The following is a 72,089-nucleotide window of genomic DNA, read 5'->3' as shown; positions in this document are numbered from 1 at the left end:
ATTTGGTGAAAGAAATTGAAGAAGATACAAATAAATGGAAAGATACTGTGTCTGTAGAGTTAATATCGTTAAAGTGCCCATACTATTCAAAACCATCTACAGATTCAAAGCAATCCCTACAAAATTCCAATGGTATTACAGAAATAGGAAAAAAAAATCTAAAATTCATATGGAACCACAAAAGACCCCAAAGAGCCAAAGCAATCTTGAGAAAGAACAAAGCTGGAGTCATCACACTTCCTGACTTTAAACTATACTACAAAGCTATAGTAATTAAAATAGTGTGGCACTGGCTTAAAAATTGATATACAGACCAATGAAATAGAAAAGACAGGGGCGCCTGGGTGGCGCAGTCGGTTAAGCGGCCGACTTCAGCCAGGTCACGATCTCACGGTCCGTGAGTTCGAGCCCCGCGTCAGGCTCTGGGCTGATGGCTCAGAGCCTGGAGCCTGTTTCCGATTCTGTGTCTCCCTCTCTCTCTGCCCCTCCCCCGTTCATGCTCTGTCTCTCTCTGTCCCAAAAATAAATAAACGTTGAAAAAAAAAATTTTAAAGAAATAGAAAAGACAGCTCAGAAATAACCTCATGCACATACAACCAACTAATATTTGACAAGAAGCCAAAAATATTCAATGAGGAAAGACCAGTCTTTTTTAATAAGTGATGCTGGGAAAACTGGATAATCACATGCAGAAGAATGAAACTGGACCTCTATCTTATACCACTTACAAAAATTAACTCAAAATGGATTAAGGACTTAAATGTAAGCCCTGAAACCATAAAATCCCTTTTAAAAACATAGGGGAAAAAAGCTTCTTGACATTGGTTTTAGCAATGACTTTTTCAGTATAACACCAAAAACACAAGAAACAAAAGGAAAAATAAATAAGTGGAACTACATCAAACTAAAAAGTTTCTGGGGGAAAAAGGAATAATCAACAAAATGAAAAGGTAATCTATGAAATGGGAGAAAACATTTGCAAATCATATACCTGATAAGTATATCAGCTAACTTATAAGTATAAGCTAATATCTAAAATATATAAGGAACACATACAACTCAATGGCAAAAATAATAATAATACTTTTTTTAAAATAATCTGATTTTTTAAACGGACAAAAGATCTGAATAGACATTTTTCCAGAGAAAATACAGATGGCCAAGAGGTACATGAAAAGATGCTGAACATCACTTATCACCAGGGAAACAGAAATCAAAACCACTTCACACCTGTTAGAATGCCAATTATCAAAAAGACGAGATAACAAGTGTTGGTGAGGATGTGGAGAAAAGGGAAACTTTGGTGGTGGGATTGTAAATTGGTACAGGCAATATGGAAAACAGCATGAAAGTTCCTGAAAAAAAAATAGAGAGAAAGGAAATGATAAATGAAGGAAACTTAGAACATCAAGAAAGAAGTAAGAACATGGTAGCTAAATTATGGGTAAATAAAATAAGCTTCTTCTCCACTGGAGAGGTCTAAATTATGACTGATAATGAAGCAAAAATTATAGAATCATGTGGTTCTAAATGCATAGAAAGGGAATATTTAAGACAATTACATTATAAATGGGAGAGGCTAAGGGCACATAAAGAGGTAAGGTTTCTATACTCCCCTCAAACTGGTAAAATAACAACATCAACAGACTATAGTAAGTTATGTGTATATATAATGTAATATCTAAAGCAGCCACGAAAAAAATATATACAAAAATATATACTCAGAAATACCATACATAAATCAAAATGGAATTTGAAAAATATTCAAGCAGGAAATATTCAATATTGAATATGGAAAATATTCAAGGCAGGAAAAGCAAACAGAATAAAGAGAAAACAAAAAATGAAATGGCAGGCTTATTGACATATTAACATGTCAATATTTACATATCAATAATTGCATTAAACATAAATGATTTTCATGTATCAATTAGAAGACCAAGATTGGCAGAGTAGACTTCAAAACCTAACCCAATTATATGCTATCTACAAGAAACTCTCTTCAAATGTAATGAAATTGGCAGGTTGAAAGTAAAATAATAGAAAACTATATATCACATAAACAGTAACCAAGGAAAGTAGGAGTAGACTTCATAGCAAAGAAAATTACTAGAGATGGGGAAAGACATTATATAATGATAAAAGGGTCAGTCCACTAAGAAGACAGCAATTCTAAATGTGTATAGACAAAACAAGAGAGCTGCAAGATACGGAAGACAAAAGAGAAAAGACAAAGAGAAAGAGACAAATCTCTCTTCTGAAAAGAGAAAGAGAAAAATCCTCAATTACAGTTGGAGACTTCAACACCCCTTTCTCAGCAATTTATGGAACAACTAGACAGAAAATAAAATATAAAATAACTCAACAACGCATTCAACAACAAGATCTAATCAATATTTATGGAACACTCCACCCAATAACAGCAGAATACACATGATTTTCAAGGGCTTATGGAACACATACGAAGACAGATCATGTCTGGGGCTATAAAATAAACCTCAAAAACTTAAAAGAATTGTTATCTTAGGGTGTGCTCCACAACCACAATGGAATCAAACTAAAGTTCAGTAGCAGAAAGATAAAGGAAAAATCTTAAAAATACTTGGAAACTAAACAACTTCCAATAATCCTTAGGTCAAGGATGAAATCTCAAGGTAAAAAATAATTTAATTGAACTGAGTGAAAATGAAAGCACAAACTATCAAAATGTGTGGGGTACAGCTAAAACAGTGCTTAGAGGAAATTTTATAGCACTAAGAGTAACAGTCTAAAAGCAATAATCTAGGCTCCCAACTCAAGAACCAAAACAAGAAAAGCAAAATAATCCCAATCAAGCAGAAGGAAAAACATTAAAGAGAAATCAGTGAAACAAACAGCTGGCCTTTGAAAAGACTGATAAAATTGATAAACTTCTAGCAAAACTGAGAAGGAAAAAAAGACAATACACAAGTTGCCAATATAAGGAATTAAACAGGGGACATCAATTTAGACCATGCAAACATCAAAAGAAAAGTAAAGGAACACCATGAACAACTCTACACACATACATATAACAGTAAATGAAACGACCCACTTTCTCAAGAAACACAAACTCCCACAAATCACCCAATAGAAAGTAATTTGAATAGCCTTGTAAATGCTGAGAAAATTGAATTCATAATTTAAAAACTACCAAAACAAAGGAAGAAAAAAAAAAACCCTTCAGGCCCAGATGGTTTCACTGGAGAATTCTACCAATTGTTTAAGGAAGAATTAACAACAATTGTATACAATCTCTTCTAGAAAGTACAATAGGAGGATACACCTTCCAATTCATTTTAAGCCAGTATTATTACCCAAATGCCAAATCCAGACAAAAACAATACAAAAATGGGGCACCTGGGTGGCTCAGTAGGTTGAGTGTCCAACTCTTGATTTCAGCTTAGGTCATGATCTAACAGTTCCTGAGATCCAGCCCCACGTCAGGCTCTGTGCTAACAGCGCAGAGCCTGCTTAGGATTCTCTCTCTCCCTCTCTCTCTGTACCCTTCCACAATTCATGTGCACACATGCTCTCTCCCTCTCCTCAAAATAAATAAATAAACTTTAGGGGTGCCTGGGTGGCTCAGTCAGTTTAGCTTCCTACTTAACCTCAGGTCGTGATCTCACGGTTCATGAGTTCAAGCCTGATGTTGGGCTCTATGCTGTCAGCTCAGAGCCTTAAGCCTGCTTCAGATTCTGTGTTTTCCTCTCTCTCTGCCCCTCCCCTGCTCACACTCTCTCTCTCTCTCAAAAATAATAAACATTTTTTTAATTTAATAAATAAATAAACTCTAAAAACATACAAAAAAATAAAACCACCAACCTATATCCCTCATGAGAACAGATGTAAAAACCTTTAACATAATATTAGCAAATGGAACTCCAAGTAGAATTCAACAATCTGTTAAAAGAATGATACACCATGATTAAGCGGGTTCCCCCCCCCCCCCCACCCAGGGATGCAAAGCTGTTTATGGGTTCGAGCCCCACGTCAGGCTCTGGGCTAATGGCTCAGAGCCTGGAGCCTGCTTCCGATTCTGTGTCTCCCTCTCTCTCTGCCCCTCCCCCATTCATGCTCTGTCTCTCTCTGTCTCAAAAATAAATAAACATTAAAAAAAAAAAATTAAAAAAAAAAAAACCAAAACATCATGTCTCTCATTTGTCTTTGAAACTGAAGGACAAGTATCTGAATTTTTCATTTGCTTTTACTTAAACTGTTCATTAAGTGTGCTTTAAGAAAAAAAAATTAAGCGGGAGGCATCACAATCCCAGACTTTAGCCTCTACTACAAAGCTGTCATCATCAAGACAGCATGGTATTGGCACAAAAACAGACACATAGACCAATGGAATAGAACAGAGACTCTAGAATTAGACCCACAAAAGTATGGTCAACTAATCTTTGACAAAGAGGAAAGAATATCCAATGGAAAAAAGACAGTCTCTAACAAATGGTTCTGGGAGAACTGGTCAGCAACATGCAGAAGAATGAAACTAGACCACTTTTTACACCATTCACAAAAATAAACTCAAAATGGATAAAGGACCTGAATGTGCAACAGGAAACCATCAAAATCCTAGAGGAGAAAGCAGGAAAAGACCTCTCTGACCTCAGCCACAGAAATTTCTTACTTGACACATCCCCAAAGGCCAGGGAATTAAAAGCAAAAATGAACTATTGGGTCCTCATGAAGATAAAAAGTTTCTGCACTGCAAAGGAAACAATCAACAAAACTAAAAGGCAACCGACAGAATGGGAAAAGATATTTGCCAATGACCTATTGGACAAAGGGCCAGTATCCAAAATCTATAAAGAATTCACCAAACTCCACACCCAAAAAACAAATAATCCAGTGAAGAAATGGGCAGAACACATGAATAGACACTTCTCTAAAGAAGACATCCAGATGGCCAACAGACACATGAAAAGATGCTCAAAGTCACTCCTCATCAGCGAAATACAAATCAAAACCACACTCAGATACCATCTCACGCCAGTCAGAGTGGCTAAAATGAACAAATTAGGAGACTATAGATGCTGGAGAGGATGTGGAGAAACGGGAACCCTCTTGCACTGTTGGTGGGATTGCAAACTGGTGCAGATGCTCTGGAAAACAGTGTGGAGATTCCTCAAAAAATTAAAAATAGATCTACCCTATGACCCAGCAATAGCACTGCTGGGAATTTACCCAAGGGATACAGGAGTGCTGATGCATAGGGGCATGATAGGGTACCCCAATGTTTATAGCAGCACTTTCAACAATAGCCAAATTATGGAAAGAGCCTAAATGTCCATCAACTGATGAATGGATAAAGAAATTATGGTTTATATACACAATGGAATACTACGTGACAATGAGAAAGAATGAAATATGACCTTTTGTAGCAACGTGGATGGAACTGGAGAGTGTGATGCTAAGTGAAATAAGTCATGCAGAGAAAGACAGATACCATATGTTTTCACTCTTATGTAGATCCTGAGAAACTTAACAGAAGACCATGGGGGAGGGGAAGGAAAGAAAAAAAAAAAAAAAGGTTAGAGAGGGAGGGAGCCAAAACATAAGAGACTCTTAAAAACTGAGGACAAACTGAGGGTTGATGGGGGGTGGGAGGAAGGGGAAAGTGGGTGATGGGCATTGAGGAGGGCACCCATTGGGATGAGCACTGGGTGTTGTATGGAAACCAATTTGACAATAAATTTCATATTAAAAGAAGGGGGAAAAAAATTAGCATGAAATTCCATAGGAAGGGAAAAGCTAGTTGTTCTGCAAATATCCAGATGGATGAGTGTGCTGATTTCAACAGAGAAGACAAATACACATGTATGTTGCAAGGAATTAGAAATTTTGATTAGATTTACTGGATGTAAATTAAATTTCTACCTCTAATAAGATGGTAAGGCACATATTAAGGGAGAAACTGAGAAGAAATTACACCTGTTACATTTTATAGGGTTTTTTCCTAAAAATACTGACAAAGATTTGCAGCTGAAGAAAACGCATTTATGTTACATCACTACTAGTCTAAAGGTGAAAAGAACTGATAGAAATGTGTTTTTCAAAAATAGCCATCATCTTCCTAAAAACAAGCTGGAGTTGAATAAGCCTGATGATAGACAGTCTGGCCTCCCTATTCCGGGGTTATGCAAAGACCACAGGTATGGGGAAGGCCATGAAATGGATCACCTGCTTTTGCAGATTGCTATGGACATGCTAAACAAAGTGAATAGGCATCAAAGTAATTAGTAGCACCTGGCTCCTCTTTAAATACTAAGCACATTTAGAACAGTGGTTCTCAAATTTCAGGATCCTTCCAGAAATGCTTAGTGGGTTTGTTAAAGCTCAGACTGCTGAGCTCCAACCCGAGTATCTGATTCCTAGGTCTGGGGTAGAGCCTGAGAGTATGCATTCTAACAGTTCCCAGATGCTGCTGGCCCAAGGACCACATGAGGAGAGCCACTGATTTAGAGAAATTTACACACCTGTTTGGCATTTAGGGAAATCATAACAGAAAATGTTTCTCTGGAGATGTGCTGGTAAGCCTCCCTTTATCAGATACAATGTGTTTCCCTTTCTTCTAGGAAGCTCAGACTATATTTTAAAGATTATATTAAAATATCAACTGAGGTTTGAGGAACATCTATATTCCTGACCCTCCACGGCTTCTCTTTAATTGAAAAATGCTTCGTTTCTTTTAAGAAGTAGACAGGGTAGAATAAATGGATGAACAAATGAATGAACGCTGGTTGCACTTTATTTCTGGGCTAGAAAAATAGGTCTTGGAAGCCAACAGCACTCACGAACTATAAGCCTTAAAATTTGACATGACCTTCATAAAACTCCAGCTGCCAAGTGACCATCCTGCGCTTCTGCTATTCCTCCTTGGAAAAGCTAGAGGAAAGGCCAATGAAAGAAGTTCAGAACGTCCACGTGGGCTTTGATTTGGAGCTGGTTCACGCCGCCAATCCCACACCTGGCTTGCAGGTATGAGGCAGAAGATGCATTAATGCATAGATAACAGTGGCAGAGCTCTGGCCCAGTGCTTAGCTTGTGAGCCACAGAGCCAGCTTCCCACTGTCTCTTATTACACTGGCTGCTGCAAGGTTCTATTCAAAACTAGCTTTTGAATTTTCCATTGAGACATTTTCTCTGGGCCTGCTCTCTAGTGCAGACAGCCACAACAAGAACAGCCTCAACAGGGACCCAAGCCCCTCAGTCAATCCCTAGGAACCAGTCACAGGTTTGGCAAGGGTCCTACCACCTGCCAGGGGCTTCATCAGCTTCTATTCCCAGGTGAATGGCCCCTTCAACAATACCACTGTTCCTCTTGTTCACACAAAACACATGTGCACACAAATGCATACACACACATACACACTGTTTCTAGGACTGCTTTGCAAACTGCTAGGTATAAGGTTTTAGAATGTCATTTATAACAGGAGTCAATAACCGTATACACAAACTAATTTGGAAAATAAAAACACTGAATTCTGATATGTTTTCTCTAAACATATTTCTCAGTTTTGGCTAATTATTAACTTGCTGTCAGCTGAATTAAACCTGTAGTTTTCAAACTGTCCCTTATCAACTGATTTCAACCAGGGTTTTTCTTTATTTGGGGTGGGCTGAATGTAGACTCAGGTAGAGCAGCCTGACAGGGAGTCTAAAGTGATTGGGGGTGTACTCCCTGAAGGCAGGAGGATCTTGGAAGGCTGAGCCATGTAGCCTTGAAGCAACCTGTGGATAACAATAGCTACCATTAGTCAGCACCTCCCATATGCCAGACATTTTATCTTGCATTTAACCCTCACCAACAACACTACAGGATGTCTATCATCCTCCCCAATTACAGATTCTGAAGCCCAGAGGGACTAAATGACTCAAGCCAGCAAATGACAGAACCAGATTCAACCCTTTCAGCTCCAGAAACAACCCTTCTGTTACACACTGCTGGTTTCCTTCTAGACTCATCATGAACTTCATTTTCTCATGGTCCTATGACTCTCTAATCATGGTGCCACCAACTATATCAAATTCCAAAGCTATCTGGAAAGATAAAAAAAAAAAAAAAGTAATAACAACAGATTAAATATATTTTGGCTTCTGAACTAATTCTTACTAAAATTAAAAGATGCATTCCTGTCCAGATAATGGCTATGTTTTGTTTTGTCCTTCTTATCTAGGCTTCTCATCTTCTGGTGGCTAGAACTAATAAAGGAGTTTAAATGCACAAGCACATCCACATGAGGACATGCTTCCAAATTTGCCTGTCTAGCATCTACCCTCAATTTTATCCTTGCAGTTGAGCAAGGCTGGTCCCACCAATATACCAGGTGTTAACAGCCATCAAGATTTATTCAGAGACAGGTCCCTAATTCAAGTTGGCCTAATCCTCCTTCCCAGGGTTTTTTCCCAAGCAACTAAGAAGACACTCTATGTCTATAGGATGTAAACCTAGAGAAGAGCCTGCCTGAAGACCACACAGAAAAGAAGAGAGCAGAGACATGGGGAGACAGTCCTGATAACATTGTCCAAGGTCCCTGAATCCAGCGGGCCTCACACCAACCACCCTGGACTTTCCGGTTATGTGAGGTAACACAGTGCTATTTGGTCTTAAACCAAACTGAGTTGGGTTTTTCTTGCACTTACAACTGTAATGAGCTCTGATGAGGTGTTTATTTCTAAGCCCCAAGTCTTAGCAGATGGTACCTGCCAGGTTCTGGTCCCTGCTTCCCTCTGTGCTTTAGTTGGGGTCTTCCAGTTGCAAAGAATTCAAATAGGTTTGAGTCAGTGGAGGAGCACTGTAAGGCTCTCTGTAGATTGCTGAGGAGGAGGAAAGGATCTGAACTCCAGGAACAAAGATTCTGGTTGAATCATTCTCTACCCACAGAAAAAGAGGAACTTCAGGAGTGAGTGGATTTCCATTTTGCCACTCTGCACTAAGAGGATTCAACTATTGTCAGGTATCTTCTCTTACTGTGGTTTGTCTGTTCCAGTTACCTCACTGCTTATTCTTTCAACCTGCCATTTCTCTGCCTTGAGTCCCTGCTCCCCATAATGTTGACTGTCCATGATCCCTCCTGACTCCCACTTTTCCTCAAGGCTCCTCTTCACACAGCCCTTAAACTTCAACTCTGGCCCCTCAAAGCCTGTTTCTCTGGACATTTCCTAGTCCACGATCCTGAAAAAGAAACAAAATTGGATTGACCCAGCTCCTCTTTATGTGCAGGGCAACTTCATAGGTTGCTGACCAGCCTAGAAAGAAGCTGCCCTTTTGGGTCAGTAAGCACTTCTGATCCAATCAGCTTCAGACAGGTGTGGAATCTTTTGCTTTACTTATAAGGAACCTGGAGCAAGGCAAGTACCATGACTTGACTTCTCTAGTGTACTCTCTTTTCCCCCAGCTCTGCCAATGTGGCTTTTCTTTCCACCTAGAATCTTTTCTTCCCTCTCCCTCTTCTGTGAAAAATGTCATCTCAAAGGTCACCTCTTCCAGGGAGGCTGTGTTAGTTCTCCCTACACAATGCTACCTCTATCATAGTTCCAATCATCTGCTAATGTCATTGTACAGATAACAGATAAATGATTTAACTTTGTAACTGATGTCATTTTCTCTAAGATTACCTGATATCTCAAGGCTGTCCCTCTTTGAGGAGCTAGACTTTGGGACAGAGGAAACATAAAAAAATGTATTCCTTGGCTTTTGTGCTTCAAAAATCCATTTAGGGGACATAAATCTGGATTTCATATACTGAAAAAGAAAAACACAGCCCCTGACATTTGGGATCTTCTTAATACTATCAGCCTGGCCTTGGTTTTGCTAGGAGCGGCCGACACCCACAGATAGGTCTGAATGTTCTCTTGTCAATCATTAAGTTTCACAGAATGTCAGTATCAGACAGGCCACTATGAACTATAATGGATCAAGACAAAAACAAGACCAGTCCATAATCATGTCTGGACACAATCAAAATGCAAACCTGTCCAAGCCACAAAAATACCCCACATCCTCCTCCCCCAGCTAATATGAATGACTGCTGCTTCTTTACCAATTATAGCTTTAGCCTCTTTCTAATCTTCCTTCCTACTAGATAAAATGTATTAAGATACCCAACCATAGAATTACCCTACTTCCTGACAGCATCCAATCCAGAGCAAAACCTCATTTTCTTAAACCCTTTCAAAATCTCTTAACACAAGCCCAAATTCTATAATAAGTCCTTTCTAATACCCTCTTACAGACAACACCTTGATTCTTTATGGTATGTGCTCTCCCTCACTGCAACAAATAATAAGCCAAATTTGTTCAACTATAAGTGTGTTCCTGCTGGTCTTGGCTGGAGAGCATTGACATTCTAAGCTCTGAAGAAGTCAAGTCATAGTTTATGCCATAAATTAAAAGATTTGAGGGGCACCTGGGTGGCTCAGTCGGTTAAGCGTCCGACTTCAGCTCAGGTCATGATCTCACAGTTTATGGGTTCGAGCCCCGCGTCAGGCTCTGTGCTGACAGCTCAGAGCCTGGAGCCTGCTTTGGATTCTGTGTCTCCCTCTCTCTCTGCCACTCTGCCGCTCACACTCACTCTCTCTCTCTCTCTCAAATATAAATAAACATTAAAAAGTTAAAAAAAAAAGATTTGAAAAAATGTGTGATCAAAAACATTTAAAAACAGTTTTTTACCAATCCCCACTCATAGGAAAATGCATAATATTCTATAATCTGGGGATCTGAGGCAAAGGGGAGAGAAGATCAAAGGGAAACACATGGGCATTATGCTACTGAAAAATAAGTATACTCTGTGGGAATATTGGGACATCAAAAATCAGTATTGCAATCACTAAGTAGAAAAGAAGAAATAAATGTAGACCCTGGTGGGCCTCTGAGAGGGATACCCATGCCATTTATTCTCCCACCTCTTCCCACCTATCCCTAACAACCCACACACACACCAAGCCAAGTCTTTTGGAGGGAGTGTGCATAACAGAATTGCCAAATAGACCTGGAGATCCAAGAATAAGGCGGATCTGTGCTCAGTTCCCAGGTAAAGTCCAGTAATTAGCAAAAATAATGGAATTTCCTGAAGCCCAGCATCATGGCTCTCTGAACCCAGCCATTTAGAGATTTTTATGTAGATTTCATTACATAGGTGATTGATAAAATTATTGACCATTAGTGATTGAACTCAGTCTCCAGCCCGGAGGTCTGAGTATAGCAGTGGACCTGAAAGTTCCAAGCTTCCATGAGTTCAAGCCCCATGTCAGGTTCTATGCTGACAGCTCAGAGCCTGGAGCCTGCTTCAGATTCTGTGTCTCCCTCTCTCTGTCTCTGTCAGCCCCTCCCCCTCCCCTCAAAAATAAATAAAAACATTAAAAAAAAAAAAGAAAGTCCCAAGCTTCTAACCAAGGTTTGGTCTTTCTGGTGACCAGCCCCCATCCTAAAACTATCTAAAAGCCTGCCAACAGTTGCTTCATTAGCCCAAACTCAGTTACAGTTGAAAAGGACTTGTTATGATTAACAAAAGATGCTCCTATCACTTTCATCTTTCAGGAAGTTCCAAGGAGCTCTATGCCAAGAACCAGAGACAAAGACCAAATATACATTTCTTATTATACTACATCAGCACAGTGCATGGAACAGCCAACTGTCTGGGTATAACCAAAACTATTGTGGGAGCAGCTAAGACCCAGATCTAAAAAGCCTTGTGATTAGGATAAAAAAAATACAGCTACCATCTAAATGAGCCAGCCCTTATGGACCAGACGGAATGAGATGAGATAGTCAGCAGTTGCAGGGTAGAAGACGGTACTAAGTTCTCCCCAGCCTAGGCACTCTGATGCCCATCCCCCACCCCCCCACCCCCCCACCCCACCCCCAGAATTCAATTCAAACTCATGGTAAGAGCCTGGGCAGGAAATCCTGAAGTGACTAAGATTACTTACATTGACCAAAATAAAGTGTCCATTTGTTGTTAGAATAAAAGTTTAAAATAGAAATTAAGTTCTGTTCTGGAAAAATTAAAACAGTTTCATTTTGGGGCACCTGAGTTTTTTTAATGAGATCTTCCCACTACTTTTTATCACTGCTCTAGTCTGCAGGTATTTTGAGTCATGTCCACAATACGTGTCTTTCTCCCTCACTAAACTCTAAGTCCTTGGAACATTAGAACCCTGTATTATTTGTATTGATTCACCAGTGCCTATCACAATGCAGGCTTTGAACTTGCCCTGGATCAGCCATTAACCATCTATATATCCTTAGGAAAACTGTTTAATTGCTTTGAGATCCCATTTCCTTACCTTAAGCTTAGGGAATCTATGGCAAAAATAAAGCACATGTTTTCACCAATTATAGCAAAGACTAGTATTACATTGGTAATAAGTATGAATTATAGAATATTTTAAGAAAATGTGTTTTTCTATTTTATAGCTATATACTAATCAGAACTGGGTTAACTAGATTCAACTACTCCTTTAATCCAAGGGATTCAGAGTAGTCCTTAGGGAACCTAATTTAATGACTAGATAAGGCAAATTTGTAATTAGCGTATCAACTGCTTATATGGAATTAAGTCTTTCCAAAGTGCTTGAAGGTACTTGAAACAGTTTATCTTAAGTAGACCAACTGTTCCCAAACCTGGCTCATCATCAGAATCATATATGGAACTTTTTAATCACAGATATCCCTGGGCCCACCATGGAGATTTTGATTCTGTGGGTCCTGGTGGGCTCTGGAACCTACGTGTTTAAAAAGTTTCCCAAGAAATTCCAGTGATCAGTCAGGTATGAGAATCACTACCTTAAAAAAAACTCACTAGGAGATGGAAACTCCAGCCATATTTGAATTATTACAGATTCCAAATTAATTTCTCTTTTTTTATTTTATATTAGAACATGTTTCTTTTTTCCTTTTTTAAATTAGTACACTACTAGTGAATGCTATACCTGGGAGTTGTTTCAAAATAAGCTGGAAAGTTAAGAAATGGGCTGGAGAAGTAGGGTAAAATGAAACAAGATTGGCCATGAGTTGATAATTATTGAAACTGGGGCACAGTACAAGTATTCTATTTTGTTTTTATTCTCTCTACTTTTGTATGGTTTGGGAACATTCCATGACAAGTTTTTACAAATAAAACTGAGGTATGTGAATATGTAAAGCCTCCTGTTTCTCCCTTCTCATAATCTCATTCCACAATAATAACTATTATAAGTTACTGTGTATCCTTCCAGATATTTTTCTGTGCACTCTATAAGAATCTCCATTTTTTTATTCCACTTAATGTGTCAACCTTATGCCAAATCCCATAATGAAACTGGTTTAGGAGATGTGGGAAATTTTTCACAGAGAAATCACTGCAATCCCCACACCAACCTTCCTCCTGTTTCCCTCACTCCCACTATTTCCTGCTTCTCCCACAGCAAACAAGGAAGCCCCTTAAATCCCAATCCGTCTGCCTGAGAGCGATTATTGCATTTTTTACACAGCGCACAGGACCATGTCTCCTCTGATTCTCCCCCTCCTTGGGACCTATAAGATGGATGGATGGATGGATGGATGGATTGATGGATGGATAGGTAGACAAACAGACAGACAGACAGACAGACAAATAGGTAGATAGAAGAGACAGGAAGAGGACGGAGGGAACAAGAGAGAGAGAGAATGTTTCCAAAAACTTGGGTCAGTCACCTGAATTTCTCCTTTATAATCCAGATAGATCTGGCTCCATGTATCACAGGCAGAGAAACTATACATTCTACGTGCACATCCTAGCATGAGTGCACACACACACAAACACACATATATCTCTTTTGACCCTATCATGTTACATACTTTGAAAAAGTTTGTTAGAAGAACCAGCCTGGTAATAATTCACTGCACCTCATGTATAATAAGCAGAAATGCACCGGCCTTTATGATGAATTGCCAGGGTAACACAGGGACATCTTGTTTGCATTTCAATGCACCAAGTGTCAGATTCTTATTTCATTACTCGCCGGCACATTAGTGGACGGTTTTTAATTTCTTTTTTTTCCCCTTTAGCAAAGCTCTGTGGAGACCTCTCGCTTTTGCCACTTGCATCAGGAGCAAGGTTGCATTATTTTTAAATGCTATAGTGTCTGGGTCTCACTTGAAATGTTGCTGAATTAACAAAATAAATGATAGCATACTACCAGCAGTTCTATCTGGCTTTTTTTTTTTTTACCACAAAATTTCTCTTGCTTTTATTGAATTCATTCTATAAAAAGGGGTTGGAGGATTTGTGGCATCTTCTTCATATTTTAAACTGGAAGGTGTTGTTTTTAGTTATGTTTTTTTTTTTCTTTTACCCAGGTCACACTGTTCCTATGTGAAACAATCTGAGAAGCTACAGAAGCTATTCTCAGGGGAAATGTGGTTCTGAATTACCTTGCAATCTGCTGGGAGCTGCTGGATGCTCAGACCCACCATGAAGTCCCCTGACCTGCCCCATATTCAAAGGCAGCAGACTAAATGTAGATGCCATATAGACTAAGAGCAGATTTGTTTTTCAAAATTCTCTCAAAAATGTGGAAGTGAATGTTTTCCTATATTTTCCAATATACATAATGAGATTTAATGGAATGTTCTTTAGAGCAGTGATTCTCAATTTTAGTGGGCATCAAAATCACTGGAGGGTTTGTTAAAGTACAGATGGTTGGATACCACCTCCAGAGTTTCTGATTCAATAGGTTCTGGGAAAATACCTGAGAATTTGCATTTCTAACAAGATCCCAGTTAGCTGATGCTACTGATTGGAATATACTTTGAGAGCCACTCTAGGCTATAAGCCCAACTCTATCATTTACCTCCTAAGTGGTCTTAGGAAAGTTACTTTGACCTCTCTGAGATTAAGAGTCCTCACCTCAAGAAGCAAGAAAAGTCTCAAATACACAACCTAACCTTACACCTAATAGAGCTAGAAAATGAACAGCAAATAAAGCCTAAAGCCAATAGAAAGTGGTAAATAATAAAGATTGAGCAGAAATAAACAATATAGAACATAAGCAGATCAATGAAACTAAGAGGTGGTTCTTTGAAAGAATTAATAAAATTGATAAACCCCTAGCCAGACTTCTCAAAAATAGAAAGGATCCAAAAATAAAATCATTAATGAAAGAGGAGATCACAACCAACCCAGAAATATAAAGTTATAAAACAATATTATGAAAAATTATATGCCAACAAACTGGCCAATATGGAAGAAATGGACAAATTCCCAGAAACACAAACTACCAAAACTGAAACAGGAAAAGAAATTTGAACAGATCCATAACCAGAAAGAAATTGAATCAGTAATCAAAAATCTCCCAACAAACAAAAGTCCGGGGTCAGATGGTTTCCCAGGAGAATTCTACATGTTAAAGAGTTAATACCTAGTCTTCTCAAAGTTTTCTGAAAAATAGAAATGGAAGGAAAACTTCCAAACTCATTCCATGAGGCCAGCATTACCTTGATTCAAAACCTGACAAAGACCCTACTAAAAAGGAGAATTGCAGGCCAATATCCCTGACGAACATGGATGTAAAAATTCTCAACAAGATACTAGCAAATCAAATCCAACAGTACACTAAAAGAATTATTCATCACAATCAAATGGGTTTTACTGCTGAGCTGCAGGGGTGGTTCAATATTCACATATCAATCAATGTGATACACCACACTAATAAAAGAAAGGATAAGAACCATATGATCCTCTCAATAGATGCAAAAAAGAAGTATTTGAGAAAATACAGCATCCTTTCTTGATAAAAACCCTTGACTAAGTAGGGATAGCTGGAACATACCTCAACATCATAAAGGCCACATACAAAAGACCACAGATAATATCATCCTCAATGGAGAAAAATTGAGAGCTTTTCCTCTCTGGTCAGGAAAAAGATAGAGATATCCACTCTCACCGTTATAGTACTAGAAGTCTTAGCCTCAGCAATCAGACAACAAAAAGAAATTAAAAAGCATCCAAATCAGCAAGGAAGAAGTCAAACTTTCACTATTTGCAGATGACATGGTACTCTATATAGAAAACCCAAAAGACTCCACTAAAAAATTGCTGGAACTAATACATGAATTCAGCAAAGCTGCAGGATATAAAATCAACGTACAAAAATCCATTGCATTTCTATACATTAATAATGAAGCAGCAGAAAAAGAAATCAAGGAATCAATCCCATTTGCAATTACACCAAAAGCAATAAGATACCTAGGAATAAACCTAACCAAAGGGATAAGATTTGTACTCTGAAAACTGTAGAACAGTTATGAAAGAAATTGAAGAGGACACAAAGAAATGGAAAAACATTCCATGCTCATGGATTGGAAAAACAAATATTGTTAAAATGTCATACTACCCAAAGCGATAGACACATTTAATGCAATCCCTATCAGTATACCACCATTTTTCATAGAGATAGAACAAACAATACTAAAATTTGTGTGGAACCACAAAGACTCAAAATAGCCAAAGTAATCCTGAAAAAGCAAAGCTGGAGACATCACGATTCCAGACTTCAAGCTATATTACAAAATGGAAGTCATCAAAACAGTATGTTACTGGCCCAAAAGCAGATACGTACAGATCAATGGAACAGAATAGAAAACTCAGAAATGTGCACACAACTATATGGTCAACTAACCTTCAACAAAGCAAGAAAGCATATCTAAATGGAAAAAAAGAATCTGTTCAACAAATGGTGTTAGGAAAACTGGACAGCAACATACAGAAGAATGAACCTGGATCACTTTCTTATTCCACAGACAAAAATAAATTCAAAATGGATGAAAGATCTAAATGTGAGACAGGAAACCATCAAAATCCTAGAGGAGAACACAGTAGCAATCTCTTTGACCTCAGCCACAGCAACTCCTTACTAGACACGCCTCCAGAGGCAAGGGAAACAAACAAAGCATGAACTACTGGGACTTTATCCAGATAAAAAGCTTCTGCATAAAAAAGTAACCAATCAACAAAACTAAAAGGCAACTTATGGAATGGGAGAAGATATTCGCAAATGACATATCCAATAAAGGGTTAGTATCCAAAATCTATAAAGAACTTATCAAACTAACACCCAAAAAACAAATAATCTAGTTAAGAATGGGCAAAAGACAAGAATAAACATTTTTAAAGAAGACATACAGATGGCTAACAGGCACATGAAAAGATGCTCAATGTCACCCTTCGTTAGGGAAATACAAATCAAAACTGCCACCTCATGCCTGTTAAAATGACTAAAATTAACAACACAAGAAACTACAGGTGTTGGAGAGGATACAAAGAAACAGGAACACTCTTACATTGTTGGTGGGAATGCAAACTGGTGCGGCCACTCTGGAAAACAGTATGGAGCTTCCTCAAAAAGTTAAAAATTAGAACTACCCTATGACTCAGCAATTGCACTACTAGGCATTTACTAAGGAATACAAAAATACAGATTCAAAGGGGTACACACACCCTCATGTTTATAGCAACATTATCAACAATAGCCAAACTATGGAAAGAGACCAAATGTCCATCAACTGATGAATGGATAAAGAAGATATGGTGAAGAGACTCTTAAAAACTGAGAACGAACTAAGGGTTGATGGGTGGTGGAGGGAGGAGGGTGGGTGATGGGTATTGAAGAGGACATTTTGGGGGATGAGCACCGGGTATTGTATGGAAACCAATTTGACAATAAATTTCATAAAAAGAAAGAAAGAGAAAGAAAGAAAGAAAGAAAGAAAGAAAGAAAGAAAGAAAGAAAAAGAAAGAAAAAGAAAGAAAGAAGATATGGTGTATATATATACAATAGATCATATTATATTGGAATATTACTCAGCCATCACAAAGAATGAAATCTTGCCATTTACAATGACGTGGATGGCTACAGTGTATAATGCTAAGTGAAATAAGCCAGAGAAAGAGAAATACCATATGATTTCACTCATATGTGGAATTTAAAAAGCAAAACAGATTAACATACGGGAAGGGTAAAAAGAGAGGCGAATAAACCATAAGAGACTCTTAATGAGAAAAAAAAAAGAGAGGCTCTTAACAATAGAGAACACACTGAGGGTTGATGGAAGGAGGGGGGATGGGCTAAACAGGTGATGTGTATTAAGGAGAGCACTTGTTATGATGAGCACAGGGTGTTATATGTAAATGATGAATCACTAAATTCTACTCCTGAAACCAATATTACACTATGTTAACTAACTAAAATTTAAATAAATTTTGGAAAAAAAGAAAACTGTAATCATAAAAATATACATTTAAGAGCCTCATCAATAAAACAAGATGGTAATGGCACTCTCCTCTAAAACAATTATTAGAGAAAGTGAACAAATAAATATAAAGCACCAAGAACAATGCCAGGCACATAGTAAGTGTTCAACAAACATTAATTCTTTTCCCTCCCTCTTCTTCCTTTCATGGCAGGGAGATAAGAGGCCCTATAATACATTTCTCCACACAGTGCAGAAGTCCCTCCTCCAACCTGCCTGAGTAATTACTCAGCTCCTGTCTGGTCGCCTCCAGATGTGGGGACCTCCCTACTTCAGGGAAATCCACCGCTTTGTGGTCAGCTCTCATCGGTATAAAGTTATGCTGACTTGAAACCTTGCTCCCTGAAATTACATGCTACTGTCCTCCTCAGTTACAAAGAATAACTATATATAAATCTAAATAAATATATATTTAAAATATAATTCCAAAATGTTTAATTCAGGACATCATATGGGCTTATCAACACAGTGGACTTCCAACAGGAATAGATCTTAAACTACTTGGTACACTTTGTTGTGTTTATTAGTGACTTCAATCATGAATTCATTCATTTATTTGTTCTCTTAGTAGGCAAAGTATGTGAGGAGAGCTCTGCTAAAGACAAGCTTGGCAAAATGGAAGAAGCTGGACTGTGCAACTCAGGTAGGCCAGACTAAGAGGTCTAAGCTTTATTCTTGGGTAGCAGGAGGCCTTTGACTAGTTTTATTTTTTTATTTTTTTTTAATTTTTTTTTAACGTTTATTTATTTTTGAGACAGAGTATGAACAGGGAGGGGCAGAGAGAGAGGGAGACACAGAATCTGAAACAGCCTTCAGGCTCTGAGCAGTCAGCACAGAGCCCGACACGGGGCTTGAACTCACAGACCACGAGATCGTGACCTGAGCCAAAGTCGGACGCTTAACCGACTGAGCCACCCAGGCGCCCCTGACTAGTTTTAAACCAGGGAGTGAAATGGTCAGGTTTGTATTTCATAAGATCACACTGTCAAGAGTTTGAAGAACACATTGCATGTGGCGAACTGGAGTCAAGGAAACTAATTAGAAGGTTATAGAGAAGAATGAACAGGAGAGATGTTGAAATGACAGAAAGAACAGGATGTGGTCATTAGTTGTATGTGAGGGATAGAGGAAAGGTCATTAGTGTCTAGGATGAGGTCTAAGGCCCTGGTGGCTGAACAAAGGGTTGGCATTTACTGATAAAGGTAATATGTAAAGAGGACCAGGTTTTCTAGGAAATAATCAGTCCAAGTTGGGACATGTTAAGCTTGAAACACTTCTAGAACATCCTGTAGGCAGCTGAATACATAGGTCTGAAATCTCAGGAGTACAATACAAACTATAGATGTTGATGTGGGAGTCAAGGACTTATATATTATAGCTATTATAGGTATAATTATAGAATTCTAAATATAGGATAATAATTGCATAATTATAGGAATGAATAAATACACTCAAGGTGAGACAGCAAAGAGGACCAGGAAACAACTTTGAGGAACAGCAACATCAGAAAGGCAGAGGAACCAAAAGGAATCCACCAAGGACAGCCAGACAGATGGAAGAAGACAGAGGAGAGAACAATAACACAGAAGCCAAAGAAGAAAACCTAGAAGAGGGGTGGTCAACAGTATCTGGTGCCACAGTGAGGACTTTAGGTAAATACTAAAAGAAGCCCACTGGATGTGGCAACCCACAGAGGATCTTGGTGAGCAAGTGTTTGTGGAATAAATGTGGTGAAAACTACATAGTTGAGCTCATGTGAAGAAAAGAGGGAATGAGAAACTGGAGACAAAGTATATTACTTCAAAGAGCTTGGAAGCAATAGAGAGACACAAAGATAGAATGGGTCAAGGAAGAATATTTTTAATATCAGAGAAAAATGAGCTTAATTTACTGTAAAGTAGAAAACAGCAGCTGTATCCAATACTGCTTATGAGTTTATATACGTGTTTATGGCTGAACCTTTGTTTTTTATTTATTTATTTTGAGAGAGAGAGAGCATGAGCAGGGGAGGGGTAGAGAAAGAGGTCTGAGCTGGCTTAGCGCTGCCCAGTGATGGGGGGCTCCATCTCATGAACCATGAGAGCATGCCCTGAGCTGAAATCAAGAGTCAGGCGCTTAACCAACTGAGCCACCCAGGTGCCCCAATAGTAGAGAACAAGGATGCATGCCTTGGCCTCATCCGAGATTTGAACCTGGGACCTCTCGTACCCAAAGCAAGATTCACACCCTTAGACCAACAAGTCTTGCATGCTATGGCTGAACCTTTGTGACTGAGAGACATCAGTCTCAGCAAAGTCTATAATAATAAGATGATTTACAGCAATGGAGGACTGAGCTTTGACTTGATGCCCAGACTATGCTGACTTGTAAGAAAACAAAAACTGTTAATTTCCATGCTACTGCCTCTAAACGCAGGGTTTCCAGAGTTTGTGTCTCTAGAAAATGTAGCCATGCTTCCTCAGAAACACTAACACTCAAGCCTGGGGAAGGAAGCAAGAAGATGACTCCCACATTAGGTGATAGGCACCTGTCCCATCACTTTGCCACAAGCCATGCCACGAAGGTAAAAGCCAGCTCTGGAGAGCAGGTTCTCTGCCAAGTACTCACCCATGACCCTCTTCACATTTATTCTCTTGATCTATCTCCCACTCTCCCCCACCAGCTGTCTTTCTCTCTGGCCCCAGTAAGTGTCTCTTACCCTCCTCATTTTTGTTGACCCATTCAGATCCCATTTTTAGTTCACCCTCCCATTCCTACCTTTACTGTACCCCCAGTTTTTAAAACATTCTTAAGTTCAGCAACCAAACCAATTCCAGGTAAAGGACAAACTCGTGGCCTGTTACCTCCACAGAGCACATCACCAGCCAGACCAGACACAGCCCCTATGAGGAGAGGGGATAATAGAGCTTAAGGGTATATATTACCCTAACTGCACCTCTACCCTTATATCCCCTACAGCACAGCACAATGTCTTATACATATGGGTCCTTGGTAATTATTTATTAAACTGAAATGTACCTAGTGGTCCTCTCCTTTACTGTATTTTCTTCCAATTTCCCAGGATAGAAGTGATTCACACTGTCCTAGGATTCTCAGTGCACCCATCTCATGAATAAGGGCCAAAACTAGACCTCTAGTGGAGCAGACGTCCTGTGGCATGCTTTGCTCACCACTCTCCAACAGATGAATTCTCATGTAGGTGCCTGAGGTCACACAACTAGCATATGGCAGAACAAGAATTTGAGCCTGGCTCATCTGGTCCCAAAACCTGTTCTCGTTAAGACTGTGCTGTCTTCATTCATCTACATGATGTGATATATGGAGGGTAATATCCTGCCCCCAAATGTCTCTCATACTCAGCAGGCATTATGCCCTGTCCCTAAAGAAGCTTTCAGGACTATAGTCATCGAGAGACCCCACCGATCCACCTAGGCCTGGGACTAGGGTGAGATGAGAGGTTGACTCTGCATGTGCATGACCCTCCTAAAATTATGTACCATAGAACTCTCAGTCACCTCACCCTGGTGCTGGTCCTAGATTCTCTTCAAGGATCTCCTTTTGCTATATTTAAAAAACACTATTTGAAGATACATAAAATTATCTCATTGGAGTGACATCACCCATATGACTAAGACATCCCTCATTTGTGTCCTCCCCCCACCTCAACAACAATTTGGCATCCATCCACAGACAGAAGTGTCTTTGTAGGAGCTGTCAGATCCAGCACCATTTGCCAAGGAACCAGGAGGACACACCCACCCAGGCATCAGATAATAGGCGTAGAGACCTCCTTCCTGGCTGTGTACCCTGCAGTGACCCCAAACCAGTTCCAGTCCCTCTCAGCTATGGTGTGGGAGCCCCTGGAAAACAGTCTTAGACAATTACCCAGGGAAGAAAAAGCCTTTGTGGAAGTCCAGGTTTCCAGTGAAGATGTTCCAGCATACCATTGGAAAGAGGGAAATACCAGTGTGAATGCATTAGAAAGGGTAAGAGGAACAGTTTGTTTTACCTGCATCATCCTTTCCCCAAGACGGCACAGCTCAAGGCCAAGAGACATCTTGGCCTGTGATTTCTCCTGTGGGGAGAAATGAGAGCATGTGAGTGAACACCTGGCTTCCCTAGCTGTGCAGGGTGCTGGCAAGGAGGTCCATTCCTCTCTCACTCCATCCAGAGACTTGAGTCATAAGCTTCATAAGTAGGGTGCAGGAAGACAGTGGGAAAGCAGCAGTTGGGAATCTTGGAGAGCATTAAAGGGATGTGATCTTATTAACAATGTCAAGGACTCCATCAAACCTATCCATAACTGCTGGAACACCTGGCCCACACGTCCTCACAACTGACACATGAGCATCCTCAGTGTTCCACGTACCTCATCCACACACACATACACCCACCCAGCGGCCAGCTCTCAAGGCATACTACCAATGGCAGTGAGAGCAAGCTTTGGCAGGTGCCTAGTGAGTAGACACAGAAAGTCAGCGCAAATCTACAGGCCAAGAAGATTCCATAAACTTGAGCCTTAGTACCACCTTCAGGAAAACAAAGGGGAAGCTGTCAGCACTTGATCTCCTCCCTTGTAGCCAGACAGAAGGCATATAAGGTTAAGAAATCCGCCACAAGAGGGAGCAAGAAGTGTGGAGTAGGTATATCCATAAAAGATCTGAGAAAGCCTCAGAAACCCTAGTAGGACTAATAAAAGGTATGCCTCTCCTGAAGTCAGTTAGTAAAGAGAGAAGGTGGTGACTGTTACCTCAAATGCAAAGACAGCAACTCAAGACTTCAAGGAACATGAAAAATCAATAAAACATGACACCACAATAACCTTCTAATAATCAACCCCAAAGACATGGGCATCTGCAATTTGTCTAATAAAGAATCCAAATAGTTGTTTTGAGGAAACTCAATAAAGAACACAGAAAGACAATTCTATGAGACCAGCGGGGAAAGCACTCAATGAGGAAAGAATAGTCTCTTCCATAAGTGGAGTTGGGGGAACTGGACAATCACAGGCAGAAGAATAAAACTGAAACCCTATCATACACCTCTCACAAAAATTAACTCAAAATGGATTAAAGATTTAAACATAAGATCTGAAACAATAAAACTCCTAGAAAGAAACATAAGGAAAAATCTTCTTCACATTGGTCTTAGCAACAATGTTTTTGGATATGACACCAAAAATACAAGCAACAAAAGCAAAAGCAAAGTAAACAAGTGGGACTACATCAGACTGAAAACTTCTGCACAGCAAAGGAAACAGCTAACAAAATGAAAAGGAAAACCTAAAATATATTTGCAAATCATGTATCTTATAAGGGATTAATATCAAAAATTCAGAAAGAATTAATATAACTCAATAGCAATAATAATTATAATCCAATGTAAAAATGAGTAGAGGATCTGAAGAGACCTTTTCCCAGGAAGACATACAACTGGCCAACAGGTATTTGAAAAGATGCTCGGCATCACTAATCATCAGTTAACAGAAATCAAAACCATAATGAAAAACCAACTCGTGCCTGTTACAATGGCTGTCAAGACAAGACACACAAGAAACAACAAGTGCTGCCAAGGATGTGGAGAAAAGGGAGTTTTTGCGCATTGCTGGGGGGGATTATAAATTGGTACAGCCACTATGGAAATAGCAGGAAGATTCCCTTAAAAATTAAAACCAGAGCTACCATACAATCCAGAAATACCACTTCTGGGTATATACCCAAAAGAAATGACATCAATATCATAAGGAGATATCTGCACTCCCATGTTCACTGCAGCATTATCACAATAGCCAAGATATGGAAATAATCTAAGTGCTCATTTACAGAAAAATGGATATAGATATATAGATATATAATAGATATATAGAGAAAGAGATATAGAGAGATGATATAGAGATAGATGATATAGATATAGATATAGATATAGATATAGATATAGAGAGAGAAAGACAATTCTATGAGACAATATATAGATAGAGAGGGAGAGATTCGGCCATGAGAAAGAAAGAAATCTTGCCATTTGCTACAACAGGGATGGACCTTAGTGGCATTATGCTAAGTGAAAAAAATCAGAAACAGAATGATAAAAACTGTATGTTCTCACATGCGGAATCTAAAAAAGTCAAATTCATTGAAACAGAATAGAACGGTGGTTGCCAGGGGCTGGGGATGAGAGAAAATTAAGGGATATTGGTCAAAGGGTATAAATTTCCGGTTGTAAGATGAATAAGCTCTGGGGATCTAGTGAACAGCATGATGGCTATAGTTACCAGGACCATATTATATACTGAAAGTTGCTATGAAGCTAATCTTAAATATTCTCACCATAAAAAAAAAAGAAATGGTAATCATGTAAGGTGATGGAGGTGTTAACTAATCCTAATGTGGTAATCATTTCACAATATATAAGTTTATCACATCATCATGTATACCTTAAACTTACACAATGTTGTATGTCAACTATACCTCATTAAAAAGAGAAAAAATTCTCTCATTCCTATAAATTTATTTCTACTTTTTATCAGTCTTGTATATGTGCACAGTAGCCCCAAGATAAGTAGCAAAAGATATTCAGCATATTGCTTGAGCCAAGGTGCTGTCAAAGGAAAGAAGTCAAACCTTACAAAGCTATTTGCTATGGCTGATCCTATAATAAGGAATGAAAGTAAGAGAATATCAAGTGTCCAAAATGGGATAATTTTTTTCACTTTCCTTTACCATACCATTTAGTTTGCAGGGATTTTTTTAATAGTAAGCATGTGTTATATTATAATGATAATATATAGTCAGGACTCTTTTTTAAAATAAATCTTTAGCCTGGGTGGCGCAGTCGGTTAAGCGTCCGACTTCAGCCAGGTCATGATCTCGCGGTCCGTGGGTTCGAGCCCCGCGTCGGGCGCTGGGCTGATGGCTCAGAGCCTGGAGCCTGTTTCCGATTCTGTGTCTCCCTCTCTCTCTGCCCCTCCCCCGTTCATGCTCTGTCTCTCTCTGTCCCAAAAATAAAAAAAAAACGTTGAAAAAAAATTAAAATAAATCTTTATTTGCAATGGAAGAGTCTTGCCAAGTAATCCACAATTTTTTTTAATGCTTATTTATTTTTGAGAGAGAGAGAAGAGCACGAGCGGGGGAGGGGCAGAGAAAGAGGGAGACACAGAATCCCAAGCAGGCTCCAGGCTCTGAGCTGTCAGCACAGAGCCCGACACAGGGCTCAAACTCATGAACCGTGAGATCATGACCTGAGCTGAAGTCGGACACTTAACTGACTGAGCCACCAGGCGCCCCTCCACAATTCTTTTTGAGCTAATTTCTACATTGTAACTGACCTGGGGGACTGACTCTGTGGCAAGCCTGAAGACATGGGCCATAGCGTCACAGAGGGAAGAACTTCTGTGGACTTCGTGGGATTCAACTTGGATTCTTTGTATACAAGTGCCTTTCCCCAGCACACACAGGGCAAATTCTCATGGCTTTAAATAAATTTTCAACTTGCCAACCATTCCTAAATTTGTCTCTGCAACCCAGACCTCATCTCAGAGCTCTAGAGTCTGTATATACAACTGCTTATATAACATTTTCATATATATATTATATATTATAGGCATATATATATGTGTGTGTATATATATATATATATATATATATATATATATAATAGGCATCTCAAATTTAATATATGCATTACTAAACTCTTTAATTTCCTCACAAAACTGCTCCTCTCTTGATGACTTCCATTGTTATGGGCTGAATTGTTCACCGCCCCAGTCAGGTTCTTACGTTGAAGTCCTAACACTCAGTACCTCCAAACGTGACCATATTTGGAGACAGTATCTTTAAAGAGATAATTAAGTTAAAGTGAGGTTATTAGGGTGGGCCCTAATCCAAAATGACTGGTGTCCTCGTAAGAAGAGAAAATGTGGACACCAACACTTACAAAAGAAAGATGACATGAAGACACGGGGAGCACAAGGCCATCTACAAAACAAGAAGCCTGGAACAGATTCTGCCCTCAGAAGGAACCACCCCTGCCAGCACCTGGATCTTGGACATCCAGACTCTAGAACTGTGACAAAATAGATTTCTGTTGTTTAAACCATCCAGTCTTTGGAACTTTGTGACAGCAGCCCTAACAAACTAATACACTATATAAGCAGTTGGTACCACCAACCTCTAATAGCTAAAAGCCAGAAACTAGAGTCAGTCCTGAGATGCCTTCTTGCTCAGCCCACATCCAATCTCTAACCAAGTCCTGTTGTGTCAACCTACAGAACACATCTCAATCTGTCTACTGATCTCTACTGCCATTGCCACCACTGGCCCAAACCACCATATCTATTGACAGGAACCATATCAGCAGCTTGATGACCAAGCATGGTTCTTGTCAGTCACCTCTAGAATAGTAGGAAATGGACTTTTGAGGGGAAACCTATAATTTCCTAAAGCTAGCTTAACAGGATAGGGGGTGGTTAGGGCCAGATGTTAAAGAGGCAGGTGTCACAACTCTTGACGGGTCCTGTGCCAGCAGCTGAGTGGGCCTCTAGCTTCTGACCAATTCTGACATATTTAGGCTTATTCTGACCCTCAATACCTGCCCCATTCTTTGAGCTTGACCTCACTGTGCAGACTTCAGATCCAGAGCCCTCAAGGCTTGCACACCCATGGATTCTTCCTTGCCCATCTACCTACCTGTCTGTCTTCTGGTTGTCTTGGTTCTGCTCAGACCCTCAGCATGTGAAGGTAGCCAGCACTGCTGCCAGCCCTTCAGTTCTGCCTCCACCACCAGCTCCTTCCCAGAGTTTCTGGGCCTGGGCTTCAGCCCTTCGGTTGCTCCTCGGACTCAGCACTTCCACCTATGCAAGGCATGCCCTTTTATTGATGATTCCCCAACACCTATAAAAGAAAGGTCAATCCCCTCCTCTGCAACATGGTACACAACCACCTGGGCCCTGCTTACCTCGCCAGCCCTGTCTTATATATCCCCCCTCCCCAGTAGGCCACTCATTTCACACTTCCATGTTTGTTCATGCTGTTCCCCCTGCTTCAAATGCTTGTCCTTCACTTTTACTCCTGGCTTCTCCAATTTGTTCCTTGAGATGCAGATCAGATGACCACCTCCCTCCATATTCCATCCCTCACCCTTCTATACCAGTTCTAGATGCTCCCTCCTCCTGCTCCTGCATTTCCTCTTCTCTCTGACTTTACCCATTATATATTAGGTATTTGTTTATTTTTTTCACCTTCATCACTCTACTGTGAGTTCTTTGAGGGCACAGACCACCTCTCACTGACCATTGTATCCCCAGGCCTAGCATAAACTGCTCACACACAGTAGGTGTCAAATAAGTGTTGGTTGAGCCAAAATAGCCTGATTCAGAGACCAGTGAACCCTGTGTCCCAGGCGCCAGCCCACAACAGGGTGCACGTTTCAACCCTCTCCACCAGCAGGGTATCTGGCTGCTGCTTTCCTGGACCAAGTCACATGATAGCTGCTACAATGAAGTACACAGGTAATGTAGCCTAGACAGCTTTTAAAGTTTCTCAAGGAAAAGAAAATTGTGAAATGCCCCACTGGGGCCAGGAAGCAATCTCTCCTAGTCCAGACTTGCGCCCAAAGCCAGCTGCTTGGGCAGGGAGATAACGGGGCCCCATGCTGAGCTGCCACCAGCAGACTCAGAAAAGTAACAAATTGACAACATTCAGGAAGAAGATTCCTCATTTCCAATAGTATCATCTATACCCTGTGGCATAAAGCACCTCCTGCCTTATTAACGTCTTTTACATTTTTTAGTGCTGAATCCAAGGTGAAAGGGAGGAGGGGGAGAAGGTACGTCTGTACCAGAGTCCTTTAGGAACCAGGAAAATGCCGTGGCAGAGATGAATTGTAGACCCAGAAATAGCATTTTTTGGATGAAATGTATAATGTTCACTCTTTCAAAAAAAATGTTTAATACAGCCCAAATGACATCATATCAGGTCAGACAGAGCACAGGAAGGAAGAAAAATACTAAGCATGAGAAGGATTTAATATAGACAGGAGCTTTCTAGAATGGATTCCACACTGCACACACTGAAGACCAGAAAGAAAAATCTTCATCAGAAAGGGTGTCTCCCCTTACCACAGTTAAATACCAGCTGGATTTACTTGGGTTTTTATCTGCTGCATTTCCAATACTAACATCAAAACTTGAAGAAGAATATTTAGCTAGTGTAGTCAAGCTCCCCCCATAGATATGCTTGCAAAGTAGTGGGGGAGGACCTTATCATATTCACTAAACCCAGTATAATTCACTCACACAGAACCCCATTCCCATTGCCCAAGACTTCGGTTCCCACGTTCCCCACCCCTGAAATCATAAGCAGCCCAATGTGTCACTGAATTACAGAATCCTAGAGATTAACATGTCTCCATTAGTAGTCTCTTGGTTGCAAGTTACTGTAGCCTACTCAATCTAGTTTAAGCAAAGAAAGGAGAGGGGGGGATTTTCTTTTAAGGCCACTAAGCTGTCTTAACAGAATCCAAGAGGAAGAATGCAGCCTTTCTCAGGAAAGAACTAGAACATGCAACTGGAAGTCATCATGATTTCGATTCCATCCCTCATCTCTGATTTTCTCTGCAAATCTGCTTCACTGTCCTATTTCTGAAGAGTGGCATTTCCTGATCCTTACCCACAGGACAGATTGTGCAGCCCACAGCTCCTAAGGCAGCATGTTGCAGCTCCACAAGGAAACTAAGTAACAGGTTGTCCTCCCAGTTCAATTCCAAATTCCTAGAGAAGGGAATCTGATTGGCCTAGCTTGAGTTAGGTACCATCTCTGTCTCAATCAGCTGTGACTAAAGGGCTACATCCTGCAGTGCATATGGTTGCCTTGGGCTCACCCGGAGCCACTAGGAGCAGTTCCCAGGGTACTCCAGGGTAGATGTGTTTGTGTGCTAAGGTCCAGAACCAGCACTGTACAGTGAACCACTGTATCTCACCTAACCCTAACAGTGTGAATCCTGTCCAATCTCTGCCCAGAAATCTGAACAAAGTGAAGAAAGACACGGTGTTTGGAAAAGTGATGCAGGAGAAGGAGACTGAGATAGAGATAGATAAAGAGATAAGGTATAGGCATCATGAGATGCCAAGAAATGAAAAAGCAAGACAAGTGTTTGGGCATGGTTTTCAAATAATCGTTTATCAATAAAGAAACCACAACCACGGCTGAAATTTTAGACAGCTAAAGAAGGGAGGTGCAGCCATGAAGAAACAATTCACACACAGAAACATGTGGAAAACTAGGAAGGGCAAGGAGGATATAACTGAAGTGTTTTCATCTACTGAGTTTATACAAAAGCGCTTATAATTTTGTTTTCCTTTTTCTACCTTGATGAAAAATTCTTGATTTTCATACTACTGTAGAACCAATAAATTCTGGTATGTATAGCATTACTGTTAATGATTCACATTTCTATTTAATAAGTTGAATCATGTGTAATTGCCATTTTCACACAACAAAACTGACAAATATCAGCGATTTCAAAATATTTTTCAAAATAATACATATACATATTTTAAATTTTTTAAATGTTTTTATTTATTTTTGAGACAGAGAGAGACAGAGCATGAGCAGGGGAGGGGCAGAGAGAGGGGGAGACACAGAATCTGAAGCAGGCTCCAGGCTCTGAGCTGTCAGCACAGAGCCCAACACGGGGCTCGAACTCACAGAGTGTGAGATCATGACCTGAGCTGAAGTCGGACACCCAACTGACTGAGCCACCCAGGCGCCCCATATATTTTAAACAGAACTATGGATTTATCAATACTGGGGACTGCTACCACTGCATCCCTAATTCAGCTTCTCAGAGACAACCATTTTTAATTTTTCAACAGTTTCTTCTGATGGCTTATTTCTAAATAATATTAGTCTATTCTTATTTCTTTTTTTGTTATTTTATTTTTTTTAATTTACATCCAAATTAGTTAGCATATAGTGCAACAATGATTTCAGAAGTAGATTCCTTAGTGCCCCTTACCAATTTAGCCCATTCCCCCCCCCACAACCCCTCCAGTAACCCTCAGTTTGTTCTCCATATTTATGAGTCTCTTATGTTTTGTCCCCTTCCCTGTTTTTATATTATTTTTGTTTCCCTTCCCTTATGTTCATCTGTTTTGCCTCTTAAAGTCCTCATATGAGTGAAGTCATATGATTTTTGTCTTTCTCTGACTGACTAATTTCACTTAGCATGATACCCTCCAGTTCCATCCACGTAGTTGCAAATGGCAAGATTTCATTCTTTTTGATTTCCAAGTAATACTCCATCGTGTATATATATACCACATCGTCTTTATCCATTCATCTATCGATGGACATCTGGGCTCTTTCCATACTTTGACTATTGTTGATAGTGCTGCTATAAACACGGGGGTGCATGTGTCCCTTCGAAATAGCATACCTGTATCCCTTGAATAAATGCCTAATAGTGCAATTGCTGGGTCATAGGGTAGTTCTATTTTAGTTTTTTGAGGAACCTCCATACTGTTTTCCAGAGTGGCTGCATTCCCAATTACATTCTTATTTCTTGATATTTCTATTTTATACTTTATTGTCAACTTCCTCCTGTGGATGATATGAACCATCTCAATGCCATCAAATATATCAGATAACCTACCAGTTCCAGTAATTTTCCTGGAAACATTCCTACCGGAGACTTCCATCTCTCTGCTCAAATTTCACCTGGTGCTCTCTAGATCTGCAAACTAGCCGCAGCGCTGGAACTTCTCTTCCCTACCATCCTAGGAACTCCCTTTGTCTCTCTCCTGTGTTGCCTCTCCCCACACTGACCTAATGTTCTCCTCATTCTTAGTTTGCCATCTTGTTTTGTGGAACACACATCCAGTAGCTCTCTGAACATCATGCAAAGGAGATACATTTGTAAGAACTTGTATGTCTGCAAATGTCCTTCTATCTTCGATCTTGATTGGTGGTTTGGCAGAATATGGGATTCTAGATTGAAATGTATCTGTCCTAGAATTCTGAAAGCTTTGTCTTCCTTCTAAGGTACCTACTGATAAGTTCCATGCCGTTTATGTTGTACATAACCTGCTTATTCTCCTAAGACAATTTTAAGCCCTTCTCTATATCCCTGATGCTCTGAAATTACTTGAAGATGTACTTTATAGTCAAACTCTGTTCATTTATTTTGTTGGGACTTTAAAACCAGAAGCTCCTATCCTGGAAATTATCCTGTATTATTTCTGTAAAATGTCTTGTATTATTTCTTGGATAGTTTCCTCTCCTCCAGTTTTCTCTCTTGTCTCTTTGGGGCTCCTATTAGTCAAATACTGACATCCTGATTTGGTTCTCCAGTTCCATCTTTTCTTTCCTATTTTCCTATTTTCATCTCTTTTATTTTTTATTATATTCCTGAGAAACTGTCTTCTACATTATCTTCCTCGGTGTTGTCTTTGAACTCACTTATTGAATATAATATGAATTTTTATCATATTTTAAATCCCAGGAGTACTTCCATGTCATATCCATTCTTATCTCTCTAAGAATACCTCACATTACCTCTAAGGATATTTAATTATAGGGAGGGTTGTTTTTTTTTTGTTTGTTTGTTTGTTGTTTTAGGCTTTCTTCTTTCTTTCACATTTGTGTTTCTTTGGAGTTACTTTTTCCTGTTTGCTTGTTTGGGTCACTATCTTTTCTGGGAGAGATTTTTTACAAATGTCTGCTGATCCAACTATTAGTTGGTTGTCCAACTAACAGTAAAGTCCTAAAAAACTGAATGGAAGCTGTGTGTGTTTAGATGCAGTTTGTTGACTTCTGGGCTTTATAGCAGGGGGTCAGGTGGTGACCTAGCCACTTTGTGTGGGGGATTCCAAATATCAATGTCTGGAGATCTGTTTTCTCTTGTATTCTTTGTCCTTGTAGGTTTGTATGTTTTTTATTCCTTCTGTCATTTCAGTGAGATTTGAGTAGGGAAAAGAAATAAGTATATAGACCCATCACCTTGAGCTGAAAGTGCTCTATTATACTTCTGACCAGTAACCTTTTTCTTTTTTCTGGGAAATAGGGAGTTCACATGTATCCTTTGTGTCTCCAATACTGTGTTTTTGCCTGCTGGTGAATCAGCCCTCAAAAGTCAAGAATGTCCCTGTATCTTTTCCCCCTGTGTCTCTGAAGCCATCTCTCTGGGTAGAACCCACTTGTGGGTTCTCGCTGGTTTTTCTGCTTCCTTGAATGCAGAGAACAGTCAGTATCTTGAGGAATTTACTCACCATATCTTCCTCCTTCCTGCTTTAACTGAAGCAGCAGGGATCTACTTGCCAGAACACACCTATTTATTGCCTGTACAGTTACCTTGATTCTCACAGTCCCACCTAGTCAACAATTCCAGTGTGACTTTGAGCCTGTCATACCCCATGGGGCCTTCTTTGAGGCCACCCCAAACCTGACAAGGAATATGGGCTTCCTATGGAGAGTAGTATGATTTGGGGGAGGGGGAATGAGAAGCATCTACTTTAAGGTGACTTTGGGGGCACCTGGGTGGCTCAGTCGGTTCAGCGTCCAACTGGATTTCAGCTCAGGTCATGATCTCACAGTTCGTGAGTTTGAGCCCCATGTCAGGCTACAGACTGATATCGAGGAACCTGCTTGGAATTATCTGTCTCCCTCTCTCTCTGCCCCCCCCTTCAAAAATAAATAAACATTAAAAAAAAAAAAAAGACAACTCTGGGTTTTGGCCCAGCTTGATCAAATATTCAAACTCTCTGAGACTTAATTTCCTCATGTGTGAAATGGAGATAATATAGTGAACTAACATTATATAGTGAAATAACATTTAACATAGTGAAATAACACTTCAAAGCATTAGTTGATAAGTGGCTGTATAGTGTACAGTGACTACTCTCCCACCGATGTTCTGCAACTAAAGGGAAGGATATCCACTGATGTAGCAATGGTTACCTTTGGGGACAAATGTGCTGCATCCTTCACCTTCTAAGGTCAAAGGACACTTCCTGAGTGTAAGACAAGAAAACTTGTAAATGGAGATACCATAGAGGAAGCAGATTTGGCCTTGTACATCACAGCAAATGAAAGAGCTCCAAGATGGAGGAGAAGGAAACGAGTTTGGGAAGAAAGAAGGAGACGTCCTCTAGCAACCCAGCTCCCCACCTCTCATCCCTGGGGCAGGCCCAGGCTGTGCAGAGATGCTCTGAGAGCAGAGGGGGCTGGGCCCTGTTCATCCTAGAGCTCTTAAAGTTGATGGGCAGCCTTGCAGAGATGACAGTAAGAGGCTATGGGTCTGGCTATAGGAATCCCAGGAGTTTCCATGGGCATGAATGGAAAGCAGAAGTTTGCTGAGAATGAGCACTTGTGAGCTAGCCTGGATGTAACCATAGCATAGTCAGGTAGGCCCCATAGCTGAGGCTGGGGAGGACAGATCAGAAGAAGCTCTCTACAACTAAGCTCAGGATGAAAAGGCCAGAAGTGGGGCCAAGTCAGCAGAGGAAGATACCCCTGCTCCCAAACTAAGCACAAACTGAGATGGGAAGAGAGACAAAGAGGAGCATCTGCAGAAGATACCTCATCAGTGAGGCAACGACAGGCCAGATGCCCACCAACTTGATGCCACCAGGTCCTGAAGCCTCCTTTAACCAAAATGCATGAGTATGGGGGCGGGGGGGGGGGGGCAGCAGACCTTGAAATGGTTATATTTTAAACCAGGAATGGTCAAAAAATTAATATGTTGGGTTGAAGAGTTGAAATCGTGCTAGATTACATTTTTTCTAGCAGCAGGAATAGGGATTTGCAAACTGTGTTCAATGTTAGAGAAATTTTTAGTTTCATTTCTTCTCATCTGAGTCTTAGAGGCTATTGGGACCATAAAAGTCATGGCCATTGTATTTGCTTTATATAGTTCTTACTGTGACTGAATGAGGTTCCATCCATGAAGTCCCTAACACTTGGCTTGGCACATAAAAAAACTCAAAAATGTTAGTAACACCCATTAGCCTTTGCCTACCCCTTCTAGAGTTAAGACTAGTGAACCTAGAAAAATAATGCAGGAAGCAAACACTCTCAGCCTGGGAGCAGTGCTTACCCTGCTCGCTTGTATGCCCTAGGCAGGGGAAGCCTCCCCCATACTGATACCCCTGTCTGCATATTTATTTTCTGCAGAGCAGGTCAATATGGGCTTTTGCTCTGATCCCCTATGGACTAATGCTTTCCCTCTGCCAACCACACTCTGAGTTCTCACTTTACCCAAAACACCACCACTTAAGATCATTGAATCATCCTCTCTTTTTTCCCATTTCAATATGAAGCCTAAGGTACACCTACAGTCACTCTTCTAAGAATGTTAGATAAATAATGCAGTTTACAAAGACGCTCTATGTTCAATTCAGCTGACTTTAAAGAGAGATGATGTGGAAAGACCCCACTAAAGAAGGACAAATTCAAAATATCTGTGGCCAAAATGAGGCGGTCCTGTCGAGAAGTTCCTTCTACCATCAGGAGGGCCCTAATTTCATACCTATGTAACAAGTTGATTCACTCATTTTATAGGCCTTCAGCTGGGTCTGCAATCTGATATATCAATTTCTTTCTTCTAGGAAAAGATGAGCTACTAGGCAGCTGAAGATGAGATTTTTAAGAGAAAGTTAAAGGAATTTTATAGCCTGCTTTTGTCATCCATACCACCCCATGACAGCTGACCTCCTAAATACTTACTAAAATTAATATTGTTTGAGCAAGTCAAAAGAGAAGAAAAAACTCTGCAAGTCTATGCATAACATAACTCTCCCCTACACACAGCCTGGGACCATACACGATAGCATCACATCATGGGCTGCAATGCTGTTGTGATGGAAAGAACATTGTGCCAGGAATGAATAAACTCTGTCCAAATGGCCTTTTAGAATAACACTCCCAGTTTTAGAATCTGATGGTTCATTCATTCCACCTCTGTAATTTACCAGAAGCATCCACACACATAATATTACCATCTGGTTATTGTAACAATGATTTGGTAAAATCTCAAGTCAAACCAGCCCTTGCCCAAGACCCAGCTACAAGCCTGCAGTTGGCCCCTGCTATTACACACATAATACATCAAAGGCTTTGGTCCCCAATCCATAACTATAAAGAAGCCATGTCAACATGTACTGGGGTATACAATCAGTTAAAGGGCCCTCTTGTGCACTTGTGCAACTATAATGGTAATGCTCATACATATGATACATCATAATTTACAAAGGCACTTTTCCCAACCTTATTCCAATTAATCCTCACAACATTATAAAAGTAGGTTACTGAGGCACCTGGGTGACTGAATCAGTTGAGCATCAAACTTGATTTCAGCTCAGGTCATGATCCGAGGGTCACATTGGGTATGGAGCCTGCTTAGGATTCTCTCTCTCTCCTTCTGCCCCTCTCCCCTGCTCATGCTCTCTCTCTCTCTAAAATTAAAAAAAAAAAAAAAAAGGAGGTATCATTATCCCTATTTTATAGGGGAGGAAACTGGGGCTCATAGAAAATAAATGACTTGCCCTAAGTTACAGAGTTAATAAGTGGTAGGGCCAGAATTTGCACCCAGGTCCCTGATGTTGTATCTGCATTTGTTCCAGCAGCCCCTGTGGATTGTGGTAGGGCATAGTGATGTTATTCCAGTCACTCACTTTTGCCCATGACCTTCCCTACTTTTCAGGCAGCATTTAGGGCAGTCGGGCTTACTGCATTGGAAAGGAAGGGCATAAAAACCAAAGAACAAAAAAAGTGAGTTTCCAGTTTTTGAGGTGAAAATAGAATTTTGGAACTTCTGGTAGAAAAAAAAAACAGCTTTAGATCTCAAAATCCTGGCTTCTGAGTACAAAAAGGCAGCATTCTGTACTAACAGTACAATTAAGAAGACATGCCTGAGGAAGAGCAAGTCAGTTCCCCAACCCAAAACTCCACAGGCCAGAAGGAGGCAGAGAGATGGAGAGAGAGCCACAGATTAATAAAGAAGTGGGGGCCGAGGACCCCAGTGGGGCTTCTGGATCTAAGAACTAGACCTTGCAATGGATAGACTCTGAGGCGGCTCTCCGTGATCTCCACCTCCTGGTACTCATGCCTCTGCATAATCTCCTCCCCTTTCGTGTGAGCAGGACCGGTTACTGCCCTCCAATAGAATACGGCAAAGGTGACAGAGTGTACGTGATTATGTGTATGTGACTGCACAGTATACAATTTTAGTGCTATCTTGCAAGAATACACTGTCCCTGTTAACTGAAAAGCCAGCTGCTGTGCTGTGAGCTTCTCTATGGAAATGACCATGTGACAAGGAACTGAGAGCCTCCTCCAACCAACAGCCAACAAAAATCAGGCCCTCGGTGTGGCCGCCTACAAGGCACTGAGTGCTGCCAAAGAGCATGTGAGCCTGGAACAAATGCTCCCCTGACTGAGCTTTGGGTGAGAGAGAACCCTGCCCTGGCAGCACCTCAAATGCAGCCTTGCAAAGGACTCAGCAAAGCCATAGCCAGACTCCTGACCCACTAAAACCAGGAGATAATACCTGTGTCTCGTTCTAAGCCTCTAGGTTTGTGGTAATGTTTGTTGTGCAGCAACAGAAGACGAGCACAGATTAGTTCAGGGATCTGTGGAAGAAGGGATGCATGCCACTCACAGGTAAGACCCAACAGGGTAAGTGAGGTCATTGAGAGTTTCACAGCCCCACTGTGGTGCAGACCCAGTGGAAGAAAATGGTGGAGTGCATGTCTGAGCAAATAGGGCCTGGCATGGCTGTCCCTGAGTCTTCCTCACCCCAGAGAAACTCCAGAGTTCACTCAAAGGACTCAAGGATATAACTGAGGAGGAACAGCAGACAAGGAAGAGCTTCATGGTCAGAACACAGAAGGCACAGGCCAATGACACAGACATCTCTGCAGGTGCCAATAGTTCAGAATGCCAAGAATCACATCTGGTGGGTGCCTGGGTGGCTCAGTTGGTTAGGCATCCAACTCTTGATCTCAGCTCAGGTTATGATCTCAAAATTGTTGAGTTTGAGCCCCATTATCAGGCTCTGCACTGAGCCTGCTTGGGATTCTGTCTCTACCTCTCTCTGCCCCTCCCCCCCAAAAAATAAATAAATAAACTTACACACACACACACACACACACACACACACACACACACACATCTGGGATGTGTAACTTTACACATCCCCAAAGCCAGCATGGACTCTTGCTGTGACCAAGACCTAGAGCTCTCCATGAAGCTGAGATATCTCCAACTCCCTGTACTTGATGCCACTCCAGGGACAAGGTGGGAGCTGGGGCAAAAATCCTCAACAATTGTGTTCAAACTGGAAATGGCTGCATCTACTTGGAAATAATTAGAATGCATGTTCTACCATCAGCGGAGGAGGAGGATAAGTAAACAACCTGATATTCCAGACTGATGTGTTTTAGAATTAGCAGAAAAGGAAGAGGTCTTAGGGATGTGCAGGAAAGGTCAGTAGAGGCTTCCTGGAGGAAGTGACACCCGAGTTGAGATTTAAAAGATGAATTAGGGGCGCCTGGGTGGCGCAGTCGGTTAAGCGTCCGACTTCAGCCAGGTCACGATCTCGCGGTCCGTGAGTTCGAGCCCCGCGTCAGGCTCCGGGCTGATGGCTCGGAGCCTGGAGCCTGTTTCCGATTCTGTGTCTCCCTCTCACTCTGCCCCTCCCCCGTTCATGCTCTGTCTCTCTCTGTCCCAAAAATAAATAAACATTGAAAAAAAAAATTTTTTTTAAAAAAAATAAAAAAAAAAGATGAATTAAAGTGAGATTCTATGAATATAAGATTCCAAACTTCTACATTTCTATGAGTTTGTTTTCAAAGTTCTGAGATTCTTTTTTGCTGAAGTCTGAAGATCAAAGGCTCCCTCCTGGCATTGTTATCTACTGGGTCCTGCTTGGGAGTGGTGGAAACACAAACTAATATATCTGAAATGTATCTGAATCAGACTCCTATTCCTCCTAATTTCCCACATCTTTGTCATCTCTGCCTGTAGGGCTTTCCTTTTTTAATTTACTCTTTTATTTTAATAAAAGTTTCACATGCACACAATTTCAAGAGTCCAATTGTTTTGTAGGACTTATACGAAAAATAGTAGTTGCACACAGTGCCCTATCCCTCCCCCTTTCTCACCACCCAAGGGAACCCACTTTCAACCTTTACAAGACTGTTTTGGTCTTTTTCCTCTCCATCCGTAAGTAACATACTGAGGTTGCTCCTTGATTTTCCAGATGTTCTATCCACTATACCCTGACATGGAAACTGAGACTCCTGCCACTCTCTCCAATCCACCACACACACACCTACTTCCTATCTCCATTCACTCAGTAGTGTTACTGTATGATTTAAATTCAGTACACTCAGTGTTTACATTATTATGATTATGCAATGTTATTCACAACTGAGTCATGGGGCTTATGAAATATGGTTACTTTACTTTCTAATACATTTTGTTTTCCCTGGAGTTTATGATTGTCTTGGTCTTTCATTTGCTAAGTTTCCTATACCCTTATCATTCATTCAGCTGTGAACTCTTCTTCATATATGTAAATCTCTTCTCAATATGTTTAAACTCATTAGGCATTTTATCATTTTTATCTTCTTGAGTAATTGTCTCCCAGTCTTCTGACCCACTTGGGCAATCTAAACTGTTTGCATGACTGTCATCTAGGGAGTTCCCTTCACCATAGACCTGAGGATTCCTTTGTTTCTCTCCGGGGTTGGATTCTCTGTTTCTCATATCCCAGTTTGTAATGTCATACCCCATTTCACCATCTTTTGTATACACACATACATGTACATACACATACACACACATCCTTCCTGACTTCATGTACTTTTGCTTCCAACAACCAACACCTATAGCTCTTTGGAGGAGAACTACCCTTGGGTTACTAGAGGTGCTTTGCCTAAAGCCAGAGATCCAAGTACCTTGGAATTTTCATCACTCACCCAACATGCCCCAGAACAGCTCTTATCCATTGATGGACTAGTATGGGAGCATGCAAGCCAGCTCCTTTTTTCAGGTTGGGAAAGCTCTAAAGTAACTTATACTCCAGCATTTTCCTGCAGGATCAGACTGAATTATGCCTGCAATCACACCCTGCCTGGCCTCTTCTATTTTCTTGTTCTACTTCCTCCACTCTCTTCTTATCTCCTTAGTTGCACAAGAATCCACATCTCAGAGTCTTCAAGGCGGCCCAACCTGAAATACATGTCCTCCTTTGGTTTAATCCCTTGGTTTGTTGGAACACATCTTCCAGTATGGAAGACTATGTTTGAAAAATGTCTTACGCTACCGGCACACATAACTGACTGCTTGTCTGGTGTGTTAGTTTTATGTGTCAACTTGGCGAGGCTATAGTACGCAGTTACTTAATCAAATGCTAATCTAGATGTTGCTGTGAAAAGTGTTTTATAAATGTGTTTAACATCTACAATCCTTTGACTTTAGATAAAAGAGATTGCCCTCAATAATGTGGGTGAGCCCCAGCCAACCAGTAGAAAGGCCTTAAGAGAAAAAACAGGTTTCCTGAAGAAGAAATTCTGCCTCAAGACTGCAACATTAATTCCTGCCTGCATCTCCAGCCTGCCCTACAGATTGCAGACTTACCAGCTCTCCCACAGTCACATGAGCCAATTTCTTGGGGGAAAAAAATCCATTTTTATATTTGCATAAATACGTACAATTATACACTTATATACCCAATAAGGGAAATAGTGCCCATTGGCTCTGTTTCTCTAGAGAACTCTGATACTACTGGGCATCTGAGTCGTCTAATGTTTTGATGGTGTTGCTTTATCATCCTATGCTACCTCCCAGTGCTGCTATTGAGAAGTCCAATATTATTCAATTCCTGACCCTCACTATAGAACCTGATTTTTCTCTCTGAATCTTTCTTCATTCTTACTGTTCTGAAATTTTATGGTGTGTCTTAGAGTCAGCTGATTTTCTCTCATTGTGTTTGACACTCAGCAGGACTTCTCAATTTGAATACTTGAATTTTTAATTCTTCAAAATTTCCTTGAGTTGTTTCTTTAATGATACATTCTTCTTTGATGTCTCCATTCTCTCTTTCAGGGACTTTTAGTTTCTGGGTGTTGGACTGGTCCTCTATCTTTCTTGGATTGTCCCCCCTATCTTCTATTACCAGACTTTTTCTTCTATCTTTGAGAGATTTCATCATATTTTTCTTCTTATCCTTCTATTGAGCTTATAATTTCATTTCTCATATTTTTAACCTCTAATAGATACTTGTTTAATAGTAATCTTTTCTTGCTTCGTGAATGAAACAAACTTTCAGTTCTCTGAGGATATTAGTAGTAGTTGTTTTTCACACTTTTTCCTTTTTTTTAAGTTTATGTATTTATTTTGAGAGAGAGAGAGAGAGAGCACAAGTGAGGAAGGAACAGAGAGAGAGAGAATCCCAAGCAGGTTCTGCACTGTCTACAGAGCCCAATACAGGGCCCAAACTCTCAAACCATAAGATCATGATCTGAGCTGAAATGAAGAGCCAGACGCTTAACCAACTGAGCCACTCACCCTCACACTTTTTCCTACTGCAGACAATTTACTTGAAAGTACTTGCATCTCTTTGTTTTAATCTCTCTCTTACATGTAAGATTTCTTCATACTATGTATATCCGAGACCAATCTGCTTAAGAGTGTGACTCTAAAAAGGTGACGGTAAGTCCCAAGTGTGTGATACAGTTCATGAACCATCATCTTCACAGTAGGGCGATCTGGCTAGGCTGTTTGTCAGGGACCCTGATGTCAGTGTCTTTAAATCTTTCCACTTATCTGCCAAGCTTACCTTCTGAAATTTTGTATATCCCTAACACACACTATTTTAGAGATACCCCATCTGAGATAGCCCTGACTAGAATGCAGACGGTTGAGATTAATGACCTCTGATGTTCTCTCCCTCCTATGTTATCCAATCAATGACAAATCCCAAAAAGGTGATAAGGGACACAAGAAGTACATCTCATCTCTGTAGAGCTATACCAGATGATAAAATGAGCCTAAAGAAAGGGAAGATGGAAGCTTCAAGGCAGCTGTGATGAGGAACAAATCCTGATTTGAACTCTAGTTCATGCATGCTCTTCCTCTAGCAACCCCAAGTGTATTGGGAGGAAATATGGGCTTTGGCTCCACAGACCAAGGATAATTCCTGTTTTACCCACTTCCCAGACATGTGAGTCAAGGCAAATTACTTAGTCTCCCCAAGCATTAATCTTTCCCTTGGAAATCCAGGTTGGGAGGCAATCAATCCAGTTGTCCCCAGGACCCTAGACTTCCTCTGCCATTAGCCTAATCCATTCCATGACTGTCCATTCCATGACTCTCACCCTGTGCTAACCATGGCTCATGGTTGACAGGGGCTGGGTCACTTACCACTGGGCTACAATAGGCAGCCCAAGACCTTGAACTCAGTGAATGTTGAACCAATGTTCACTCTCTTTCCTTTTATTTCCTGCTATGAACTAGGGATCATAATCTCTTCAGAAAACTTAATTTTTCAGTTTGCTTCTACGTAAACAGTGTCCACAGAGCACAGGGAGAAAGTCAAGAAGAAAAACAGAGAGAAGTTGATAAGCTGAGAGGAAAAAGCAACAACTGGGAGAAATTTGAGAAGAAAAAAAAAACAGCACATGACCAAAACATGATTTAAAAAATAGTAATAATAAGGAGGATTGGAGGAAAGGAAGACCAGAGGATGCAGGTAAATTTGGATTCTGGAGAAGAAAAATAGAACATAATAGAACTATATGATTACAAGGATATAACATCTCAGTCTGGCTGAAAGCAAGGTTCTCCTTTATGCTGTCATATTGGTTTTGCCCAAAACTCTCCCTTTTAGTTAACTGGTCATGCCCCACACTCCCCCCATGCAGTATCTTCAATGGCTACCATTTCCTTCCATGAATCTATCTTCCTATCTCTGCCATAGTTGATTAAGTTAATGGTGGACATCCATGGTCTAGGCCAAAGACAGCCCTTCTCCAGAATGTTTTTCATTAATGTAGACTTAAAGAAACAAAACTCATGTGCTCTCAAAAGCCTTTTCTCACCATGTGGAGAAAGCCCATCTGCACAGAGAAGCAGAGAAGGAACACTGGCCATGTTCAAGACCATGGATCAAATCGTTGCTGAAACCCCATTGTTCCCCTTCCCTTTTCACAGTATAACGGTTCAATCTTAACTGATGTACATGACCCAATTCCTCCTTTTACCCAAGTCTGCTCAAGATGAGTCCCATCACCCGCAATCAAAAGGGTCTTAGTTAACAAGACATATGTGAAGACTGTAATAAAAGCCTGCACTATTCATATACTTAGAAACATTTTTACATGTGCAAAATATCTTCAATCTTGCTAAGTCATTAAAGCAGGGTTAGGTGGAGAATGCTACTTACCCGTGTTTGTTACCATGACTTTCAGGAAATTAAACTTAGCAAAAACCCATCCTCTAAAAGTCCATGTTTCCAACTTCAGATTGCCCTTCCTTCCCATTAATGCCCACTTCAGTCTCCTGCACCACCAGTTCAAACCTTAAAGGGATACCATTTCTTTCCTCTCCTTTGACATCAAATCCAAAATAATCATCACTTCTAGATTCTACAAGTTTTGAAAGATTGTTCCTTCTCATAGACTGATGCCCAGCATCTGTCTTCCAAATACTGGAAGTTAAAAAAAAAGATACACTTCCAGTTTCAGTCAAGATAGAGTAAGTACAATCCAGCCTCCCTTTCCCACTGAATGCAATCAAAAATCCTGGACAGAGTACATGGAGCTTCTATCTGAGAACTCTGAAAAGTAAACGGTGGCAGGTAGATTGGGGAAGGAAAACAGAACTCAAAGAACCACCAAAATAACAGTGAGTTTTCTGGTTTCATCCTTTAGTGTCTTTGAGCCTAGACTCAAAGGCAGTTGGAAGACTGGAGCTGTGCACCAGCTGAGGACAGAAAGAACTCCAAGGGAAACGATCTATATTTCTGTTCTGAGGCATAAGAAAGCAAGCCCCTACAGATCTGATGGAGTGGGTTGGCTTTGCTTGTTTTTTTCCATTCTCACTCCCTAGCCCATAGGCAATTTCATGGCAATACAATAGATGGGAGCAGTAGCCAGGTGGGCACCTAAAACTCTGAGAGAGAGTCCTCTCTGACCAGAGAAAGTGGGGTCTCCATAATATGGGGAGAATCCCCATTGCTTTTTTTTTTTCTCTACCTATTCACTCATTTCATGACTGTGGGCAGTCACAGGAAGTGCATGGCAGAGTGGGCAGCTTTTCAGCCAGAGGAGTAGGAGAGGAAGACCTTGGGAGCCAACTAATATGTAGGGAGACTCCAGCCACAGGGACAAGTCCTGACAGGCCTAACTTCAGCAAACCATTGGTCTCATTCCTCTTGACAGTAATTGGTTTAGGAATGACATGGAATGCAAGTCTGGCCAATGAGATCTGAAAGGAAGGCTGCTGATAGTGAGGGCAGAAGGCAAATCTTGGTAAACGTTTCTATTCAAATGGGAGAGAATAAGTCCTGATATTAGGTGTCATGTCCATGGACTAGAGTCAGAACAGCTGTGCTGGAACTACCACTGAAGCTGACAGAAGACAAAGCTGATGCTCTGAGATTAGCAGAATGGAAAAATGGAAAGAACCTTCAGCCATGGAATTAACCAGTCTGGAGCTGCCCTGCCTGTGGGCTTCTTCACATAAGGGATAATAATTTTTCCCAGTTTTTGAGTAAACTGAGGCAAGATTTTCTGGAACTTCCAGTCAAGTTACCTTAGAGTTATACCTTATAAGATACATACAAGGCAAAAAGATTGCTAGACCAGGGGCATAAAGTCAGATCCTCACCCAAACCTGCCCTCATTCTACATTGTTTCAGATTCATTCTCTGAACCCTGGAGCAGAGCATTACTTAATCTTCCTCAAGGTTCAGAGGATGTATTAACTTAAGGAAAAGTGAGAAGTCTGTATCTGGAACAGAGGGGGAAACTCCTCCTCTTCCAGACCATTCACAGATATTTGCAGCATCCTTATATTGGTTTCCTGCACAGGCAGCAGGCCCTACCCACAGGTGATAACCTAACTACAATAATAGTAGCAATACAGAAATAGTAAGGTCAGCTCTCCAAGGAAAGGTAGAAGCATCCTATGTGTTTGAAAAGAATTTACTACGTGGATTACACATGTAATAACGTTTTAACCACCATTTTTTGTTTTGTCAAATAGATGTTTGAGTGTTTAAAGAATTTTATAGGAAAAATATCCCATGAATTTAAAACACCCAGCTATTCACATCCATCTATATTTTTTCCAGACTCATCAAAGCACAGACACCATGTACATGAAATCTGTAAGAGTGACTATTCTATTCTGCATTCTGTTTTGCTTGCACTTAGCATGGTGATGTATGCACATTTTCACACATGTCTCCGTTTTAGCGGTCACAGAGAATTCTGATATACCATGCTTCTCTTAGCCATTCCCACTCACTAGGCATTTTGGTCACTTTCCATCTTTCCTTATAATGAATTTGATGCCATAAATATCTTTGTATAAATGACTTTTCTTTTCATTTGAATTATTACCTTAGGGTATATTCCCAAAAGTGGGATTACCAACTCAAAGGGTATGAATGCTTTCATAGTTTCCATTACAAATTGCTAGCTTGCACTTCAGAAAAATAGGGACAAATTACAGATTAGCCAGTAATGTGTGTGAGTTTTCAACGCAGAAACTAATACAACAGGTCTTATTGATCTTATTTTTGTTGTTGTTAATTTAATATTGGCCCTCCATTGCTGTTCAAATCTGCATGTCTTCAATTACTATTCAAGCTAAACATTTTTCATGTTAGTTTCCTATTTGCAGACAAAGAAATAAAAAGACATTTTGCTACAGCAAATCTACCCACTAGGATATATGGAAACATTATAAATTGTAAAGGCAATACTAATGAAAGATGTTGCCTGTCATTCTTTATATGTAAACAATATCTTCATATTTTTTGATAAATTTTCACATAGTGTCCAGGCCTTATCCATAAATTTGCATAATTCTGTATCTATTTTGAACCATAAGCCTTATTCATAATGATTAAAATGATTTTATAAGTTATTTCATTTAGTATTTTCTTTTGCTACCAAAAGTTAAAACTCTTTTGTAATTGATTTGATTTGCCTTGTTTCTGATGATATCTTCTATTGCTTTAAATATCGCAAATATATTTCTCCTCCATTGTAGAAATAAATATGCTATTTCATCCTCTTTTGATTTTTTTATGGCTTGTTTCATGGTCATTTGTAAGGTGCAAACCTGAGGTAAATTTCATTACTGCCTGGACTTCTGACATACATGGCTAAATTCTTCCCTTACAACATTAACTGAGGATAAAAACACCCAGCCATTTAGTTCTGTGTGTGGCGGGTTGGTACAGAGCAGCTCAGAGTTCAGGATGCTACAGTTCCATATGCTTCACCCTTCCACAGGAATCCCTACTGACCAGAAAGAATAAGTAATGGTGTTCATAAACATCTTGAGATAGAAAAAAATGCATGCGTGCGCGCAAGCGCACACACACACACACACACACACACACACACACAGGGGTTGTTTTGTAATTTTTTAATGTTTATTTATTTATTTTTGAGAGAGAAGGGGAGCACAAGCAGAGGAGAGGTGGGGGGGGGGGTGGGGGAGGAGACACAGAATCCAAAGCAGGCTCCATGCTCTGAGCTGTCAGCACAGAGCCAGATACGGGGCTCAAACCCACAAATCATGAGGATCGTGACCTGAGCCAAAGTCAGATGCTTAACCAACTGAGCCAACCAGGCACCCGCCACACACATATTTTAATGCATGTCTTTCTGCATAATTTCTTATAATTGCATGTGAATCACAATTATCTCAAAGCAAAAAGTTTAATTGAAAAATACTTTAAAATTCATGAAAATTTTGTAACATATTTTCTTTTAAATAATTTCCGGATTCATACCCGGGCTCTCAACAACAAAAGTCCAGAAGCTTGGAGCATGGCTATTCTTTACCAATTCTGATATTCTAGGAAAAAGTCCCCAAGTGGTGGGGTCTTTATCCTCAGCCTCCCATTATTTGAGGAGTCAGCTCTCAAACATTGCAATGTTAAGGCCAAAGGTAGGTTTAAAAGTGCTGGGTTTTAGCCAAATTGCCAAATATTTATTAAGGACCACAGCAATCTTGCTTGAAAGCCAGGCACCAGCTCTCAAGTAAACAACTTGTAGCACAGAAAATTAATATTTTAAAGCTGCCAACAGCTTCTTGCCACTGCTACAGTTGAGGCTTAATTTTTGAAGCTGAGGAACTGTCATTTTGGTAACCAAGTGGATTTTGCATCCTAAAGTTTAAGCTGGAATTTGTCCTTGGGCAGGTCTTCCCTTTCTTCTTTCTATGGTGACCTTTTTAGTCATGCAGACAGAGATAAAGCAATTTCTTACCCCTTTTTCTGCAAGCAGCCCTGAATTGGTCAGGGCTTCAGATGTTAAGTATTCTGTTCACTAATGAAAATTTGGTTTACTTTTTAGCAGGACTGTGCCCTTGCAAATAAATTATTTTAGAATATGAATTTAAGCTGCCCAGTCCCTGAAAATTATTGCTTGTTCGTGAAAAATATTTCCTTTCTTTATCTATCTCCAGTGTTTTTCCCCAGTAGATTGCCAGGCCAGCAGAAACATCAGGCCTGACAGTCTTCTCACCGTGAGGAGAGCATACCCGGCTGAGCTTGGCAATTGCTCCCCAGCCTGGCCAGTTGGAACCCCACACTTGGGGTTCTGCCCCTGCTACCATTGCTGCCTCTATCCCAAAGGCCGCGGGCCCTGAAGCAATCCAGCCATTAGGAGTACAGGTATGATTCTGAATCCCAATTCCACCACTGAACCCCTGTGTCACTTTGGACAACTCACTTTACCTCTCCTGACTCAGTTTCTTCATTTTCAAGACGGGAAAAGTAATACCTACTAGAGGGGTGCTATGAAAATATTAGTTTGCTCCCCCTGTCCCTCATCCTGGATTCAGGGGCTCTGCCATTCTTGTACACAGAAGCTGAAGTCCAGTTGGCCAAAGGGGATGATGAACAAGAGAAATGACCCCTCCTACTCCATCCCCCACTGGATACACCAGCACAACCAGTTCTCTGCAGCAGCCACCTAGAAGCTCCTAAGTATGGGGAGAGCCCGGGACTACCTGCAGCCAAGAAATGCTGCATTGTGCCTGGAACCTCAGCTTGTCTGCCTTCCCTGTGATCTGCCCCTCCTCTTAGGTGCACAGAATTGCAGCTGACTCCAAGGCTGACCTTGGTCTTCCTCACATCCTGGCCAAGGAGACATGAGGATTCCTGAGGGGTACATAGCCTCTGCTCAATGGGTCACCCTTACTGAGCTACCTGTTCTATCCCCTGCTCAGGTGGCCATCTTGGGCCAGAACCAATACCCTTAGGCTCTACCCCTCACTATATCCCTGGATCATCCTTCTACTCCTTGAGAGAGGTCTCCCCATGCAATAGCCCCCTGCACTACCCTCAACACACACACACACACACACACACACACACACACACACACACAGGACCGTACCCAGATCCCCTCAGATCCCCTCTACTAGTACTGTGTGCCATTACCAAGATTCTCTCCCTGTGTGCTTTGCTTCAAAAAGCTCTCATCCTGCAGTCTTCAGAGAATGATCCCTGGGCTGCTGGAAACTTTATCCAGACACAAGGATAAACAGAATGTCTGGGAGTTTATGCCCCTGGGCTGCCTGAAGCCAGTGCATGACTGGTGCTATAGGAAAGCAACTTCTCTTCTCAATGAGAGGCAAAATGAGGGATAATTTGTGCTCCAGAGTACTGCAAAGGATCAAGCCAAAGCAGAAACTTCGTCTAAAATCACACTGTCCAGCTTCCTCTTCTTTCCTGTCCTGCTTATCCTACTCCCTTACAAGTCTCCCAGGGAGCACTTCCTTAATAAATCGCTGGCACACTCCCTCTCATCTCAGTATCTGCTTCTGGGCAACTTAAGACACAACACTAGCTTGTCAAACACTGTGAAGAGACGCAAGGCCACCAGGTCTGAGCCATTTAACTGAGTGTGTTCTCAGGTATGTGTGTGAGAGAGTGAGAATAGGCATGTTGGTATGGAAGTACATAAGTATATAGGTGTGTTGCTGGAGAATGAGTATATACATATAAACAAGTGTGTTTGCCTGTATTTATATGGGTCCGGATGTGTGTGTGTTTCTGTTTGCAAATGTGGACGTAGCTGAGGAATGTGTGCGTACCACTGTGTGTGCATACAAGAGATGGTAGGTGCATGTACACATGCATGTGTGCTTGTATCTAGCTCTCCTTTGTGGGGGTTACAAGCAGAAGTAATTTAAAGCGTCTGAACATCTCCACAGCCAGCAGAACCTACATCTTTCTAACAGGCCAGCAAACAGTTGGGTCTTGGGCCCTTGAGTAACATAGCTTCCATTCTCAGTTAAGCAAACATCAGATCTACTTCCACACAAAGTCTACTGACACATCAGTGAAAGACTTGGAGAAGAGGGGTATCTGTGGTAAATGAAACCTGGACCACCAGGAAGCTAGGCCCACCCCCACATCATAACAGGGTTTGGCATACAATTTCCTACTTAGTATTATAAACCAAGACAAGTTTCTCATCCTCTCTGTGCCTCAGCTCCCTCATCTGAAAACAAAGATAATGGTAGCATCATTAGGCAATAGTAGTATATTTACTATATTCATTTGTTAGGGCTGCCAGAACAACATATCACAAACTGGGTGGCTTAAACAACAGAAACTTACTGTCTCATAGTTCTGGGAGCTGGAAGTCTGAAATCAAGGGTTGGTTCCTTCTGAGACCTCTCTGTTTGGCTAGTAGATGGCCACTTTCTCCTTCTGTCATCACCTCATCTTCCCTGAATGTATATCTATGTGTCTAAATTTTCTCTTTTTATCAGGACACCAGTCATTTTGGATTAGGGCCCACCCTAATGACCTTACATTAACTTGATTGTCTCCGGAAAGACCCTATGTCCAAATAAGATCACATTCTAAGGTACTAGGATTAGGACTGAAGACACAATCCGATCCCTAACATTTACCTTTTAAGGCTGTTATGAGGTTAAAATGAGTTAGTTTTTGGAAAGTGCTTAGCTCAGTGCCTGGCATATAGTAAGCCCTATGATACATTTTGCTATGATAATGATGCTGAATTATATCAACTTCAGAACTTTTGTGCCCTGTAATAATAAGACAGAAAAGGGGGTGCGTAATGCTTGTAAGAAAATTAAAAAGCTTTGTAACACACAAAAGGTGAAAGAAAAGACAAAACCCATAAACAATTATTTACTCTCTGGTTATTGTGAAACCAATTTCCACCAGTCTGTGGAGTATTTGAACCTAGTTTGTGTGCCCCAAAACTGAACATACCAGGTGGGCAAAATGGACCCACTGTTCAACAACTCTTTAAACAAATATTTGTACTATCACTCTCCAAGGTTCACTTACCCACTGCCATTCCAGATAAACAAGTGAAACCAACCCAGACTGAAAATCATCAGTAAAGAGACAGAAAATGGGACCTTGCCTCAAGACATCTCTTTTCTTTGTTAACTCACAGCCCTGAGATCACAGAACCCAAGAGAAAAGAGAGGAGATCTTTGAGTGCATTGTTGAGTTGCAGGCTCAGGGAGCTTCCAGGATAAATACTATAATGGCATGTTTATATTGTGTGGGCCAGTCAGGAAACACTGCATCTACTACTGGCCAAATAGAAATGGAAATTACTTCCTCCAGGAACCCCTAGCGGGAACACAGCAGCTAGGCTTGCTAAATGAACCACACAGTGGTGGTGTCCAATGGAAGACCTCTGAGCTGAATTCCAGCGTGGGTCATTCCCAGCTCCACTTCTGACCACTGACCAGCACCTCCAATTTGCCCTTGTGGGCCTGGGGTGGCATCTGCACCCACAGGCCAGGCCGGGCCATCATTGTTGCCTCAGCCAGCCAGCTATTGCTTCAAAGGGCTGGGTGAATGTAAATACAGTTATTTAATCTAATGAAGTTATTAATGTAAATGGGTAAATATTACAGCAGATGTATTCAGTTCTAAGTAAGAGGAAATCTAACTAACTGATTCAAACAATGCAGGCATTTATTTTTTGCTAACAAGAAAATGGGAAAAAGGTGATCATAGAGTTGGTCTGACAACCTAATGATGCCATTGAGGAACCAAGAGTGCCTGTGTTTCCATGTTCCCATCTTTGACTTGCTGGCTTTGGCCCCCATGCTTGCAGCCTCACAGTTGCAGGATGGCTGTTCCTGGTAACACCACTTCTTCCCTCCGTCTCTCCAAGCAAGGAGTGGGAGCAGCTTCCTGCCATTGCTAATTTCTGGGTTGTTTCTTCCATCCACTGCTGGTCTTCTCAGCAACTCTGCCCTCGGCTTAAACAACTTCCTGCATTAAATTCTTTCTGTTGCAATAACCAAAGTGATTTTGTTTTCTCAGTTAAAACCTGACTGCCCACGTGGTTAACACAGCAACAAACTCATGTCCCTAAAGAGTTTTAAAAGTACATACCTGAGGGGAAAACAAAGATAATTTTTAATAAAAGTTAACAAAACTCAAAGTAGACAGTAAGAAAATAATATTGAAAATGAACCATGTGATCATATGACAATGGTAGTACCCTTGACAAGTTGAGAAGGTGGAAGAGGCCAGCACCCCTTCTAGCTTATTCAGTACAGGGCACTGGGACAAGGAAGGAGTGTGGCTCAAATTTAGCCTTGCTTCACTCATTGCACTATGTACCCTACAAGGGGCTCTTCTCAGGGAAGGGGCACTTTTTTATAACTTACCCAGAGGTGTCCCTAATTTTCATTGGCTAGCCTTGGCCCTCTCTAGAGTTGTCAAAAATTATGAAAAAAAAGGTGGGGGGGACGCCTGGGTGACTCAGTCGATTAAGCATCCAACTTCAGCTTAGGTCATGATCTTACAGTTCATGGGTTTGAGCCCCACATCACACTCTATGCTGACAGCTCAGAGCCTAGAGACTAGAGCCTGCTTTGGATTCTGTGTCCCTCTTTCTCTCTGCCCATCGCCCACTCATGCTCTGTCTCTCTTGCTCTCAAAAATAAACATTTAAAAAAAATAAGGCCTACCTGACCACTAAAGAACTTTGTTTAAGGTTATTAATGCTTCAGGAACACAAGGAGACGGGACTCTTAAGAAGGAGGTTCCCTGTCCAGAGGCAAGGCTGGGGTATTAAAATATGGAAAGCCCTGCCTCTGGAGGAGCAGAGAGCAGCAGTGACTACTGCAGCCCTGCTGGAAGAACCCCTGTTACAAGGGGACCCACACCTTTGACAAGTGGCCTGTTCCCCATAACTGCAGCCTTCTTTTCATTTCTTTTCTCTGTCATTCGGGAGGGCGGCCTCAGAACTTAGAAAATCATGTTTGACCTCTGATGGCTTTAATAACAGCCCCCACCCCATGAAACAGCAGGACTCCAGAAACCCAGAACGACCTAAGCACACACAGTTATTTCTGGGCATCCTCGAGGGGAGCCTGCAGGTACTCGTAAGTTGGGCTATGCAGTTGCCACCAAGCATCAGCCCTTCCTTCCTCTGGACCCCACATCTCATTTGTCCATATCACCCTGCCCACAAAGCTGCTTGCATGAGCCTCACCTCTGCCAGCCCATGGGGAAATGTCTCCCTCTATCCATGCCACAGATGCTATGACAGGTGATCCCAAAGCCACCCTCCAGAGATGCCCTCACAGTGCTGGGCCCCAGAAGTGGGAGAATGATCTCCTCACAGCTCTGTGCCTCTCCTCATCATCTGGGTCCCCAAGCAGCTTTGTCAGCACCCAGAGTCTCACCAAGTGGCCCCATCAACTCCTGGAGTACCTCCATCCCCACCTCTGGGCCTGGGCAACCTGGAGGAAACCTGGGCACCAGCAGGGACCTCTGTGTCTTCCAGGGTTTCCCCACTCTCAGCTTACAGGGCCTCATGCCCAATATACTGACCTGAACTTTAAGCAGATACCAGACCCCCCATCTCCCCCTCTTCCTTTTTACATCTCTTGCCACCAAAAAATCCTCTATGCTCTTCCAGTTACAAAGCAAAAATTCCCAGATACTGATATGTCTAAGAGAGAGAAACAGTACTATCTATATCAGCAGCCAACGGAAGACTTTCTGGTATACTTGGCAGAAGTATGCCAAGGAAGTCTCTCCTTGGCAGGGGAGGGCATTAAGCAGGGGCTCCGGACAGTTAAAAGAAATATTGTAGTGGCACTTACTGCCTCCTGTTTGACCTCCATGCCTGCAGATGGTGCACAGCAATGTCCCAGAGCAGGGGATATGCCCCAGCAGGTGGCCAAGAGGCAGACAGCCTCTACAGGGAGAATGGGGTTTGGAAGGTGGCTGTTCAGCTCCCTTCCCTCTCTGCTCTTGTCTCTCCTCTCTCCCTTTTCCTTTCCTTTGTCTTCATTTTTACCTGCTTCTCCTTCCTGCTCTTCTACCTCCCTCCTCATTCCACACTCTCTCCAGTACTACTTGTGGACAGAGAACTTTTCTACATGCTGTTAGAAGTGAAAAAGAAATAAAAGACACTGGTCCCACCCTTAGGGATTAATGAGATTACCCCAAAAAAAAAAAAAAAAAAATCTGCATGCAGAGCTAAGCAGAAGGGTAGGACTGGGTCAGAAATGGCTTTGACCCTCTGAAATGTTTCTTCTTTGTTCACCTGTTAAAGCAGCCTTGGGGAAAGACATGTCCCAAAGAGATAACCCCATGGGATCCTTCTGGATCAGTTCAGAAGACAAAGGAAGAATTTTGGAACACTTGTTGATGTCTGCTCAGTGACACAACTGAATTTATCTAATAAAAAATAAGAAAGCACACAATTTTCTGTAAGGAACTCATCTATTTCTTTTTTAAAATATGATAATGTCCTGTTTGAATATGTTTTTAAAGAAAAGTCTTTAGAAGCCTCAAGCACCATAAAAAGTAAGAGAGGGAGGGAGCCAAACCATAAGAGACTCTTAAAAACTGAGAATAAACTAAGGGTTGATGGGGGGTGGGAGGGACAGGAAAGTGGGTGATGGGCATTGAGGAGGACACCTTCTGGGATGAGCACTGGGTGTTGTATGGAAACAATGTGACAATAAATTTCATATTAAAAAATAAAAATAAAAAAATTAGAAGCGTCAAGCACCTTATTGTCAAAAACACTATTACATATAAGGCCCAAAAACTGTAAGGAAGACCACAAATATTGTAAATAGGAGTTTAAAAATTCACTCAACAAACTTAAGTTTGTATTCAGACAGAAGGGAGCTGGACATGAGAAAACTACTCCTTTCTAATTGGGAAAGGTCATCCTAAGGATTTCTAAGGTCAACATAGAGGAGTGCTCCTCTTTTGTACCAAGAAAGACAGAGGCCTATAAAGTACAAAGTTATTTTCTCCCTTATACAAAGAGGCAGGGATCTGGGCTCTTAGGGAAAGCTAAGTGCTGGCTGAAGGCATGAACCTTCCCAAGCTGTCTAAATACTATTGAGACCAGTGTTCTGGCACATCCCAGACAAAGCAAGCAAGAGTCAATATCATCTATCCCAGTCTGAGGGGAGGAACCAGGGATGGGTAAACAGAAGCAAGTTGGTTCTTCCTATGTTTTTATGTTTCTTTAAATCTTACCCTAAACACGATAGTCTATCTAACACACATATATCATATTAATAAGAATAAACTCTGTAGTGTTTCTGGCTTAAATGCAGCTTTGGAAAAGGAAGCTGAATTCTCTTTCCGCTTCCCATGGCTATGGGAAGCCTAGTTGTGGACCCCTGTGATTCCCAGTGGGTACCTGAATTGGAAACACCCAGCTTCAGAGGATGCCAAGAATTATTTGGCTAATCTATAAGTTAACAGTAAATAGCACAACTCCTACCTAATCAAGGCATGGGGTGGGGGTCAAAAAAATAGCTGCCTAATCAGACCAATGACTTAGACAAAGCAAAGGGGAAATGGATAGCAGCACACATTTTCCTGTTGATAGCCCATAGCTGCTTCCACCACGCCTTTGGATTAAGAATGATGGACAGGAGAACTACCTTCTGCCAATTAATTCCAGAGTATAATTTGTAGCCTGGGCCCATCCTGGAAGATCCTGGGCTGCTAACAAACCATGACACTGCTTTAATTTCTCCTTTGCCCCCACACTTTATTAAAACCTGGAGTGGGTTCCATCAAATATCCCTTCAAGGGAAAAACAGAGAGAGGCAGAGAAATGGAGCAACATTTGTCTCAATGCAATATGAAAGATTAGAGTTTGCTGGATAAAGAGGGAGAAAGGAGGGGGTAGGAATTCTTGTGAAACACACGCACGCACAGGGACACACACACACACACACACACACACAATTTCTCTTTTGCAATGACCTCCTTATGCCCCATCCATCAGCCTGGGGTTGGCTTATTCTAACTAGCAGATTCCTTTATTCTGTATAACAGGCCCATCAGACACAATCTGCATGCCAATTACTGGCACAGACCCCTTGATACCAAAAAATGGAAATTAGCTGTCAAGGAAAGGCTTCAGCCGGCCAGGTCTCTTTCTTGCTCTCTATTTCCAGCTCATATACACACTCACTCTGCTCAGCGCCTGGCTCTCACCAGGGAGTCCCCAGTGGAAAAAGTCATCTAAAAAATACAAACATATTTTATTGTTATTAGTATTAGTTGCTGACTTTCTCAGTACAATGTGAAATTCACCAGTGGGCAAAAGCTGCTTAGGGCAGAAATGGGTGAGAGAGGTTGATTTCTGATAATTGCATTTCTTTGGGAGCAGATCAAGGCGTCCCATGAAAGGACATTCAAAGAAATGTGAGGATAAGGGCAAAAGAAAACAGACAAGGAATGGGATTCTGTAACCAAGATAACAATCAGAACTTTCACACTTAGGAATGGGCCTAGGCAGAGTTGAGAGGACAGAGGTGAGATGAGCTCCATGAACAAGCCTGCATTACTGCTTTGCATCCTAATAAGCTCTCACAAAGCCAGGCTGCGGCCAACCTGGAGGGCTTCCTATGGACACAGAATCACTCCAGTGTATTTTCAACCCAACCTAAGCATGCTGCCCACAAGGTTTCTGTCCTTATGCTCCCAGCATCTCCAAAAGACCACATTTTATGATAATTCCTCTCCTCTTTTTTCCAAAGTGAGTCACAGAGCAAGGGAGCTTGTTTTCCACTGTCCACGCTGTCCAGGATCCATGTTGAATCTCATTTGGTGGGATAATGTAATTCATCTGGATCACTGTGACCTCAGAGTGGTGCCCTGGAAAATTCAGGGCACTCCCCTTCATTCAGAGACATATCCAACTTAATACCAGAGAGGACCCTATCCTTAAAATTTTTAGTGAAGAGTATCTCTGTACTAAAATTTTAGTTGTATGGATCCATCCAACAACAATATTTTTCATTAAATATTTTCATTATCACACAAGTGTTCAAAATCTGGATTCCTTCACTGACAATTAGAAAATATCTTTACTTCTAAACAAATTGTCTCTTCCTCCCATGCATTCTGGGAGTTAAAATTGTCAGCCAGGAAAATCTGCAGTTTTTTAATGCACAGCTTTCAGAACATGATGTAAAAACAGCTTAATTTGCCCAACTGAATTCCTACTATGTTCCTCACACCCAAATGTACAGTAAACATTTGTGGAAACAATGAATGAATGAATGAATGCCAGGAGCTCAGGCAGGCACTGCAAATAGGTTGGTGAAAAAGACACATACCCTGACCTTGAGGAGCTCAAGGTCAGACCTAGTTGAAATTCCCCATCACTCATTTCCTGTCCCTGTACATATTTTGTAGTTGGTGTTAACAAATGAGTCTCCTTGGCTTCCCCCAGAGGATTGCTTATGTGTTCTCTCACTCAAATGCTCTTCTTCAAGCTCCTAGTTTTGAGTTACTGGATTTACAAAAAGCTATTTACTTTCTCATCACCCAGAGGGCTCCTGACATCAAAACAAAAGCAATTTGGTTTAGGATCTGATGACATTTAATGTTCTAACCACTCCCTTCACTTCAGGGATGCTTCAAGGATGCACTTCTAGTTTTCCTCCTACTTCTCTACTCCTTCTCATCCTCCTTTGAAGATTCTTCTTCCACTCCTTAAATATTAGTATCCCTCTGTCCCAGGTTCTCCCCCTCTCTTGTATTCAGGCTCTAGGACAACAGAAAAGGCAAGGAGAGTCAAAGCAGACCCCCAGGTCTTTGGCTTGAACAACTGGACAAATACAGATCATTCTAGTTGGGCATCTTTGGTTACTAGGAACAGAAATCCATTCAAACTAGCTCAAGAAAAGAAGGATTTCTATGAAGACACAAAGCATCTCAGAGGAATGCAGAAAACTTCTAGGCCTAGGGAAGGCAAAACCAAGGCCACTCCAAGACTCTCCTTCGTTAGTGGCTCCTCAGCTTCTCTAACTACCTCCACTCCCTTCCTGTCCTCCAATCCGTTACCTCTGAGTTGCCCCTTTTCCCAAACTTCATGTACCCCTTTACTGCCACCCCAGACAAAACTCTACCACAGTCTTTCTGCTCCAGTGCCTACCATAAACTGAACACTTACTTGGTATCATTTAGATTCCCCAGAATGGCATCTGACCAGCCCAACTCACTTTTTGTGCTCCAGGCAAGCTTATCAATGAGCTGCCCTTAGATGAGGTACACATCCCTGTGCCAATCAGCTATGATTGGGGCAGGGTCAGATGGCCTGCTGTCTATGTAGCAGGGGCTGTGGGTGGAGGAAGATTCTCTAAGAAGAGAGTGTTGGTGAAGCAGTTATCCCCAAATGTGCCAAATACAGTGGTATTATTAAACACAGAGACTAATTCTACAAATATTCATTGTGAAAATGCTAAATGCACAGCAAGAGAAGAGGGTTGAGGCTTAAAGGTATGCCATTTTATAGGAAATAGACTCAAAAGGACCAGCAGAAGTAGTTTCCATCACTTTAGATGTGGCAATCTAGGGAGAAGAGAGTTTTGACAAGTGCATTGGTTTTTTATTGCTGCTATAACAAATTGCCACAAACTTAGTGGCTTAAAACAATGTAGATTTATTCTTTTACAGTCCTAGAGGTCAGAAGTCTGAAATGGGTCTTATGGGGCTAAAATTCAGGTTATCGGCAGAGCTGTTTTCCTTTTGAAGACTCTATAAAAAACACTCCATCCCTTGCCTTTTCCAGCTTCTAGAGGCTGCCAGCATTCCTTGGCTCACGACGTAGCATTACTCTGGCTTCTTTTTCCATTATTATGGCTCTCCTTCCCTGAACTGGATTCTCCTGTCTCTCTCTTCTCCTTATAAGGATCCTTGTGATTACATTGGGACCACCGAGAGAATCCAGGATAATCTCCTCATTGCAAAATCCTTAACTTAATCGAATCTACAAAGTCCTTTGTGCCATGTAAGGTAACATATTCACAGGTTCCAGGGATTAGGACATGGATATCTTTGGAAGGTCATTATTCTATCCACCATATGAAGGATATAGTGATCACACAGGACCAACACTGCCACTGGTCTGAGGAAAAGACACTGAGTCCAGGCACAGTCCTCATCTGTATCCTTAAAAAAAAAAACAAACAAACAAAAAAAAAAAAAAACTGGTTTTCACAAAATGGAAGGAGTGGAAATTAAATGTGAAGAGATTAGAGGTATACAAGTGGTAAAGAAAAGGAGGCAGAAATGCTGACCACTCCTTAAAAAAGTCCAGCAATGGAAGATGAAGAGAAGACTAGAGTCTGAGGGAGAATCAGGCCAAAGGAGGATAAAGAATGACACAGTCATTGAAATATGAAAGTTGTAGGCAAAGACCCCTCTGAGTCACGAGGAAGCAGAAACAGACCAACTCTTGGGGTGCTCAGGCTCAAAGGCGCTTCCATGGAAATGCCCTGGAGGGGCCACAAGAGGAAAAGAAGTTCAACGTGATTCTTAGCATATCCAGCTGAGTTGAGATGTTGACTCAACCTCCTTGACTCTCCTGAGCAGGCCTAGAGGTCTGGAAAAGGAACAAGAAATCAAACATTGGAGATGGCTGGGTTGGAGGGTCAGCAGGATGACTTCATGCAGAATCTGGAAAGTGAGCTAGGCAGGGCTGCTAGAGAGAGCATAGGTAGAAAACCAACAGCAGAAAAAAAAAAGGGGGGGGGGGCTGCTGGGTACAAAGGGCAGAGAGCCAGAGAAGGCTAGGCAGTAGAGAACTGAAGTGGGAGGGGCAGCCTAGGTAAGGGTTCCATCAACACTTGTTGAGTGATGGCATGCATGGAAGAATGAAGAGCCAATCTATAGTTACAATGCTGCTGGTCTGCTGAGTGTGATGTAGGACATGGGGCTGAAGAAGAGGTGGTTGTGATTAGATGTGGGAGGGTGGAGATGAACGTGTCACATCACTAATAAGATGTGTAGATGAAGGTTACTGGCCTTCTTGGATGACCCATATGCTTACCACTGTTTAATAAGCCCGTGGCCACCAGGAAAGAAGGGACTCAAGGTTATTCCATCAGCTTTGACCAAGTTTTCTATCATTATTTAGCCCTATATCTTTCTCTGCTGGAGTACAGGGTGGTTATAAAAGACATCTTGAATGACTCAATTCAAATAAACCTGAAATACAGTCTCCACTTGCCATGCAAATGTTTATCCAAGCTTGTCAGATGGACATTGGCAGAAAGCACACTTCTTCCCCCAGAGAAAAGAAAGATGTCACTAAAATTATCTTGGACTCCATAGGTGACATTAGTATAGCCAGACTGCAGAGCATCAAGTGGCAATTTACATGTTAGCTTCTGTTGTGCTAAATGGAAGAAATCATACCCTTGTTGTGTCAATTATGTAGGTGAGAAAACTCCCCCTGCCACGGGCCTGGCGCTGGGCTGCACGTGGGCCCAGGGGCCACTTATCTGCTTGTATAGGTGGATTCTTTGCTGCTTGGCTCTAGAGGAAAATGCATCTTACATAAGGTGCTGCTCCATAGATAAGTCTGTTGTTAATATGCCTCAGACTGCCTTTGCCATGGCTATTATCACGGATACATGCGACGTACATCTTTTTTATCGGTGTGCATTGTACTTGTGGTAAAAAAAATAAAAAAATAAAAATGGAAAAGAGACCACAGGATGTCATTTGTTATTTTTAAAAAAATAAAAAATTTTTTGCTGCAGATTCAACCCATACCACATATTATCCCCGATGAATAAAACTGGAACATCAAACATGCATTAATCAAATTTGTGGGTTTTTCAGAATGGACTTTTCCATAGTTCAGTGTGATTCAGCAGGTACTTGCAGGGCATTATGCCTGAGCTGAATGAACTTGTTAAATGCTCCCTGTTATGATTCTGTCCCATCATTATTGTTTTAAAAGGTAGAGTAATTTCCTCCCCCCTGCCAAAAATAAAGAGGATTTGATGATGAACTCTTTTAGCTGAGAGAATAGAGGAGGAGACATGGGGGCCCAGTGTGAATCTGGGCCATTTCTTCTTTAATATCCAAGAACTCATCAGTCTAGGGAAACAGAGGCAGCTCAACCTGACATTTGTTCCAATAAAAGCTGACCGTGCAGCAGAGTGAGCCCCAGCTGTACTGTTAGGGAACCTCTTCTGAAGACCCTGACCTGCCTGGGGGCTTCAGAGTTGTGGGAAACTGTTAAAAGGTGTTTTCCGGCAGTGATAAGATAATAATGCATTTTCCCATTTTCCTGGACCCAGGAAGACAGACACTTGAACAATAACCTGTGATGAAACCACCCAAGGAAGCCAGGGCCAGGAGGCCCCTCAGTGAGTTCAGAGTAACCATGTCTCTGCGCCTCTGTGTCCCTATCTATGAGAGGCCCAGAGTGGAATAAATGACCAATGACATCCCCGTGCTGACTGTATGTGGACAGTGCCTAAGGGCCATATTTCACCACCACTCTAGTCCTCTCCATACCATTTCTGGGCTTCCTTTCTCGGCAAGGAGCAGCTGAGGTGCTAGCTGGGGATCCCACTTAAGCTCTGGCTTCGCCCTCATCTCAAGTAAAGCCCAGATCCCAGACTAGAGTTGATACTAAGAGGAAAGGATCTTCCAAGAGGCATAGAGACCCCAAAAAGGTGGGTCTGAGGACAATGGGTAGAGACTGAAGAGTCTGACATTCTTTCAAAAGGAATGTGAATCCTGGGTGTAGTCTGGCTGAGAGTTTTTTTCATCACTTGCCCAAGAGGGTGTATACTGATGGTTCCAGTTTCAAACAACATGCACAAAGGCCAAAGGAGGACACAACAGACATGTGGAGGGGACATTCTCAATGCTCCACCAGATCCTCTTGGATCTCTTTCACCATTTCTGTATACCTCTCTCCTGGCTTCACCATGCTTTTGCCCTAATGGCCAGCAATCCACTTCTGGAATTCAGACCCTTCACATGGAGGTCAGTTTACAAGTCCTAGGCAGTACTGAATGCTGAGAAAGAGTCTTAGATATTTTCCAGAGCTTGACCCAGACCATCAGAATTCTCTCTTGCCTATAATTCATGTGTACCAGCACTCTCTAACCCTCTCACCTCTTTGGGAATACCATGACCCAACTGGCTGCCTGACAATCAGTGAACCATATTTATGTTGCCTTCTACATGACACTAGGCATAAAATGGTTAAATCAGGAACCCTAGTATCCCCACCACAACCCCACCACCCACACCCTCTTCCTTACCCTCAACTGCTAGGGCCTGGAGTCATATTTAATGGTGTCAATCACACAGAAAGTGCCATGATACCTGTGTTTTGTCCCAGACCCAAGATGAAGACTCTTCTATCCAATGTAATATTAAATGCCCCTCCCATTGTTGATTGTAGCAGCAGAGAACACTAAGCAAGGCAAGGTACCCAACATCCAGGCCCCAAAAACAGGCTGAGTGCTCAGGTTCAGGTATAGAGGCCAAGGAATGAGAGAGAACAAGAAAATAAGAGAATGGGAGTGAGCATGACACACACAACCCCTCCACTCACCCTTTTTGTCAGGCTGGCAACCATTCATTCCACAGTGTCCTGAAGTTAAGAACCCTGTATTCACTCATTTGAAAATGGAATAATTGCCTATGTGCCTATCCACAGAAATTAGCAAATAAAAATTCAATATTTACAGATTCACTTTTAGTGTCTACAGATACAAAGGAGCTTTCTGCCAACAGTAAAAGTAACTAGGTCCAAAGTGAGTCCAAAATTGAACAAATTATACCAACTACCTCTTGGTCCACTGCATAAGGATAGCTCATCACCTTGGGGCCCTTGGGGACCCTTCTTGTTATGCAAATTAAGGCCATATATATTTGGAAAGAGGATGCTAAGACCCCATGGGGATATAAGGTATATAGTACCTCATTGTATAATGCCCTAGAGGAGTGTAGCAGGGCTATATGGTGCAGTGAAGGCAATACCCCTGCTAGTGCCCCTAGATCTGCAGGAAGATGAACTCACCAAGGTTCTTAGAAACATTAAAGCAAGAGGATAGAATTTTTATTTCAAGTTGGTAATCAGGCTCAAACGTAAAACTCTTAAAACAAAAAATCAACCTTCCAGTCTAAATAGGGTGGATCATGAAAGAGGCCTGGCACAGGCTGGAAGAGAGAATAAAGACTATTTTATTGGTAAACCATTCTAGGGGGATCTACCAGTTCCTCCGAGAACTTTCTACCAGCCCTATACCCCTTGTCCTTAGAGGTCGACTGAGACCGCATTCCAGAGTGCCAAGCCACGCCTCCACTTTCTCTTAGCCCCGGCATAAGGTCCTAGATTGAAGAGCTACCCCACATAAGTTTAATACTGATTCAGTCAAGCTTCTTAAATCCAGAATAGCAACCACTTGGCAGCCCCCTCTGCCCCAACTTCCCCCAGGACTGAGGGGGAATGCTCCTCCGAGTCTGGTCTTCTCTTGCACCCGGGGGAGAGGAGCAATTCGTGGCTGCTGAGAACGAACTGAGAGAATGCCTGGCACTCCGTGGCAGTCCTGGGTCCCTGGCTGTCCCCATAGCACCCTCCCCTCCCCCACCCCGCCCTCTCGTTAGCGCTGTGAAGCGACCATCTCTGCTGCGCCAAGCCCCACAATTCACACAGGAATCCACGTCGCAATCCGGGGCACAGCATCAGTCGGTCTGCATTACCTCTCCATAATAATCTCATATATCAAATCTGGGAGACCCCGGCTCTGCCTGTGAGCGACTCCGTTAGACGCTGAATATCATTATCAGAGCCCCTCGCTCCCTCGGCTTCGTATGCAAACTCCTGAGCTCCCTGGAGTCCTTCCCGAAGAAAGTGCCCTGCTCCACGGAGGACATTTGTTATTTTGCAGGAGAGGTCGCTGAGGCTCCACCGAGACCGAATGAAATTAACGGCAGCCGCCAGTTGGCGGCAACCAAGACCTACATTGACACCTAGTGGCCTCTCTGGGAACTGCAGCCGCTCTGGCGGGTTGCTTGGAAAGCCGCTCCGAAAGCTGAACAACGCCACTGGTCTAGATATTCACTAATACCCAGAAAGAGGACTGAGTGAGAAACAAATATTCACTTTTCAACACCCCTTTGGTGATAGATAAACCCACCTTTAATGTTTAAATATCTTAACTTGTCAAACCGCGCGGGGGGGGTGGGGGGGTTGGGTGGGCATATATTGAAGCCATAACTGTTTCATCCCATCTCAGGATAAAGCCAGGTCATTGAGAAAGGGAAATGGAGGAATTGAATCAAATGCATAAGTGGAATCCATCTTTACATTGCACATCTCTATGACTTAGAAATCAGTCCTACACATACACAAATGTGCAAAGATAGCCATCGCATCAGTGTTTGGAATGAATGAATGAATGAATGAGAAAGAGAGAAAATAACCTAACGGCGCCATGTATATATGTTAACAATATGTATGTAACAATATGTACAATATACATGACAAGTCATACATATATACACAGTATACGTGATATGGCATTTTTTTGTTATCATTACCGAATTCAATTTTACCTTTATTTGGAGTCTCCATTGCTCCTGATAGCAGAAAATGTAATCATGGTCTGTCCTGGAAGAAGTCAGGCATTTTATATTTCAACTTAGTCAATGCAGTTTTCTTTCCTTACCTTGGCTCTTAAATTTAGGGGCCTATTTCATCACATTTTAAGGGGAAGGTATCTGTTCCCCAAATCTCCAAATGGAGGTTTATCACTGACCCGTCAGTCCCTGAGTCCCCAAACTTGATCTGGAGAGTTCTATAACCCCCTCTTATATGATATCTAACCTCCAGGGGAGGGCACATAAGGCTTCCCTTTTAGACACCCTAACTTTTTCATTACTTCTTCCCCATCTTTCCTCTTCCTCCTCCTCAGCTTGATCTAGTCTGGGGATGGGAGGAGGGGGGAAAACTGTCAATATATAATCTTCTCTATCTTTTCTATTTTATAACTAAGATGAGAACTTTCTAGCTTAAAATCCAAGAATTTGGCATATTTCATCTGATTCCACTGTGACAGCTTCCTTAGAACGAGTATCTCCCATCTACCTTCTTAAATCCTGAGTGGAGGAGGGATCCAGAGTAAAGGCAGTATGGAGTGGGAGAACCATAACTGGTGATACTGCACGTATCATCCCATCTCAGAGAGAAAAGGATCTAGAAGGAGACACACCACATATTAACACAACTTCACTGCCTCTTCTAGAAGACCTGAATCAGTGGGGCCCCAAACACTGAGACAGGTTGCAACACTTGGAAAACCTCCTGGAGTGAGCCCCTACTGTGTGCTGTACCACGTGTCTGAGCCCTAAATAACAAGTGCCTCAAGTTCATCACAAGCTACAGAAGGAGGAGAAGCAGCAGAAAGTCTTCTCCCCCTCCCCAATGGAAAAAAAACAAAACAAAACAAAACAAAGATTTGTTAAATCAGTTTACAGAGAAAGAAGAAAATTGTAGAAGGTTATGGAGACTCCAGTCACATGTCCCCTATTCTCCTACCCTGAACCAAGGAAGGCAGGAGACTCTTATAACCCAGATGTTTCCTTTGATAGGAATACAATCTGGTGCAACACTGTCTCACAACTTCACTGATACTTGATCTCCTTTTCCTGTTCCCAGTGGGGCATGGTGCTGCTTGGGAGAGATTGTTTGTTTTTTACTACTTTACCTTCATCACAATCTGTGTACTTTTCAAACTGGAATTTTATTGCAATTATAGAAATGCTTCAGCCATTCCCTCTCCTACATTCTCACTAGTTTTCTCATTCAGGAACTCTTCTTGGATGTGTGTTGGAATTTCTCAACTACCTTCTGTGACTAAACATCTTATGCATATTTTTCATATTTTTATCTTCTGATGGTATATTATATGAAATTTCTATCTTTTGATTTACTCATCTCTCATCAGTTATTCTAGCCTGTTGTTTATCCTATTTATTGTAGTTTTTTACTTCCAATAGCAGTATTTTTCATAATTCATGTTTCATAATCCCCTGGTCTCCTTGCAGAGATGCTATTCCCTCCTTACCTCTTCAATATATAACATGATGCTAAACTTAAAAGTAATATTCAAATATTATAACTCACCCATTGACAGGATATAAAAGGGTTGAGTTGTTGGACATTTCAAAGGATTTGTGAGGAAGATGTCTCTGAAGTGCTCCGAGTTTCATTGCCCCCAGGGAAGGGTGAAAGGGGAGCAGTTTATCTCTAAACCCCAACTTTAGGGTTCCATGCAGAGAACCCAATATGTGCTCCTTGCTGTTGGGGAACAAAGGGGATGGGTGTCTGGTTCAATTTGAGGAGGCCAAGGGCCTGCGAATGCTGAGTAGATGGCAGCATCTGGGAAAACCAGACACCAAGGAGGAAAACGCAGCTGTGTACTAGTTCGGGTTCTCCAGAAAAACAGAACGAGAGAAAGAGAGAGAGAGAGAGAGAGATTATAAGGAATCAGTTTACATGATTATGTAGGATGAAAAGTCCCAAGATCTGCAGACTGGAGACTGGCAAACTGGAGACTCCGGAGAACAATGGTACAAGTTTCAGTCTGAGTCCCAGTCTGAAGGCAGAAGACTGATATTCCAGCTTGATGACAAGTGAAGAGAGAATTCTTTCTTACTCAGCCTTCTTATTCTATTCAGGCCTTCAGTGGATTAGATGAGGCTCACATACTTTGAAGAGGGCAATCTGCTTTACTCAGTGCACCAGTTAATCAAATGTTAATCTCATCCAGAAATGTCTTCACAAACACACCCAGAACAATGTTTATCCACATGTCTGGGTTTCCCATGGCCCAGTCAAGTTGATGCAAAATTAACCATCACAAGTCCACCCCTTGCCAATTTGGCATTCACATGCCTCTCCTTAAAACATGCTTTATCTCCAGGTGTGCCTGGATGGCTCAGTCCATTGGGCATCCAACTTCAGCTAAGGTCATGATCTCACGGTTTGTGAGTTCAAGACCCATGTGAGGCTCTGTGCTGACAGCTCAGAACCTGGAGCCTGCTTCAGATTCTGTGTTTCCCGTTCTCTCTGCCCCTCCTCTGCTCACGCTCTCCCTCTCTGTCTCTTTCTCTCAAAATAAACAAACATTAAAAAAATTTTAAACATGCTTCATCTCCAAATAAAGATAATAAAAGGTCATAATGCCATCCAACATGATATAACTATTCTGCATATAAACAAAACCACACTCTTTCCCCAGAAGAGGTAAAGTCCTTGAGTAATGTTTACTTCTCTTTGATATCCCATAACTTAAAATACTATGGGATATAAGGTTAACATTATTTTAATACTGATATACATGATATAAGGTCAGTATATCTTATGTTGCATGATAAAGGAATAAGAGAGGGAAGATTAAAGGTATTTCTTTTATATATTCACACACCTATAAACATTCATAACAATAAGGAGGAATAATTGTGATAGACTCCTCATTGCTGTATCTGGTCATGTGGTCATAGCTGGTATTTACAACTACCTTCTTCTGCTACCCATTTCCTTTGCCTCGTTCTTTACCTGCTGAGGTGACTCAAACCCTCATTCCTAAAAGGTCTGGACTGTTAGTGGTCCTGACTGGACTGGATTGTTGTGGTTTTCCATTGAGTTCAATCATAGCACATGGTAACAATAGGAAACACCCTAAGGGATCTCCTATATTCCATACATTTCCTTACCTCCACTGTGGAGTAGGAGTGTAATTTCCTCTGGTAGTCAAAATCAATCACCCAGCATCACAGTAACTCCTTTCTTTGCCTGTTGATTCAGAGGCATGAGGACTATAGAGTAGCCAAGTGGCAGGCTTAACTTCCAGGTCAAGAGCCATTGTTTTATCTCTTGGTGGAGGCTTTCCTCCTGCTGTAACTAAGACCTCTAGGCCCGCAGGGCATAACGTTATGAGAACAGGAAACCCAAAAATTTTGCAAGTGGGTCACTAGAGGTGATAATGAGTGGTGCCACTGCCATTTCCATCTCTTGATTCTTGGACCTGTGAGCTTTGGCTATGGGAAGAAGGGTACTACTTTATACTGGATATTGACTCAAAGCATAAAGTCTTGTGAAGAACACTGTCCTAGCCTTGAAAGGTATTGCCATCTAGATGGTACCATAACTGAGTCTTTAAAAGACCATTCCAGAGTTCCATCAAGCCATGTGCTTTGAAATGGTAGGAAACATGGTAAGATCAATGAATTCCACATAAGCATGGGTTCATTGCGGCATTTCTTTTGCTGTGAAGTTCCTTGATCAGAAGTAATTCTGTCTGTGTGGAATATTATGATAGCAGATAAGGTGTTCTGTAAGACCATGGGTGGTGGTTTTGGCAGAATCACTGTATACAGGGAAGGCAAATCCAAATCCAGAATAAGTGTCTATTCCAGTAAGAAAAAAGCTCTGCCCCTTTCATAATGAAAATGATCCAATATAATCAACCTGCCACCAGGTAACAAGCTAACCACCCCAGGGAATAGTGCCATCTGGGGACCCAAGGTTGGTCTCTGCTGCAAAATTGGGCACTAGCAGTGGCCACAGCAAGGCTGGACTTGGTGAGTGGAAACTCATGTTATTGAGCCTATGCATAACCTGTATCCCTGCCACCATGGCCACCTCATACATGAGTCCATTGAGTGAAGACAGAAGTGACTGGGGAAAGAGAACAAAACCCACAGAATGGATCATCCTATTAACTTGATTATTAAAATCCTTCTCTTCAAAAAAAAAAAAAAATCCTCCTCTTCCAAAGGCACCCTTTGTTGAGCATTCAATGGGACACAAATATCTTCATGTTTTTTGTCCATTCAGAGGAATCTAACCACAGAGCTCTTCCCCCAAATTTTTTGTCACCAATTTTTCTTTTTTTTTTTATTTAAAGTTTATTTATTTTTGAGAAAGAGAGAGAGAGAGAGCACAAGCAAGGGAGGGGCAGAGACAGAGGGGGAGAGAGGATCCAAAGCAGGCTCCGTGCTAACAGCAGAGAGCCTGATGTGGGGCTTGAACCCACGAAATAGTGAGATCATGACCTGAACCAAAGTCAGGTGCTTAACTGACTGAGCCACCCACATGCCCCTGTCACCAATTTTTCAATCATGTTCCTTCCAAGTCCCTGACCATCCAGCCAAACCATTGGCTACAGCCCATAAATCAGCATAATCGCACATCTGGCCATTTCTCCTGCCAAGCAAAGTGAACCACCAGGCACATTGCTCAAAGTTCTGCCCACTGGGAGAGTTTCCCTCCACCACTGTCCATCAGGGATGTCCCAGAGAGGAGTAATAGTGCCACAGCTGTCCATTTTTGTATAGTACCTACATAATTATAAACCAGGCTCATGTCTTCACTTTCTCTGTCAACTGATCACAGGAAACTCCTCATAAGGCCCAAGGTTCAGGCTAAAAGGGAGAAGTCAATGTTCCAAGAGTGGGGATCATGGACACTTGGGCTACTTCCTCATATAACTCACTTGTGACATTAGGGCCTGCTCAGGCCCAATCACATATATATGCTACTTCCATTTCATGATGGAGTGCTGTTGTGTCCAATTTTATGGCTTGGTGTGTCAAATGATGCCCAGTTCATGACTGACAGTTCAGGTCACATGGTAACTTTGTTGCCCATGGTTAAGCATTCTGTCTCTACTAAATCCCAGAGCAGGCCAAGAGCTCCTTCTCAAAAAGAATGTAGTTATCTGCTGAAGATGCCAGAGCTTTGCTACAGAATCCTAAGAGCCTATGCAACAATTCACCCGTAGGGGCATGCCCAAGGCTCCAAACAGCATACCTACCTGCCACTGACAGTGCAAGCCCCATTGGATCTGCTGAAGCATATGGTCCAAGCAGCTGAGAGGCTCACACAGCAGCCTGGACCTGTTGCAGAGCTGTCTCTCATCTGGTCCCAACTCATAACTAGCAGCTTCTTGGGCCACTTGGTAAATGGGCTAGAGTAACACACTCTTATGAAGAATATGTTACCTCCAAAATACAAAGAGGCCCACTAGGGAGGCGCCTGGGTGGCTCAGTCGGTGGGGCGTCCGACTTCGGCTCAGGTCATGATCTCGCGGTCCGTGAGTTCGAGCCCCGTGTCGGGCTCTGTGCTGACAGCTCAGAGCCTGAAGCCTGTTTCAGATTCTGTGTCTCCCTCTCTCTCTGACCTTCCCTCATTCATGCTGTGTCTCTCTCTGTCTCAAAAATGAATAAACGTTAAAAAAAAAAAATTTTTTTTTAAAACAAAGAGGCCCACTAGGCATTATGCCACAATTATGGTTGTAGGGGAGGCCAGATGCAACAATTTTACCCTTCACCTTGGAAAAGATATCTCAACAGACCCTGTACTACTGGGCCCCTAGAAATTTCACTGAGATAGAAGGCCCCTGAATTTTAATCAGATTTATTTACCACCCTCTAATACATACATATTTTACCACTAAGTTTAGAGTAGTTGCTCCTTCTTGTTCACCAGATCCAATCAGCATCATGTTATCAATGTAATGGACCAGTGCAATATCTTGTGGAAGAGAAAGGTGGTCAAGATCCCTATGAACTTCCTTTCCTGGTTGTGGCACTAAGCGGTGAGGAGGTCTTCTCTACATTCACAGCCACACTGTCCATGCAGGTCTTTAGATGCAAGAAGATGGCCACAGCACTGGTGCACTGCTAATGGAGCAATGGCCTCATCAAGTTGAATGGACAGCCCCTGGAGATGATATAGGCTCACACACTGCAATACAAGCTACTGGACCTTGTTCTGCTTCTGGAAAAGGTGCACTTTGCCAGAGTGGACATCTGAGTCCAAGTAAAGCGTGGTGGTTACATGGCCCAGATGGATTTACATAATCCACCTCCAAAGCCTCAGTGGCCTATTATCAGAAGTACATGGATGAGGCTTCCAAGAAGAAGATCAAAGACATCCTCATCCAGTACCACCAGACCCTGTTGCTAAGTGATCCCCAGCACTGTGAATCCAGAAGGTTTGGCAGTCCTGGTGATCATGCTCACTATCAGAAATCCTACCGATAAGCCCATCATGAGAATCAGGGTTCAACTTTATAACAAACAACTGTCACAGGGGAAAACAAATCTCTGTGAACTAAATTATGACACAGGGCTGGAAAGTTGATATACCCTTGAGGTAGGATAGTGAAGGTGTATTGCTGGCCTTGTCAGGCAAAAACAAACTGCTTTGGTGATCTTTACTAACAGGTATTGAGAAAAAAGCAATGGGCAGATTAACAGCTATACACCAGGTACCAGGGGATGGGTTGAGTTACTAAAGCAATGAAACCACCTCTGGTACAGCAGCTGCAACTGGAGTCACACCTGGTTAAGCTTATGATAATCCATAATCCACTGTCATTCCCCAAGATCCATCTGTCTTCCAAATAGGTCAAATAGGTGAGTAAAATGGGGCTATAGAAGGAATCACCACCCCTGCATCTTTCAAGTCCTTGATGGTAGCACTAACCTCTGCAATCCCTCCAGGTACTTGGTATTGCTTTTAATTTACTGTTTTCCTAAGTAAGAACAGTTCTACTTGGCCTTTCCCATCCTAATAGCCCTCATTCCACCAATGATGGAACCAGTGTGGGGATTCTGCCAGCTGCTAAGTATATCTATTCCAATTATGCATTCTAGAAGAAGGGAAATAAACACAGAATGTGTTCATGGGCCCAATGGGCCCACTATGAGTCAAATCTAAATTAAAGCTCCATTAGTCACATGACCTCCATAACTCCCTACCCTTGACTGGTAGGACACAATGACATTTTGGGTCTCCTGGAGTTAATTCAGAGTCAGTATCCAGTATCCTGGGTCAATTCAGAGTCAGTATCCAGTAATCCCCAAAGCCCTTATTATTTCCTTTCTCCAGTGCACAGTTGCCCTCCCAGAGGCTTATAATTCCCTTTGGGGAAGGCTGGGAGGAAGATGAGTAGTATAAATTTTTGGTTGTATACCAAAGTCCTTCCTAGAGGGGATCTAGCCCTCCCTTCATTCACAGGGTTCTGGGTTTATAAACTGGCTCACATTTGGGAATTGATTGAGGAGCTGTGACTCTGTTTTTATAATTCAGGTTAAACTTGTTCACTTAAAAGTTTTCTTATACAGATCAAGTAAACATTTAGTAGGCTTCCCACCTACTTCTAGGAATACCACGAGCAAATAGCCAATGCCAGAGGTCAGTATGAGTTGGACTGTTCTGATTGCTGCTTTGACTCTGCTGTCCACTACAGTAACCACACTCACCTTGCCTTTGGCAGTTGAGCACCACCACTTCACCCCTGCCACCCCAAGATCCAATTACTCCCACTGTATTTAGGTTTCCCAATTCCATGACTGCAGCTCTCACTAGAAGGCCTGGTCTACAGAGAAGAGCAATCACAGAGTTCTACAGCAAAATGTATGTCTTCTGTACCTTCCCAGTGTGAGTGAGTAAATCTTAAATGACAGATCCACTCTAACATTCTAATCTCCCCAAGCTTGTGAATCCCTTTACGTTAAGCCAAGACAGGTCAGTCATTTCTAATTTGCTCACTGTGGGCCGCCTTTTGGTCCGTTTATGTCAACCAAACAGTTACAGCCATTCCTAACTCCTTGAGCTGCAACATAAATGCAGTATCTCTGCTTACTGCACCTGTATCAATAAATCCCACATGATCCAAATTAATGTTCCTTCCACTATTACCTCACACCCTCCATTCCCACACACATTCCCCAGATTTCTGTCTACACAAATTAGAAAACTCAAGTAGTTCTTTTGGAGTATAGTGCATCTCCTTATGGGTCACACTTTGTACCTCATCTTTAGGGATTGGTGGGATTTGAGTCTAGTTATAGGTCTAGACACAAAGAAGGGAGGTGGAGGTGGGGCCTAAGGAAACTCAACATTGTCACCATTGTCTGGCAACTGCCTCAGGGGAGGGGAGGCCATTATAGTTTCCTCAGACAAGGCAAAGTTAATTCTCTCAGTAGGGAATCTCTACCACTAGAGGTGGGAAGGCAGCTTCTACTGGGGGGCAGGGAGGCCTCTTCCACAGGCAAAAAAGATTCATCAAAATTTAGGGGCTCAGGGTGCCTGGATGGCTCGTCCATTAAGCGTCTGACTTCGGCTCAGGTCATGATTTCGCAGTTTGTGAGTTCCAGCCCAGCACTGGGCTCTGTGCTGACAGCTCAAATCCTGGGACCTGCTTTGGAT

General features: G+C 41.7%; 1 pseudogene; it reads left to right on the top strand.

The window, feature by feature from the left end:
* Nucleotides 1-33,387: 33,387 nt before the first annotated feature.
* On the top strand, nucleotides 33,388-69,916 carry LOC115522814 (annotated as a pseudogene).
* The last annotated feature ends 2,173 nt before the right edge of the window (nucleotides 69,917-72,089 follow it).

The sequence above is a fragment of the Lynx canadensis genome, chromosome C2, assembly GCF_007474595.2.
Source record: "Lynx canadensis isolate LIC74 chromosome C2, mLynCan4.pri.v2, whole genome shotgun sequence".
Taxonomy (NCBI): Eukaryota; Metazoa; Chordata; class Mammalia; order Carnivora; family Felidae; genus Lynx; species Lynx canadensis.
Note: the sequence above shows the minus strand (reverse complement) of the source record. Positions and strands in the feature narration are given on the sequence as shown.